General features: G+C 44.6%; 2 protein-coding genes across 2 annotated transcripts; both read right to left on the reverse strand.

The window, feature by feature from the left end:
• Nucleotides 1–23,591: 23,591 nt before the first annotated feature.
• Nucleotides 23,592–25,317, reverse strand: LOC109770639 (large ribosomal subunit protein eL31). Its single transcript, XM_020329369.4, has 2 exons — nt 25,124–25,317; nt 23,592–24,079 (listed from the first exon to the last, which is right to left on the reverse strand). The coding sequence occupies exons 1-2, from the start codon at nt 25,210–25,212 to the stop codon at nt 23,800–23,802; spliced, it is 369 nt and encodes a 122-aa protein (XP_020184958.1). The 5' UTR covers nt 25,213–25,317; the 3' UTR covers nt 23,592–23,799.
• A 7,507-nt stretch (nt 25,318–32,824) lies between these two features.
• On the reverse strand, nt 32,825–33,442 carry LOC141027050 (uncharacterized). The gene has a single exon (XM_073503971.1). It carries the CDS (start codon nt 33,440–33,442, stop codon nt 32,825–32,827), a length of 618 nt encoding a protein of 205 aa, XP_073360072.1.
• Nucleotides 33,443–72,089: the final 38,647 nt, after the last annotated feature.

Raw genomic sequence — 72,089 nt, forward strand, 5'->3', positions numbered from 1 at the left:
TAAAGCCAGTCATCCGGTCAGGGGGCATGGGTGTTTCCGGTTGGGACCGAGAGGGGGGGGCACCCCCTTAGAGCGCGCGTATAAAAATTTGATCCCATGCTACGCGAGGTTGTAGCCTCCCCGTCTCAAGGTTTTTCTTGGACGTTGCCGAGGGTGATCCCTGGCTTCGGATGGTTGAATTGGGTGTGTACTGGTTAGACGTGTTTCTTCCAAAACACCGTAGACGGAACTAGTCCCCGTGACTACTGAAATCCGTTGGTTGTGGTTAAGTACAAACTCTGCAGAGTCAATTATTTCCAAATCATCGTATCCATGATCAAGCAGTGTAAGTATTATATCCATATCCATCTGTGTGAAAAACTTGTCCCCGGAGAACAAGCTCAAGTGGTAAATTCAGATTTATTGTTATTCCTGTGGATGGACTAACTTTATATTTGTCTCATGCTTGTGATACTTATGTTCCCGAACCAATGTATTATTGAGTTGTGATGTAAGCCCTTTATGAGACGTCACGCAGACGTCCGACTATGGCGTGTTCTTGTTCTTTACTTTAAATATAAGCCCTTCTGTGATGTCGCTCAGACGTCCGACTGTGGCATGCACTGCCTTTATTTTCTGTAATAAGCCCTTTATGTGGTGTCGCCCCGACGCCCGACTGTGGCATTATTATTCCGCATTTTCCTCTCGAGGAGTCTTTCAGACACTCGTTTGGCACCAGTATTACTATTTCTGCAGTTTCCGCTCGAGGTGTCATTCAGACCCTCGCTTGGCACCCAGTATTTATTACCTCTATGTCTGATCGCACTGGTTAATTTGTTCATGTGCTTCATGTTTACCTTTGTCATACCTTATGTCCGAACTGTCTTGCGAGTACTTTCATACTACTCACCTGGCTTGTTGATTTGGCCAGATGTTGACGAAGGCGATCTCTTGGATGAAGAGTTTGATAGCGCGTCCGACGCCTAGAGGAGTCCCAGTCAGTCCTGCGCGATCCCGGGTATTGGTCACTTGTATTGTTTACGCTTCCGCCACCCGCAATAAGTCTTCTCGAGCCTCACTCCGACGCTCGATGAGTTGTAGTCTTCTGGAATCATATCACTCGCTTCGCGGTGATATTTCCACCACCGTTATTGTCGTGAGTTAGTAGTTGCCACCCTATCCGCCGTTTTGTTTTAGCGGCGTGCATGTAATAAATTGTTGGGCAGTCCCTGCTCAACCTTGTATTATATTTAGTACTCCTGGTATTTTTCTTCTGTGACCAAGATATTGTCTATCAGTGAGAAGGAATTCTTCCTCGCTGGTCCGTAAAAGGGATCGGTCTCTTAATAATTATTTTATTGAAAAACCGGTCGCGACAAGCTTGGTATCAGAGCCAGGCTGACTGTAGGAAGCCACTAGGTGCGATCGCTAATCGGTTATTAGCGTCTTTTGCGCTTTTTCAGCATTTTGCAATTGTAGCTATTTTCTGTTGGTCATCATAAATTTATGACATGACTACTCAGAATTTTTGCCTACTTTTGTAGATGGCTGGCAGCAGCTGTGAGAATCGAGTGTTCACCAACGTGCCCGAGGGGTTTGTCAAGCTCCTCGTCTCCATCACCAAGCTCGCGATCGGGCCAGCAGCTCGCCCGGAGTTCACACTCTATCAGCACGAGCTCAGTGACGACGTGTCTATGCACCAAGCTGTGGTGCAGTTCAGGGGAGGACGTTCTGCTGCTCGTCACTTCCGTTTTACGGGAAGGGCCATGCCTACGGAGAGGCATGCCATGCAGATGGCTGCCCATGAGGCGATAGCTCGCCTTCGGGACATCCTTCCTACGATGAAGACTCGTCGCTACCGCTACCTCCCATGCCATGTGCCCTACACCAGCCACTATGCGTTCGCCTGCCATCGGGGAGAACGAGATGAAGCCATCGAGATGGTTGTGGAGTATCTCAAGGCTCTGGAGGAGTCTTTCGACAACCTCGTAGATGATCTTGTGGCTGCCCGCATGGACTTAGTCCGGGGCGGTCCTGCCAGCAGGAAGGAGCTTCTCCACACGGCGCCGCCTTTGACATTCGTCTCGTCTTCAGCCTCGTATGCACCGGCCGTTTTGGCCACTGCTCGCCGTCTGCCTACCACTGAGGAGTTCGACCGAGTCATCGCTCCTACTCCAGTCAGAGCCGCACCGCCTGCCACACGCGCTCTACCACCAGTCGCCCCCGCACCATCACCGCAGCGCAGCGTCCCGCGCCAGGAGCCAGCTAGAGAGGAGGAGGTTGATTCTCCTGGACCGCTGAGCCTGGCCATCGGCAAGGGGAAGGAGATCTTCACCATCTCCGACTGAGAGCACCGAGTAGCAGCGTGTCATGCCTGCTTGTATGATGTGTTATTTTATCTGTACGCTAGTTTGTATTGGTGTGTTTGCTGCCTTCCGGAGTAGTACGCTAGTTTTAATAACATGTCAGGATTGTGTACGCGCATCCTGAGTGCTGTATCTTGTGTTTGCTTTTCGCATCTATGGTTTATGTTAAGCACTTCTTCTCCATGAAAAATCATTTGTGTTTCTTTGAAAACCTTGAAACCTTTTTATTTTTGCCCTTGCGAGATTTTTGTGCTACACAATTTTTTTCTCATGGGTTTTGCAAATAATACCCCAGACTGGAAAAATGTCTCGCCCATGGACTCGCTCCATGCCCAATCAGCCAGAAGAGGTTTACGGGACACAGACCAGCAACAATTTCACTCAGGGTCAGTCCAGCCAACAAGACAGCGAAGCGGCACTGTCTCAAGTATGCCGTCTCTTCGAGCAAAGCCAGCAACAGCACCAAGAGATGATGAACCATGTCATCAACATGGGAAACCACCGTGAACCCTATCAACCCCATTCCAAGTTATCTGAATTACAGAAGACTCGCCCCTCAACTTTTGCTCACACCGACAGACCGCTGGAAGCCGATGATTGGCTTCGTGAGATTGAAAGGAAACTGATTATTGCTCAGTGCTCAGATCATGAGAAGGTGCTTTATGCACCACACTACCTTACTGGAGCAGCCGCAGCATGGTGGGAAAACTTCCTACACATGCATCCCAGGGAACACAACATCACCTGGGAAGAGTTCAAGGAAGGCTTCCGTGGGGCACACATCCCCAGGAGCATCCTAAAGATCAAGAAGAGAGAGTTCGATGACCTGAAGCAAAGAGGCATGTCAGTGACCGAGTACAATGGTCAGTTCACCCAGCTGTCTCGTTATGCCTACGACGAGCACATGACAGAAAACAAGAAGATGGAAAAATTCCTAGACGGCCTGGCACCAGCGTTAAGATGCCAACTGATCGTGCACACCTTTCCGGATTTTAAGACGTTGGTGGACAAGGCCATCACCCTGGAGAATGAGCGCCGTAGTCTGGAAGATATCCGCAAGAGAAAGAGGGACAAGACGACTCTTGCCCGCAGCAACCGAGGCAAGACTGAGGTCCCAAGGACAGACACAAGGAGATCCACGACTACTGAGCCAAGACCAGTCGGACAATTTCATGCCAGAGACAAGGAGTTCACATACCGTCCAGGGGTCACCTGCTATACTTGTGGTCAACAAGGGCATTATGCTAAACAGTGCCCGAAGCCAAGAGACTCGGCACCCAAGCCGAACAATGGTGGAAACAATCCAGCCCCCAAGCGCAACAACTTCAACCCCAGCAACAACCACAGGAAGGGTCACCTGAACCATGTGACCAGGGAAGAAGCGCAGAATGCCCCAGACATCGTGCTCGGTACGTTCCCTGTCAACACAGTACCTGCCACGGTTTTGTTTGATTCTGGAGCTTCCCATTCGTTCGTTTCGAAGAGTTTTGTTTCGCAACATGGTTTTTCCGATACTTCCCTTGGAAAAATCTATGATCATCAAGTCTCCCGGAAATAAGCAAATCGCTCAAGGTTACTGCCAAGGAGTGGTCATTGAGTTCGAAGGACTACAATTCCACGCGAATCTCATCGTGTTGGAAAGTAAAGGACTGGATGTCATTTTAGGGATGGACTGGTTGACCACCAACAAAGGATTCATCGACTGTTTCAATCGGACAGTGATTCTCACTCACCATCACGGCAAGACTATAAGAGTTTCTGCCCAAGAAAGGCCACGATCACAGCAACCAAAACTGAACAAAATGGACATTGCAGAACTGAGGAAAGTTCCAGTGGTATGCGAGTTCCCTGATGTGTTTCCTGAAGAACTACCAGGCATGCCACCAGACCGAGAGATCGAATTCAGCATTGAACTAGCACCTGGCACCGCTCCCATCTATAAGAAGCCTTATAGAATGGCACCCTCAGAATTGGTGGAGTTGAAGAAGCAGATAAAAGAATTATTGGACAAAGGATTTATTCGAGCCAGCTCCTCACCATGGGGTTCGCCTGTGCTGTTCACTAAGAAGAAAGATGGGACACTGAGGCTGTGCATAGACTATCGAGCCCTCAACATGGTCACCATCAAAAACAAATATCCGATGCCACGGATCAATGATTTGTTTGACCAGCTCGCACAAGCCAAGGTATTTTCAAAGATTGATTTGAGATCGGGATACCATCAACTGAAGGTACGGACATAAGACATTCCCAAGACAGCTTTCACTTCCAGATACGGGTTATACGAGTTTACCGTGATGCCTTTTGGACTAACGAACGCCCCCGCATATTTCGTCCACCTCATGAACAAGGTATTCATGAAATTCATGGACAAATTTGTGGTGGTATTCATTGACGATATTCTGGTTTACTCAAGGACACCGGAAGAGCATGCTGAGCACCTCAGGATTGTTTTGGGAGAATTGAGGAAACATCAGTTGTACGCCAAATTTAGCAAGTGCGAATTTTGGCTAAGACAAGTTGGTTTCTTGAGCCATATATTGAACCAAGAAGGCGTGGCCGTAGACCCAGAAAAAGTCAAGGCCATACTAGACTGGAAGCCACCCGCCAATGTTACAGATGTGCGGAGTTTCCTAGGAATGGCCGGATATTACAGGAGATTTATTGAAGGTTTCTCCACTGTGGCAAAACCTATGACACAATTACTCAAGAAGGACAAGAAATTCATATGGACGGAAGCATGTGAGCAGAGCTTCCAAGAACTCAAGAAGAAGCTGACAACCGCACCGGTCTTAACTGTGCCAGACATACACAAGAGCTTTGAAGTGTATTGTGACGCGTCCCGAAAATGTAACATCCCAAATTTTCAATTTGGAATGTTATACATAGATCATCATTTGCATATCATGTTTTGTTGCATTTTGACAAATCCTCGATAAATCCTAAGCAACTCAAGGACCCTCGGAGAGAGTTGGGGATTTTCCCGAATTTTTTCAAATTAATTTTTCCAACGAGGATTTTGGTTTTAATTATTTTTCTCTTCGGACAAATATTTCAATTTTAAATAAATGAGAGGAGAAAATAAGACTTCTCCAAAACAATTGAAATACTGGAGGAAAAATGTTAAAAACAATATTTGGGATTTATTTGGATTTTATTTGCAATTTTTATTGCATTAAAAATATTGCATGTTTTCAAAATATTTATTTTTGACTTTAAAAATGTTCACCCTATTCTAGATTTTCTAACTAGACGGGGAAAATTTATTTCATATTTTTCTGTTTTTTATTTATTTTCCTACGCAATATTTTCCGCGGAACTTATTTAAAAAAAAACGCGCCCGCGCCGACTGGGCCGACGGCCCGCCCGCGGCCTCTCCTCCTCCCGCACGGGACCTCGCCGCCCGAGTCCGGCCACCGCTCGACACCGCCGGCCGACCCCTTCCCCAAGTCGCCGCCGCCCCCCCTCCTTAAATACCCCCCCTCTCTTCTCTCCTCACCCCGAGCCGCCGCCGCCGACATCGCCGCCGCCCGCCCGCCCGCATCATCGCCGCCGGTTGCCTCGCCCGCCGCCGCCGGGAGCCCGGAGTCGCCGCCCTCGCCGCCTCCCCGAGCCCCGCCCGCCGGAGCCCGCCCGACGAGGTACTGCCGCCGGCCGCTTTCCCGTCGTTGACCGGTTTTCTGTAAAAAAAACCCTTCGTTTAAAAAAAACCCTAGATCGGTTTTTTTCGGTTTTCTTATTTCGCGAGCGTTCACCGAACCGTTCGTTTTAACGAACGCGTTCGTCGGTTTTTCTCTGTTAACGAACGTCCGTTATTTAACCGTTCGTCCGTTTTTCTTTTTCGTCGGATTTTCTCGTTATTTTCTCAGATTCGATTTCTGATCGAATCTTCGATTCTGTTTAACTTCTCGCTCGTTTATCGGAATCAGGCGATTCAAGCGCCTAGAGTTTCGTCTCGAAATTCTCTTTCCGTTTAACCTACTCAAACAAGTTTTTGCTATAGTAAAATTTGACCTAGATCCAGATTAGCAAACGAAGTTTCTTTCTTTCGCCGTTTGACTTTCGTTGCTTCTTTCGAGTTGATTTTTTTTGCAAACCGGAGTTCTTAAGTTGAATTTTCTGGTTGGATCTTTCATTCGAGTTTTACCTGTGCATTAGTTGAGTACTGATTGTATGCTTGTTTGTTTGCGATAGAGTACCCGGAGTGTGCCGCTTGTTACTTCGACTCGCTAGGTTTTGCGGATCATCAGCAAGGCAAGTAACACTTTGATCATACCGTTCATACCCAGTTTTATTGCATTAGATCTTTTTCCCCAAACACATTGCATGATTAGGATCTAAATAACTTGTGGGTATCTGGGAAGTAGTTGAGGTAGTACCTATTACCTGTTTTACTTTATCAAACCCTTGGGAGTTACTTCTACGTTGCTATTATATTGCCATGCTATGCTCGTAGACGTGGATTGGGTTTGAGTGATATTCATGACAGATGTGAGATGTTTAATAATGGTTCAACTTAAGGTGGCAACTAAAACTCACATCTGGGTGGATTGAGGCACCTGGAGAACCCAGTGTTGTCTGTATGTATAAGGTCCGCCACCCAGGCTCAAAGGGATCATAAGATTATTCATGCTAGAAACTTCCGTGTGCAGCCACAAGCTATTATGGGCTCTAGCATAGCTGAGTAGGTTACAGGATCTCTTGAAGAGGTGGACTAGCAGATGTAGGGGAAAGTAGGTGTACCGGTCCATCCAGAGTAAAGAGTGATTGTTTCTGAAAGACTGTGTCTCGGTCATCCGTTTCTCAAACATCATGCCGTGCGAGAATTAAGCGGAGGCGATCGAGTCTTGTGGGGAAAAGTGCACAAACCTCTGCAGAGTGTACAAACTGATCATGATTAGCCGTGTCCCCGGTTATGGACAACTTGAGTATCTAGTATCTGGATTATCATTTGAATCTCATCACTGTGATACTTATAATTAATTTTGTTGGGTTAATGATGTTACTTAATTGGGATTGAGTTGGAGGTACCTTCTCAATGTTTCAACCACCATGATAGTTAAATAAAATTTATTCCTTTGCAGTAGGATAAAATTGGCTTTTCGCAAAACTGTAACCATAGAGCCTTTCCACCAGCCATATATGCATATAGTATAGCATTATTATTGTTCATTGCTCTCTATGTGTTACATTGCCAGCATATTCCATGTGCTGACCCGTTTTCGGGCTGCAACGTTTCATGTTGCAGACTTTTCAGACGACGAGTAAGGTGCCTTAGGTCGTGGTCTTATACTCAGTGATGCCGCTGGAGTTGATGGACTCACTTATCTTCCAAGTCTTCCGCTGTTATCGTTATTAGATGGCCTTAAGCCATGTTTTCATACCTAATCTCTTTGGAGATATTCGATGTAATAAGTGTGTGATTGCTACTCTGTTATAAATCCTCCATTTGTACTGTGCGTGTCAGCATTACTGATCCAGGGATGACACTGGTGCACAGCAGCACAGGCCATTTGAGGTCTGGTCGCTACAAAGTTGGTATCAGAGCACACGCTGACTGTAGGACACGACCACTAAGCTTAAGCCCTAGAAAACTTCTCTCTTCTCATTTCTGACCCCTCTCCACTTTCTACTCTTTTAGGAATGGCGAATGCAAGGAGCAAGTTCATGCAACCAGATGAAGATACGCCGTTGGGACGACATTTGAAGGAAGTCACCAAGTACTTGAACATAGGAATACCAAGCATCACCGGAACCTACAACGCCACCTTACCTGAAGAGGAGAGCTGGAAGATTCAAGTTATCATTCCAGGAAGAACGTTTGCGCCAATTACGGAACCCATGAGATTGGTTTTCGAAGCACCAACTTGGAGTTTAGGGAAGAGCATGGCCGCACATATCGCCATGGGACGCATTGGAGAAGTCTATCACCAGGAGCTTAAGGATACGATTTATCAAATTTGTGGACGTCGAGACGCGCAATGGGAGATGATCAAGACCAAGAAGGATGGATCAATTGCAGCTTTCATCCAGGAGCAGAACCAACATATTCGACGCCAGGAGAATCAGATGTGCACGGACAAGGAAGAACTGAAGAAGGCATTCACGAAGATCAAGGAACTCCAAGAAGAACTCAAGGCTACACGCGAAGATTATTTGGAGGAAATCAACGCACTAGTCGGGAAGATTGACGACCTGGAGAATAAGATTGGATCATTCATGGGAAATCCAGTGCCAAAAGCAGAAGTCGACGAATGCACTTGTCCGGATAACTACGTCATCATCGACGACACCGACTCGGAACCAAGTGAAGACGAATGGATTGATGAAGCTGGAGCAGACATCATGGAGTCTTCAACGGATCAGAATTTTTAGTAGACCACCATATCAGTAGTAGTTTTTCCCCATTTAGTAGTATAGTTCAAGCACTTTGTAACGCTAGTTAGATCGATTGTTTTGCCTTGTTTGGATTGATTGAGTGATATTGATTGAATTTGTCTCATGAGCATATGGGTAGTGTTTTCTCTCTAGACCTCATTCTATTCTTAATTCTCATCTTTTCTAAACCTATCAGATGCCTCCGAGACGCGACACCGGATTTGTTTTCCCGCCAGAGATCACCCAGTTGATTCAGCAACAGAATGCCCTAATGCAAGTGTTAGTGCAGAACCAAGGCAATAACAACAACAACAACCCACCGCCACCACCACCTGTTGATCACTTAGCCCGTTTCTTAAGGCTAAACCCGCCGGTGTTTTCCAGTAGCACCGAGCCGATTGTTGCAGATGATTGGCTCCGCAAAGTTGGAAGGGAGTTGACCACTGCAGGATGCACAGATGCAAAAAGAGTGTGTTTTGCCGCACATCAGCTTGATGGACCCGCAGCATCATGGTGGGAGAATTATACAGCCACGCACCCTATTGACACTGTCACATGGGACCAGTTTCAGCAAGCTTTCCGTACAGCTCATGTTTCAGCAGGAGCTATGGCTATGAAGAAGCGTGAGTTTCGCAACCTACGCCAAGGAGGACGCACCGTAGGCCAGTATGTGGAGGATTTCAGTAAGTTAGCACGTTATGCACCAGATGACATTGCTACAGATGCTGCCAAGCAGGAGAAGTTTCTGGAAGGATTGAATGATGAGCTGAGTATGCAGTTGATGGTAGCAACCTTCAACAACTACCAGGAGCTGGTAGATAGAGCTCTCATGATTGAAGGGAAGCAACAGCAGATTGAAAACCGCAAGAGGAAGTATGGACAAGGGAAGTACAATTCTGGAGCCCAGCAGAAGCCACGATTTACCCCGAAGCCGGGAGGACAGTTTCAGCATACCCATGGAGGAGGTAGTTCGCACAACCATAATGGCTCCAAGAATGGTAATGGGAATGGAGGAGGAAACAGACAGAACCGCACCAACCCATCTACCCCAACCAAAAGAGATCTAAGTCACATTACCTGTTTCAAGTGCCAGAAGACGGGACATTACGCTACCGATTGTCCCGAAGCCCAAAATGGTAATGGCAATGGAAGCTCTGGGAAGAAGCCGAACCCGTTCAACAAAGGACATGTGAACCACGTGAGCGTGGAGGTTGAAGCTCAGCCTGATGCAGTAATAGGTAAGTTTTTGGTTAAGTCATTTACTGCAACCATTCTTTTCGATACTGGTGCATCGCATTCATACATATCAAGGGGATTCGTAAACAAGTTTAAGATGTCCACCCAAGTTCTCAAAAGCCCCATGTTAGTAACCTCGCCAGGAGCAGAGTATATGGCCACCCAAGGATGTTTTCAGATACCTTTGGCCATTGGTAGGCATGTTTTCCCCTCAGACCTCATTGTTTTGGAATCGCAAGGCTTGGATGTGATTTTGGGAATGGATTGGCTATCGTTGTATGGAGGAAACATCGATTGTGCCAGCAAGACGATTTTGCTTACCACCCCGGAAGGAAAAAGGATCAAGTATGTATCCAGGCATATGCCGAAGAGGACTCAAGTGAATTCCTTATCCGGAGTTGTACAGGAGGAAGTACCAGTGGTGAAGGACTATCCGGATGTATTTCCAGAAGAGTTGCCAGGCATGCCACCAGATAGAGACATTGAGTTCTTGATTGAACTTTTGCCAGGCACAGGGCCAATATCTAAGAGACCGTACAGGATGCCCGCAAAGGATTTGGAGGAAATTAAGAAGCAGATCAAGGAGTTACTGGATAAAGGCTATATTCGCCCAAGTTCGTCACCTTGGGGATCACCAGTACTTCTAGTAGAGAAGAAAGATGGATCACTAAGGATGGTTGTTGATTACCGAGGATTGAATGAAGTGACCATCAAAAACAAGTACCCACTGCCGATGATCAATGATTTGTTTGACCGCTTGCAAGGAGCTAAAGTATTTTCCAAGATCGATCTACGATCAGGATACCATCAGTTAAAGATTCGAGAACAGGATATACCTAAGACGGCATTTACCACCAGATATGGATTGTATGAGTATACTGTTATGTCATTTGGACTGACTAACGCACCGGCCTATTTCATGAACCTGATGAACAAAGTGTTTATGGAGTTTTTGGATAAGTTCGTCGTGGTATTCATTGATGATATTTTAATCTTTTCCAAGGATGAAGAAGAGCATGAGGAGCATTTACGATTGGTACTTGAGAAGCTCAGAGAACATCAGTTATATGCCAAGTTCAGCAAATGTGAGTTTTGGTTGAAGGAAGTTGGATTCCTTGGACATGTTATTTCTGGAGAAGGAATAGCAGTAGAGCCTGCCAAGGTTGACACAGTGACAAGTTGGGAATCACCCACGACAGTTGGAGAAATCTGGAGTTTTCTTGGACTTGCAGGATACTACCGGAGATTTATCGAGAATTTCTCAAGGATTGCTAAGCCCATGACTGAGCTATTGAAGAAGGACACCAAATTCGATTGGACTGAGGAATGTGAAGCTAGTTTCCAAGAGTTGAAGAAACGATTGGTTACCTCACCAGTGTTGATTCTGCCAGATCAGCGCAAGGACTATGAAGTTTATTGCGACGCTTCTCGTCGAGGACTTGGAGCAGTGCTTATGCAGGAAGGAAGAGTTGTTTCGTATGCTTCACGACAACTTAAACCCCATGAGAAGAATTATGCTACGCATGATTTGGAATTAGCAACCGTGGTGCATGCATTGAAGACATGGAGACATTTTCTCATCGGAAACCATTGTGAGGTGTACACTGATCACAAGAGTTTGAAGTACATTTTCACGCAGAAGGAGTTAAACCTCAGACAGAGGAGATGGTTGGAGCTCATCAAAGACTATGATTTGAGATTGCATTATCACCCTGGAAAGGCTAACGTAGTAGTAGACGCGTTGAGCCGCAAGAGTCATGTCAACACCCTCATGACAGGAGAGTTACCTCAGGAGTTAGCCGAGGACCTACGTGAGCTATGTTTGGAGATAGTCCCTAGAGGCTATTTAGTGACATTGGAGATTCAGTCTACCTTGATGGAAAGGATCAGAGAAGCTCAGAAGACAGACAAGGAGATTGAAGAGATAAAAGAGAAGATGAGCAAAGGAAAAGCCAAGGGATTTCGTGAGGATGAGCACGATACCTTATGGTTCGAGGACCGCGTATATGTGCCAAATGATCCGGAGATCAGGAAGTTGATTTTGCAAGAAGCCCATGATTCACCATACTCGATTCACCCAGGAAATACCAAGATGTATTTGGATTTGAAGAATACTTTCTGGTGGACCGGAATGAAGAAGGATATTGCGGAGTATGTAGCAGTTTGTGATGTATGTCAGAGAGTGAAGGCAGAGCATCAGAAGCCAGCAGGATTGCTACAGCCATTGCCGATACCCGAATGGAAGTGGGATAAAATAGGCATGGATTTTATCACAGGATTACCCAGGACTCGTTCAGGCTATGACTCGATATGGGTTGTAGTCGACCGTTTGACGAAAGTGGCTCATTTCATTCCAGTGAAGACCACTTACACCAGTGCTAAGTTGGCAAAGATACAGGATAGTATGTTTGCATGGAGTTCCGAGGACCATTGTATCAGACAGAGGAACCCAATTTACCTCGAAGTTTTGGAAGCAGTTACATGAAACATTGGGAACCAGGCTGGAATTTAGTACAACATTTCACCCACAGACAGATGGACAGACCGAGAGAGTCAACCAGATTTTGGAGGACATGTTGAGAGCATGTGCACTAGATTATGGATCTAGTTGGGATGACAATTTGCCATATGCGGAGTTTTCATATAACAACAGTTATCAGACCAGTTTGAAGATGGCCCCTTTCGAAGCTTTGTACGGAAGGAGGTGTAGAACACCGTTGTTGTGGGACGAAGTTGGAGACCGTCAGTTGTTTGGACCAGATTTGATTAAGGAGTCTGAACAGAAAGTAAGGTTGATTCGCGATAGGCTCAAGGTAGCCCAGTCCAGGCAGAAGAGTTATGCCGATTCTAAACGAAAGGAGACAGTTCACGAAGTCGGAGACAGAGTGTATCTTCGAGTATCACCACTTCGAGGAGTAAAGCGCTTTGGAGTTAAGGGAAAGTTAGCGCCTCGTTTTATCGGACCATACAGAGTGTTGGAACGTATGGGAGAAGTTGCCTACAAGCTGGAATTGCCCGAAGGATTGTCTGGAGTACATGATGTATTTCATGTTTCGCAGTTGAAGAAGTGCCACGCAGAGATGGCTGAGATACCACTAAGAGATACTGTGCCACTAGAAGCGATTCAGTTGGAAAGTGATTTGACTTATGAGGAGAAACCAGTTAAGATTCTCGAGTATGCCAGCCGAGTTACCCGCAGCAAGGTTATCAAGTTTTGCAAAGTCCAGTGGAGTCACCACACGGAGGATGAAGCCACCTGGGAGCGAGAGGAAGATCTACGGAAAAACCACTCCCACCTGTTTTCTAGCCAACCCGAATCTTGAGGGCGAGATTCATCTTAAGGGGGGTAGGTTTGTAACATCCCAAATTTTCAATTTGGAATGTTATACATAGATCATCATTTGCATATCATGTTTTGTTGCATTTTGACAAATCCTCGATAAATCCTAAGCAACTCAAGGACCCTCGGAGAGAGTTGGGGATTTTCCCGAATTTTTTCAAATTAATTTTTCCAACGAGGATTTTGGTTTTAATTATTTTTCTCTTCGGACAAATATTTCAATTTTAAATAAATGAGAGGAGAAAATAAGACTTCTCCAAAACAATTGAAATACTGGAGGAAAAATGTTAAAAACAATATTTGGGATTTATTTGGATTTTATTTGCAATTTTTATTGCATTAAAAATATTGCATGTTTTCAAAATATTTATTTTTGACTTTAAAAATGTTCACCCTATTCTAGATTTTCTAACTAGACGGGGAAAATTTATTTCATATTTTTCTGTTTTTTATTTATTTTTCTACGCAATATTTTCCGCGGAACTTATTTTAAAAAAAAAACGCGCCCGCGCCGACTGGGCCGAAGGCCCAGCCGACGGCCCGCCCGCGGCCTCTCCTCCTCCCGCACGGGACCTCGCCGCCCGAGTCCGGCCGCCGCACGACACCGCCGGCCGACCCCTTCCCCAAGTCGCCGCCGCCGCCCCCCCCCCCCCTCCTTAAATACCCCCCCTCTCTTCTCTCCTCACCCCGAGCCGCCGCCGCCGACATCGCCGCCGCCGCCGCCGGTTGCCTCGCCCGCCGCCGCCGCCGGGAGCCCGGAGTCGCCGCCCTCGCCGCCTCCCCGAGCCCCGAGCCCGCCGCCGAGCCCCGCCCGCCGGAGCCCGCCCGACGAGGTACTGCCGCCGGCCGCTTTCCCGTCGTTGACCGGTTTTCTGTAAAAAAAACCCTTCGTTTAAAAAAAACCCTAGATCGTTTTTTTTTCGGTTTTCTTATTTCGCGAGCGTTCACCGAACCGTTCGTTTTAACGAACGCGTTCGTCGGTTTTTCTCTGTTAACGAACGTCCGTTATTTAACCGTTCGTCCGTTTTTCTTTTTCGTCGGATTTTCTCGTTATTTTCTCAGATTCGATTTCTGATCGAATCTTCGATTCTGTTTAACTTCTCGCTCGTTTATTGGAATCAGGTGATTCAAGCGCCTAGAGTTTCGTCTCGAAATTCTCTTTCCGTTTAACCTACTCAAACAAGTTTTTGCTACAGTAAAATTTGACCTAGATCCAGATTAGCAAACCAAGTTTCTTTCTTTCGCCGTTTGACTTTCGTTGCTTCTTTCGAGTTGATTTTTTTTGCAAACCGGAGTTCTTAAGTTGAATTTTCTGGTTGGATCTTTCATTCGAGTTTTACCTGTGCATTAGTTGAGTACTGATTGTATGCTTGTTTGTTTGCGATAGAGTACCCGGAGTGTGCCGCTTGTTACTTCGACTCGCTAGGTTTTGCGGATCATCAGCAAGGCAAGTAACACTTTGATCATACCGTTCATACCCAGTTTTATTGCATTAGATCTTTTTCCCCAAACACATTGCATGATTAGGATCTAAATAACTTGTGGGTATCTGGGAAGTAGTTGAGGTAGTACCTATTACCTGTTTTACTTTATCAAACCCTTGGGAGTTACTTCTACGTTGCTATTATATTGCCATGCTATGCTCGTAGACGTGGATTGGGTTTGAGTGATATTCATGACAGATGTGAGATGTTTAATAATGGTTCAACTTAAGGTGGCAACTAAAACTCACATCTGGGTGGATTGAGGCACCTGGAGAACCCAGTGTTGTCTGTATGTATAAGGTCCGCCACCCAGGCTCAAAGGGATCATAAGATTATTCATGCTAGAAACTTCCGTGTGCAGCCACAAGCTATTATGGGCTCTAGCATAGCTGAGTAGGTTACAGGATCTCTTGAAGAGGTGGACTAGCAGATGTAGGGGAAAGTAGGTGTACCGGTCCATCCAGAGTAAAGAGTGATTGTTTCTGAAAGACTGTGTCTCGGTCATCCGTTTCTCAAACATCATGCCGTGCGAGAATTAAGCGGAGGCGATCGAGTCTTGTGGGGAAAAGTGCACAAACCTCTGCAGAGTGTACAAACTGATCATGATTAGCCGTGTCCCCGGTTATGGACAACTTGAGTATCTAGTATCTGGATTATCATTTGAATCTCATCACTGTGATACTTATAATTAATTTTGTTGGGTTAATGATGTTACTTAATTGGGATTGAGTTGGAGGTACCTTCTCAATGTTTCAACCACCATGATAGTTAAATAAAATTTATTCCTTTGCAGTAGGATAAAATTGGCTTTTCGCAAAACTGTAACCATAGAGCCTTTCCACCAGCCATATATGCATATAGTATAGCATTATTATTGTTCATTGCTCTCTATGTGTTACATTGCCAGCATATTCCATGTGCTGACCCGTTTTCGGGCTGCAACGTTTCATGTTGCAGACTTTCCAGACGACGAGTAAGGTGCCTTAGGTCGTGGTCTTATACTCAGTGATGCCGCTGGAGTTGATGGACTCACTTATCTTCCAAGTCTTCCGTTGTTATCGTTATTAGATGGCCTTAAGCCATGTTTTCATACCTAATCTCTTTGGAGATATTCGATGTAATAAGTGTGTGATTGCTACTCTGTTATAAATCCTCCATTTGTACTGTGTGTGTCAGCATTACTGATCCAGGGATGACACTGGTGCACAGCAGCACAGGCCATTTGAGGTCTGGTCGCTACAGAAAAGGTCTCGGATGTGTGCTAATGCAGGATGGCAAAGTTGTCGCATATGCCTCCAGGCAGCTGCGAAAACATGAGGAAAATTACCCAACACATGACTTGGAGCTAGCAGCAGTTATACATGCACTCAAGGAGTGGAGGCACTTTCTGTTGGGAAATCGCTGTGAAATATACACGGACCATAAGAGCCTCAAATATATTTTCACACAGCCAGAGCTAAATTTACGCCAACGACGCTGGTTGGAACTGGTCAAGGACTATGACGTCGGTATTCACTACCACCCGGGGAAGGCAAATGTAGTGGCCGATGCCCTTAGTCGAAACCCCAGCCCGGACAGTGACGGTCAGCAAAATTTGAGGCCTGAATTTCAGTGAGAGTTCACTAGGCTCAACATGATGTTAGTCTCTGAGGGCACCGTATCGAACCTGGAGATACAACCCACCCTAGTGGAACAAATCAAGAAGGCTCAACAGGGACATCCCAGCATTGAAGGCATAAAGAAGAAAATGAATCTTAGTAAGACTTCAGAGTTCGTCACAGACAGTGAAGGGACATTATGGTACCGAGACAGACTTTGCGTACCTAACATTGAGGAACTCAAGCAACAGATCTTGACGGAAAGCCACACCGCCCCATACTCGATCCATCCTGGAGGAACCAAAATGTACAAGGACATCCAGGAAAGATTTTGGTGGCACGGTATGAAAAGAGATATAGCCACGTTCATTGCTTGTTGCGATTCATGTCAGCGCGTCAAGGCCGAGCACCAAAAGCCAGCAGGGCTACTCCAGCCTAACAGGATACCGGAGTGGAAATGGGATGAAATCGGAATGGACTTCATTGTCGGATTACCCCGATCACAACGCGGAAATGACGCCATATGGGTCATCACAGACCGACTAACCAAGGTTGCTCATTTCATTCCCGTGAAGACTACCTACTCCACACAAAAACTGGCAAAACTTTATCTCTCCCGTATAGTTTGCTTGCACGGAGTCCCAAAGACTATAATATCAGACCGAGGCACCCAATTCGTCTCCAAATTTTGGGATCACCTACAACAAGCTCTGGGCACGCAACTAGCTTTCAGTACAGCATACCACCCTCAGACTGATGGACAGACGGAACGTGTAAACCAAATCCTAGAGGATATGCTAAGAGCCTGTGTGCTCACCTATGGATCCAGTTGGGAAGAAAGTTTGCCGTATGCCGAATTTGCTTACAACAACAGTTACCAAGCCAGCTTGCAAATGGCACCCTTTGAAGCGTTGTACGGACGAAGGTGTCGTACCCCTCTGAATTGGTCAGAAACAGGTGACAGCCGTATCTTCGGCCCAGACATGCTTAAAGAGGCCGAGGAGAAAGTTAAACAAATCAGGGACAGACTCAAGACAGCACAGAGCCGACAAAAGGGCTACTATGGTCAGAAGCATCGAGAGGTCAGCTTTGAACCCGGTGATTCCGTATACCTCCGAGTATCTCCAATGAGGGGTCTGCAACGATTCAAGATTAAGGGGAAGCTAGCCCCAAGATTTATTGGACCATTTTGTGTAAAGGCACGAAGAGGCACGGTTGCCTACCAGCTAGACCTACCCAAGGAGCTGTCAGACGTCCATGACGTGTTCCACGTCTCACAACTAAGAAAATGTGTGAGCAACCCAGAAAAGCATGTACCTCATGAGGACATTGATATGCAACCAGATCTCACCTACAGAGAAAGGCCAGTAAAGATCTTAGAAGAGTCTGAACGGAGGACCCGTCAGAAAACGACAAAGTTTTTCAGGGTTCAGTGGAGCAACCACACTGAGGATGAAGCTACATGGGAAAGGGAGGATTTCCTTCGAGCAGAGTATCCATACCTATTTGAGGGTCAGCAGAAATCTTGAGGACGAGATTTTTCCTAAGGGGGTAGGTGTTGTGACACCCAAGTTTTTATTTGGATTTTTTCAAAAGATTTTTATTTAACTTGAGGGGAGTGATTTAAATTTTTCTTCAAGAGAACTCTCCCTCTCATATAATTTTTCCTTATGGCAAAAACTTTATTGGGATTCACCCAAGATCTGCCTTTGGTCTCGGAAGTCCTTGCTTTTCATTTGGACTCAAGACAAAATGTTTTTCATTTGGGAAAAATAACTTTTGAAAACCTTTTTGAATTTTTGCACTATGGCTTTTGGAAAGTCCTTTGCCACTTTCAACAATTCCTCCTTGCCATGGCCCTAGTGCAAATGCTCTCTCCTAACCCTTCCCTCACCTTTGGATCATGTTTTACACCAAATCCAGCAAGTTGAACCTCCCCATGTATCTATTTCCATTCAAATTATATTCAAACAAATTTCTGTCCTCTATTCTACCACTTGGAGATTTACAAAGGAACTCCATTTTCTGTTTTGATTTTTGCCACCAAACCAACTCTCCCTCCTAGTCCTTTGAACCCCCAACCTAGAACTATGAAGATCCAATGGTCTTCAGTTCAAAATTTTCAAACTACACTTGCTGCAAGTTTGGACCAGATTTGTCAAATTTGGTGAAATTCATTCAAAACCTTCTCCAAAAATTCCAAGTAAAATCAGGCAGCCCCTGGGTGCTTTGAGTGGTCATCTCACCAAGTTACAGCTCCAGAAAAATTTATCTCATGGCCAAAATCTTCTGTCGAACACCTGCAGTGCATGGTCATTGTCAAGTTCAGAGTTTCAGAGATTCAGTCAAGTGGCTGTTGTCGTTTTCTTCAGAAGCGGACGTCGATCTCGCCAGTGCCACCGCGTCGCCTTGCTCCTCGTCCCCGCCCTCTTGTTCCTGCACCACACGAACGCCTGGCGCCTTGCGGGCGTCGGCGACGAGCAGCAGAAGGTGCGCCGCCCCGTGACCGACGCCGGCGGCGGCTTTGCGGACGCCAGCGGGAGACACGGCGCCGACGACGGCACCCAGCGCCGCCCAAACCACCGGAGCTCGCCGCGTGGCCTTCCACTCCCCCGAACGCGCTGCCGCTCTCGTCGTGAACCGCAGGGCGCGGAGCGCGCTCTCTGCCGCCGTTGAGCCCATGCGGTCACCTCACCATGGACCGATGCCATTACACCAAGACCAACCCCGTTTAGCTGTAAAACGAATCTAGTAACCTCCACTGATGCTGCCCGGCCGCTCAAACCACCTGCCAACCCACTGCTCCGCCGTAATCGCTCGCCGGAGATTCTCCGTTCACGGCCACCCCGTCGATCTGCCTATAAATAGGGGCCCCGAGCTTCAACTCGAGCACCCACCAGCCCTGCACTCCCCCTAGAGCACGCCTAGCCACTGGAAGAGCCCCGAGGAGGTCTCCTTCCTCGACTCCGGCCGCCGCGACCCGCCACAGGATCCAGCCCGATTCGCCCCCGTGTGTGCTCCTCCGCCTCCATTCTCTTGCCAGTAGCTTCACCTTGCATCACTCGTTCTGACCCGCGCCTCAATTCGTAGTTTGCAGCCCTCCACCGGAGTTCCCCATCCTCACCCGAGCCGCCGTCCGCCGGAGAAAGTGCCGCCGTCGACGTGGTGCTCCCCGTTGGACGAGTCCACCACCCACCGACGCGGAAGAAGGCGCTGAAGCTCTTGGTACCCTCCGTTTCTCCTAACTCGCCGTGGTTCGACGCCGGCGTCCACCGCAGTCTTCGGGCGCCGGCGAGCTTTTCAAACCTGACATGTGGACCCCGCGTGTCAGCCTCTGTTCTTTTATTCGCGAACCGTTTTCTGTTGGCGCCTTCGGGCAAAATACGTCTTCTCCTTTGTGCTTGCGCATTCCCAGCCGAAGCGTTTTCTGTTTTCTCAGTTAAAACCCTGGAACTTTTCTGTTTGATTACAGATAAGTCCCTGGACAGAAACCTTTATAACTTTTTAATAAAAAGGTATTTTTGAGTGATTCTTTTTCTGACAATCTTCAAATTTTGTCTAGTTTTTTATGGGATTTATTTGAAAAATATTTGGAAAAGTTTCTGTGTATGTGTTGGTTTTCACGTTAGTACCCGTTTCGTGATTGCCGTAGGTTCCGGGAGAGGTGAAGGGGCCGCGAACTTCGCCGAGCTAGACTCCGACTTCTCTGAACCAGGCAAGCATGTTTTGAACATTTGATATGACAGATGTTTTTCATGTTCACGTGAAAGTTTTGTGCGTGGCATATGAGTGTCGGTAAATGCCTCGTTGCTTGTAAGGCAACGACCCGGTTGTTCCAAAGTTGCGATGACCTCTGATGAGAGGTGGCCAAATCATGTGGTGACATGAAGGGAAGCAAGGTGGTACTGTTGTAGCATACCAGCCTTGTGTCATCCGACTTTCTTCGACGCTAACGTGGTTGGAGCTACGTTATCGTTCTTTTCCCGCATGTTCCAGAGTTGCGATGATCTCTGATGAGAGATGGCCTAATCATGTGATGACATGAAGGGCAGCAAGGTGGTACTGTTGTAGCATACCAGCCTTGTGTCATCCGACTCTTCCGACGTTAACATGGTTGGAGCCGTGTTATCGTTCTTTCCCCATTCCGTGCTACCACATGTCTCATTGCCAGGGTGCGGTTTAGTAAGTTGGTAACCTTTTTCTGTGTACACACCAAACAGAGAGGCCGGGATGATGGTACCTTGGCCCAGGATTAAAGCCAGTCATCCGGTCAGGGGGCATGGGTGTTTCCGGTTGGGACCGAGAGGGGGGGCACCCCCTTAGAGCGCGCGTATAAAAATTTGATCCCATGCTACGCGAGGTTGTAGCCTTCCCGTCTCAAGGTTTTTCTTGGACGTTGCCGAGGGTGATCCCTGGCTTCGGATGGTTGAATTGGGTGTGTACTGGTTAGACGTGTTTCTTCCAAAACACCGTAGACGGAACTAGTCCCCGTGACTACTGAAATCCGTTGGTTGTGGTTAAGTACAAACTCTGCAGAGTCAATTCTTTCCAAATCATCGTATCCATGATCAAGCAGTGTAAGTATTATATCCATATCCATCTGTGTGAAAAACTTGTCCCCGGAGAACAAGCTCAAGTGGTAAATTCAGATTTATTGTTATTCCTGTGGATGGACTAACTTTATATTTGTCTCATGCTTGTGATACTTATGTTCCCGAACCAATGTATTATTGAGTTGTGATATAAGCCCTTTATGAGACGTCGCGCAGACGTCCGACTGTGGCGTGTTCTTGTTCTTTACTTTAAATATAAGCCCTTTCTGTGATGTCGCTCAGACGTCCGACTGTGGCATGCACTGCCTTTATTTTCTGTAATAAGCCCTTTATGTGGTGTCGCCCCGACGCCCGACTGTGGCATTATTATTCCGCATTTTCCTCTCAAGGAGTCTTTCAGACACTCGTTTGGCACCAGTATTACTATTTCTGCAGTTTCCGCTCGATGTGTCATTCAGACCCTCGCTTGGCACCCAGTATTTATTACCTCTATGTCTGATCGCACTGGTTAATTTGTTCATGTGCTTCATGTTTACCTTTGTCATACCTTATGTCCGAACTGTCTTGCGAGTACTTTCATAGTACTCACCTGGCTTGTTGATTTGGCCAGATGTTGACGAAGGCGATCTCTTGGATGAAGAGTTTGATAGTGCGTCCGACGCCTAGAGGAGTCCCAGTCAGTCCTGCGCGATCCCGGGTATTGGTCACTTGTATTGTTTACGCTTCCGCCACCCGCAATAAGTCTTCTCGAGCCTCACTCTGACGCTCGATGAGTTGTAGTCTTCTGGAATCATATCACTCGCTTCGCGGTGATATTTCCACCACCGTTATTGTCGTGAGTTAGTAGTTGCCACCCTATCCGCCGTTTTGTTTTAGCGGCGTGCATGTAATAAATTGTTGGGCAGTCCCTGCTCAACCTTGTATTATATTTAGTACTCCTGGTATTTTTCTTCTGTGACCAAGATATTGTCTATCAGTGAGAAGGAATTCTTCCTCGCTGGTCCGTAAAAGGGATCGGTCTCTCAATAATTATTTTATTGAAAAACCGGTTGCGACACTAGGGCCCAGCCTCAGCAGGGGCCCATACGCTGTGCACCTACATGCTATATACAATGTATATATTTCTTGAAAAAGGAAACAAAGTCACACACGAACATCAATCCCTTCTCCTTCGCTGGCTCCTTGAATCACGCCCTCGTTCATCTCCCGTTCTTCATCTTCTTTACCAAAAATTGATTGCCCCGACTTCCTAAGAGGCTAGGCCCCAATTTACGAAGTTAATCAATAAATTACTTTGGTTCCTTGCATTCTATAAACAGCCCCAAGGGACCCCGACAGACGGAGGCCAGCCAACGACACACTCGGGTCCCTGGGCCCCTGGCAGGAACGCGTGAGCAGCAACCTGCAGCATGGCCGTCCATGGTGAGAGCCGTGTTCAGGGTGAAGGGCAGGCGGTGGAGATGTGAAGTCCAGGCACTGTTCAAGGTAAGAACCAAAGCCATTGCTCATTCGTATAATTTTTTATTCCCAATTCTTTGATCCTTGTCTATTTATTTCTGTTATATGATGAGCTGATGTAATAAACAAAAATCATGATAAGCCATTGCTGATGTCTGACCTACTTAATTTCTCTTTTCTTGTATGAATTGCAGTCAGGTAATTCTGCAGGTTGTGGCATTGCAAAAAAATTTGATTATTGGATAGATGGACCATGAAATTTCTTCTAATTTACTCCAAAACCAAGATTTAAGAAATCAGGTTCTCTCCTTTTTTTTAACAATGTTGGCAAAAAAGCAATTATCTGGTTGTGAGAAAAGAAAAAAAGAACTAACATCTAAATCAATTAATTGAATCTCAAAACGGTGCTACATCCTTTACTGGAAGACATTATAGGGGCCCATTAGATGAAGCTCGCACAAGGGCCTCTAAGATGTCAGGGCCGGCCCTGCATCGATGGGCCAGAACGTCTGCTCAATCAACTGCACGTTCCACTGCTGTTGTTGGGTCTATAAGATTAACCACCATGGATAACAAGTTAGCTCCGCGAGGTGTAGTCGGTCTTCGTTGTTGGATTGTGGTATCCATGCATCTGACCAAATCTTTATTTTGTGTCCATCTCCTATCCTCCAAATATATCCCAACTTCAAAGTCTCCACACCCTCCATGATACTTTGCTTTCTTCTTTAGTGTGGCATTAAGCAAGTCCCCTTCCGGATAGTATTTTGCCCTGCGAATCCTTGCTCAAATAGAGTCAGGGTAATCAATCTGTCGCCAAGCTTGTTTGGCCAACAAAACAAGGTTAAGGCAGTGTATATCTCGAAAACCCCATTCCTCCCTCTTTTTCCATCTTCCACAGGCGAACCAGTGCATCCTCTTCCGGGTTCCCTACTCCAACTTATTTGGGACAAAAGGTTGTTATTGTCTGATATGTGGAATATCAGTTTATATAAATTTTCTTAAGAGATTAAATACACTGACTACAAATTCTACGTTTTAGATACGGTGCAACAAAACACATCAATACAAATTCCTGAAAAAACATGCAACACCAATCGATCATGCACTATCTATTGACACAAAAGGTATGTACCTTCAGGCCTTCCAATTCTTAAACCATACGTGGAAAACATTAATCACACTACCAACTATGAACCACATTTCCAACTGCAAGCTCAACTGCACATCCTGTATTGACGCCAATAACGAGCACAGTATGAAGGACAAAACCAATCATCAAGATTTAGATGAAGGAAAATTGATAGCTCCCGATATTCCATACTCCAAAAACTTCTGCGGGATACAAAAAGCATGCTGGTGCAATTCCAAATAACAGCTCATTCTAACGATGTAGATAAAGAAAAGAGTCTACTCAGTGTCATCGACGACCTTGGTTCCCAGCCCCTTCAAACCCTCAGCAGGCACCTCGGCAACGGTGACGAGTGAGTAGAGCTCCTCCTTGGCGTCCTCCTCATCGTTCCTCCTGCGGGCAATCCTCACGCGAACCCTACGGGGCACGCTTCTGATTCCACTGCTCCAGATGAGCTTGTTGAGCTTCACGTCGATCCTGACGTCTGTCGTGCCCATAGCCTTCTGTGCAAACTTCCTGAGCTCTTTGATGGCATTAGGTGCCTTCTTCTTGAAGGTACTGTCAAACATTATAGAAGACTAAGAAGGGACCACATTTAACTGTAACACACATCAATATTGATAAACTGGTTGGGGTAAACGTGAATAGAACAGTTTCATATGGCAGCTAAAAGCCTAAAACATGGTATCATGATATGTTAGCTGAGAATACTCAAGTAGGTTAGTTCAATGACAAGTAGAAATAATTAAATAGAGCATTTTAGTTCGGGATTGAGTCGGATCAAAGTGTAACAAGGTATGCCATCTGAGGCAGGCGGCACATTAAGATCAAAGTAGTTTCCATGATAAGTGATTGGTTCAAATCACTGATATCCAAACTAGCCCTAATTTAACCAACTCTGACAACAAGAAAGCAGCTTTATTCATGACCTGAATGAACTACGTTTAAGCACCGTTCCTACAATTCGAGAGCAGAATAAAAACTGATTGTACACAAACCATTGGAAAATCTTATCGAACAAGCAACTGTGCCAGGCTGATCTGGTTCAACCTTCTTAGGTGGGGCAAGCAAATTTAACTGCCCATGGGCATAGCTAAATTGTCATAGAGTTAACGACCAACATGAATAGGATTACAACTAGTTGCATGAGTAGGTTGCAAATGGAATGTGATGGTACAGCTCTCTTAGTATGTAAGCTCTCGGCTTATGCATCAACGAGACCGGAGAATAAAAGCTAGCAACTCATAATAACAACTGGATCACAGTACAGCTAGCAGTAATCCAAACTGAAAAATGGAGCGTGATAGTACAGCTCTATGAGTATATACCTCTCAGCTCACGTCCATACGAGATTAGAGAAGTATGACAGGGCACATTCTATAATAAGTTGATAACAGACACAGCAGCATCAGGAAATTGTTCAATCTATTCGAACCAAGACGTGCGAGAACAGCGAGCACGATCTTGGCACCGCAAATCGAAATCTCACTACATATTGATGTTCTTGGCATGAATACAGCAGGACGGCGTGAACAATCGAGTCAGATCTTGTAGCGGGAACGGACCGGTGAGCAGAAGTAGCAGGGCTGGGAGGAGGCATACCAGCCATGGAGGCGCTTGTGGAGGTTGACGGTGTACTCCCTCGTGACGACCTCCTCCTTCCTCGGCGCTCCGCCCTTCTTGTCCGCCATCCCCTCTACTCCTCCCTCGCTGACCTGCTGCTGCTGCTTCCTCCCTCCGGGTCGATTCTGTTCCGGCGGCGCGAGAGGAAAACCCTACCAGCGACGGGGAATGGCTTTTATATGCTCGCGTTCGGAAGGGCGCACGTGCCGCTGATATGTCATGGGCCTCCGTTTAGCCCATGACCCAGCAAAGTGGGGGCGGGCCGCGCGGAGAAAACCTTTGGCAATGGACTTGGGGAGCTTGCTAAAGGTCCGTATGCGCGCTCACCGCTCCTGGTCTTTTTAAGCGACACATAGGCTATGGTCACTACAAATCTTATTCTTTGCCAAAAAGATGCACAGCTTGCCTACAGTGCCGGCCAAATTAGCTACGGTTTTAGGAAGGTTCTGATCATTCACTCTTCTTTTCTGTGTTTCCTTGTTGTTGCTGCTTTATTTTGTTTTTACTTTTTTACTGATTTCCTGCTTTATGTTTTCATTTGGTTTCTATTTTCCATCTTCGTTTTTCCTTTCAAATTCATGAACTTTTCTAATCTGCCCAGTTTAAGTGTACAAATATTTTCGTATATATCATGGACATTTTTTTAACAAATTACATGTTACATTTTTAAGAACATTTACAAATGTGTGAATATTTTACAAGCGTTATGGTCATTTTTAATGCTACAAATATATTTTTTCATATGTACTGAACAAGTTTTCAAAAATGGCACAAATAAATTTACATTTCATGAATACTTTTTAAAATGACTGAATACTTTTTAATTATAACTAAATTATAAAAATAATTAATTCTTTAAAACAAATGTGTAATTGTTTTACATTCCAAGAATAATTTTCGAAATGTCATGAACAATTTTCTAAATGTATAAACATTTATTTAAATTTCATGATTTTTTATTAAAGTTTGATTTTTAAAATGTTATGAATATTTTATTAAATATTCTGCAAAAAAAATTAGTCTGCATAAACAAATTTGTAAATACATATAGAAATTTTTACATAATATATTTTTCTCTACAAATATTTTTATAACACTTGTAAAAAATAGCAAAAAGGGGGGAAATATAAAGACAATATATTTATACATGCATCAGCGAAATCACTTGTTAAAACTAGTGTTTCACCAGAAAGCACATTTGTGCTTTCCTTTTAACTAGTGCTTCACCGTGATAGCTACATTGCACGTTAGAGTCCCATCCCAAAAGGGGGGGGGGGGGAACTAGAAAAGAAACAAAAAAATGAGCAGTAATAAAGGAAACATAAAAACTGGGTGAAGAAAATCCTTGATCTGTTTTACACCAAAAATAAATAAATTGCCAAAACAAGAAAATGCTAGATTAAAAAAAAGAACGGTTAGAGTACGATGGCTATTCTCGGTGCCTCGCTCCGCTCGGTAGGTTGGCCAGCCGCCACATGGGAAGCAGCCCGTGTCCGTCGGATACTAGGATCGCCAAAAAGCAGGGATTCCCCTTCAAAAAGGGTGCCCCCGTGGGGCACTTCTATACCTTGCTTCTTTTTTTTTGAGACAATTCTATACCTTGCTTCTAGCCGATGGATGACTCGTCTGAAGAGAGGCGCTAGATGGGCCACAATCACGGGGAGGCCACGACCTTGCTTTTTTTATTTGTTTCACTTTTTTTCCGTTTTCCCTCCTTTTTACTTTCATTTATTCTTCAAAAATGTCAACCAATCATTGAAAAATGTTGAAAGTTTGTAGGAAAATGTGTCTCATGTTACAAAAAATATACAAATAGTGTGAAAAAGTTGACCACGTATTCAAAAAATGTAGATCTTGTATTTGAAAATGTTACTCAAGCATTTGAAAAATATTAAATTTGAGTAGAAAAATTGTTGATCATGTATCAAAAAAATGTTTACTTGTATTTGAAAATGTTAATCAAGACTTTGAAAAAAATGACAAAAATGTATTGAAAAAATGTTGACCATCTATTGAAACAATGTAGATATGGTATTTGAAAAATGTTACTCAAGCATTTGAAGAAAAAAAACTGTATAAGAGAAATGTTGACAAATTATTCAAAAAAATAGATCTAGTGTTTTAAAAATGTTACTCACGCATTTGAAAAAATGTTAAATGTGTATCGAAAAAATGTTGAACATGTATTAAAAAATTTAGATCTGCTATTTGAAAAATATTACTCAAGCATTTAAAAAATGTTAATATGTATAGAAAAAAGGTGGATCATGTATTAAAAAAGTGATGATCTTGTATTTGAAATATGTTAATCAAAGTTTTAAAAAATGGTAACTGTATATTAAAAATATTGACCATGTATTCAATAATGGTTAATTTTGCATTTGACATATATTAGAAAAACGTATTAGATATATGCGGAAAATGTTATATAAAAAAATTAAAACCCGAGAGAAAATAAAAGAAAGCCAATGAAAAAGACAAGAAAATTAAATCAAAGAAAAAATGAAAAGAAAAGAAACTAGTAAACAATGAAAAAGAAATGAAAAGCCAAAGCTAAAGAAAGAAAATGAAGCCCCCCAGTAAATACAGAGCAAACGAACAAATAAAAACCGATAAAAAAACAAAGAGGAAACCAGTGGAAACCCAACCCTGTTTCTTTAACGAGTCCCTCACCTACTAATGAAAGACAAACCGGATGTTGGCCGAGTGGCGAGCAGTGCAACGCTGCAGTAGGGATGTTAGCAAGTCCCGTTTTTAATCCCATTTAGACCCACTAATAATCTAACAGTTTATTTTTTTATTTTCGGGGAAAATGAACTATGGGGCTAGCTAAAACTTTTTTTTAGGGCAAGCAATAAGCTTTATTACGAAACGTGCTGGGCAAGATCGCCCATTACAAACTCAGCAACACCTTCTGGAATTACATGATCAGCAACAAGAGTATCACCCACTTGGCGAGCTAGGCCTAACTTGGCCATATGGTGCGCTGGCATATTGGCCTCACGCTTACAACGGGTAAACACACATGAAGAGAACCATAGCCGGGCTTGCACCTTGATATCTTCAATCGCCTGCGCTTGTCGCGAACAATCTGGAGCACGTCTGTTTAGGGCCTGTTCGAGTAGTAGGGCGTCCATCTCCACAGTCAGCCGCACGACCCCCAGTTCGGCCGCTAGATCCAACGCTTGCTCCACTGCTCTCAATTCGGTGCTGAAAGCATCTGCGGCATTATCAATCCGCCCCGCCCGCGCAGCCACGACCTCGCATGTGCTATCCCGGACCACCACTTCCCGGGCCCCCTGCAAGCCGTCCTCGATAAAAGCTCCATCCACATTGAATTTTAGCATGTCCTGTGGAGGCGGGGTCCAACGCGGCGTACTTGCCGGCGGGGTGGGCGTTTTGCAAAAACACGCCTGGAATTCGGCGGTAGTGCATGCAGCTCTAACAGCGAACTGCGCGTGCTCCATCAGTTTTTCTCCCTCCCTGACCTTGTTGCGTTGAGTCCACCATTGCCACCACATAAGATGATAGTCATCCGTTCCTTTTCAGCTAGCTGCCACAAATATTCCAAGGTTGTGTCAACGCTGTCACACTCAGTCAGCCGTTGTCTGGCATGCTCAAGGTCAAGGCCCCGCCACACCTGCTTAATCTCATGGCATTCCACAAAGAGGTGTTTGGCCGACTCGTTCCTCGTGTTGCACAAAAAACATTTGTGATCCTCAATCACCATTCCCCTGCGACAGAGAATATCTTTAGTGGCCAGTGTGTTATGCGCCAGCCGCCACATAAAATGCCTAATCTTCCCAGGGCATGGCAATTTCCATAGCCTCTTCCATTTTGTCTCCCCTCTGCCCTCAAGGTTACCCGCTTCATGGGGTATCCCATTCGCATGTGCAACCCCGGACTCGGACAGTGCCCTTTTCAACTTATACGCCTGCTTAACCGAGAACACGCCCTTGGGGTCAAAGTGCCATGCCAAGAAATCAACGGCTCCATCCCGCAAAGGCATCTGAAGAATCAAACCTGCATCCTCCTCCCAGAAAATATCTCTGACGAGATCTGCATCCCACTTGCCAGTTATTGGATCGATGAGCTCAGAGACCTTTGTCAAAAGATTACCCCCACGGGGAGTGATAACTCGCCTAGACCAAGCTCTGGGTATCCATGGGTCATCCCAAATGCGAATACTTTCACCGTCTCCCACTCGCCAGATCATGCCTTGCTTGACTAGGTCAATCCCGTAGGTGATGCTGCGCCACGCATAGGACATGTTTGTAACCTGGCCCGCATCAAGAATGGAGCTATCCGGGTAGTACTTCGCCTTCAAGAGATGTGCACACAGGCTGTCTGGATGTTCAATAAGGCGCCACACTTGCCTGGCTAGCATAGCAATGTTAAAGTCATGAATGTCTCTGAAACCAAGCCCTCCCCTTCCCTTCGACCTTGTAAGCTTTTGCCAGCTAACCCAATGGATTTTGTTATCCTTATCTTGTTGGCTCCACCAGTATCGAGCAATCATAGAGCTTAGCTCTTCGCAAAAGGATTTGGTGAGGTAGAACACTGACATTGCAAAGGTTGGAACCGCCTGCGCAACACCCTTAACAAGAATTTCCTTGCCTTGCCTAGAGAGAGTCCTCTCATTCCAGCCCTGCATATGGTTCCAGATCCGGTCCTTTAGGTAAGCAAAAGCCTTACGCTTGGAACGGCCAATATACACGGGAAGTCCCAGGTATTTCTCATTATACGCCTCACTAACAATGCCCAAGGCCCCTTTCACATTTCCTTTTGTTTGTTTAGAGTAGTTTTTACTGAACATCACCGCCGATTTTTCATGATTGACACACTGCCCTGAAGTATACGCTGCAACTCTACAGCTTCAGCAGTCCGCGCTCGCATAAGCAATACCGAATCATCGGAAAAAACAGGTGCGAGATAGACGGCGCTCCCGGGCAGATTTGTATGCCTCCAAACCTGCCTCGCTGTTGGGACTCGTTTAGTAAAGCCGACAATCCTTCTGCACAGATTGCAAATAAATAGGGCGAGCTCAGATCGCCTTGTCGTAGCCCTCTGGAAGGCACAAACTGTTGGGAGAGCTCGCCATTAACTTTGATTTTGTACCTCACCGAAGTTACACACTTCATCACAAGCTTGACCCAGCTCCTCGCGAACCCGAGTTTATACATCATCGCTTCTAGGAAAGCCCACTCTACCTGGTCATATGCTTTGCTCATGTCCACTTTGACCGCCGCAAACTCTTCCTTCCCCGACCGTTTGTTCATCAAGAAATGTGAGATCTCATATGCCATGAGAATATTGTCAGTTATCAAACGTCCAGGTACGAACACACTCTGGTTATCAGAGATGATCTGCGGCAGAATGAGCTTGAGGCGATTCGCCATAACCTTGGAGATGATCTTGTACAGGACATTACACAAACTTATGGGCCTGAGATCTTTTATCCGTGAGTTTTTTTACCTTGGGTATTAGCACCACATGAGTATCATTCCAACCCGCCGGCATCTCACCACCCTCAAGAACATGCCGCACCTCGTCAATGATGTTCTTGCCCATCAACTGCCAATATTTCTTGAAGACCACCGCAGGCATGCCATCCGGCCCCGATGCTTTGAGGTCTTCTATCTGATCGAGTGCAGTTTTGATCTCCATATCCGAAAATGCAGCAGTAAGGCTATCATTCATGGCACTAGTCACCTTCACCGGAACGGCCCGGAGAAGCTCATCATATTGCCCATTGCCATTCGAGGTGAACAAGTCCTGAAAATAAGACATGACATAGTTAGTGAGCTCTCTTCCTTCCTCTACCACTACTCCATCCTCCCTCCTAAGCCTCCGTATTCTGTTGGCCTTCCTTCTCGCCGAGGCATATCTAAAGAAAAACTTGGTGTTCCTATCCCCTTCCTTCAGCCACCAAACGTGAGCTCGTTGCCTCCACTTAATATCAACAACTTCCTCCAAGTGATCCACCAAGCACCGTAGTCTCACTTCGTCGACCACCTTCTCCGGTGTGACAGCTTGCTTCCTACAAATTTCCAACCCGCGTTTTGCCCCCTTCAACTTCTTCTCTGTATCTCCCACCACATCCTTGCTCCATCTTGAGAGGTCGCGAGCCACACCCTCCAACGCCGCGGCCACATCCACTACTCCTCCCTCGCGCACTCTTCTCCACGCCTCCTCCACCACCAAGTCACAGCCCTCTTCCTCAGCCACCGGGCCTCAAACCGAAAACAGCCCCCTCCCTTCTTCCTCCTGTCCCCCATATCCTCCGTGTCTACCACCATCGGCCGGTGATCGGAGTGCCGTGGGAGCTAATTTCGGACGCGGAACTCCGGGAATTTTGAACACCATTCCATATTAGCAGTGGCTCGGTCAAGACGCCCACAAATATATCCATCCGCACGCGTACAATTATTCCACCAAGTGATGACATCTCCCTCGTAACCCAGATCACTCAATTTGCACTCCTCCGGCGCCTCCTTGAACTGGTTCATACATCCCTCCGATCGGTCCACACCCCCCTCTTCTCCTCATTAGACATTATCTCATTGAAATCTCCCAAGCATAACCACGGTCTACCCTCCTGGTGTTGCTGATTTAGCAAGTGCATCGTCCTCCAGGTTTCCTTCTTTCTTCCCCACTGTGACTCCCCATATACACCAGTAAGCCTCCAAACTGAACCATCCTCCTCCGTTATATCCGCATCAACGTGCCTTCTACCCACAGATCGCAAAGAGAGATTGATTCCCCTCCTCTAGAAGATACCAACCCCCGGCTCCTCCCCTATGAGTTTTTTGCACACATGTTTGCCAGTCCAAGCTTCCACCAATACTGCTCCAACTCCTTCTCCAACAACTTCGTCTCACACAAGAACAGAACATCGGGATCCTCCACCCTCTTGAGGTCCAAGAGGCCACGAACTGCCGGGCCGTTCCCGAGTCCCCGGCAGTTCCAGCTTACAATCCTCATTGCGTCCGGCGGGGCTGCTCCTGCAGCCCGGCCGACATCGTATTTGTCGGACACGTCTCAACTGCACCCGCCATCTTCTCACCCCCACCTTCCACTCTTCCCTTCTTCCTCAATTCATCCTCATCCTCCCCCTCCACACCCCTCTTCTGCCCTAACACACAACCCACCAAAATGTCGTCCTTCGAAACCACCAGCCCTTCCCTTCTCACCTTCTTGTATTTCTTCGGAATGTGGCCACCACTCTTCCCTCTCCCATCCTCCCACGCACCACTCTCTACCACTGCTGCCTTCAAGTTCTGCACCTCCGGTTTCTGCACATCCCCCCTCTCGACCTTCCCTTTTCCTCCACCACCACGCGGTCCGCTCCTAGACCCCCCCACCATGGGCACTAGCATCTAGCCCCTCTTTGCTTCCACCGTCCTCGTGAAAGGTTAGCCTCTTTTGGTGCGCCCCACCCCCGCTCACCTTAGTTAACTTGCTAGGGCTGGTGACCTCTTCCCCTTCCTCCGTCCAGCCCCCAGCTGTCTTGGTATCAAATTTTCGCCAACTCAGGCTATCACTGCGAGACCTACCGACCAACCTCCCACCACCATACGATCGACCACTGCCAGAGCCACTCCCGCTTTCACTTTGGTTATTTCTCCACGTCCTTCCTTCCTCTAACCCACGGCGTCTCCCCATATCAGCTCGCAGCCGTCACCCATACTGCGCCTTCTCACCCTTCTTCAGTTTTGTAGAACAAGCTTTGTCCACATGTCCAATGATTCCACATATATAGCGGAAGTCGGGAAGGTACTCATACTCAAAATGACAAAACGACCTCTCCTTGTCTTTATCTCCTTCGTGTTTGCGGCCAATCTCCTCATCGCTTTCAGACTCCTCATCCAGCGCGACACCCCTCATGATCGGTTTGTTGATCGGCATGCGAACCTTAATGCGCAAAAACCTTCCTACCGCCGAGCCATCCACCCCGGAGTCCATCTCCATGTACTTGCCTACCAGATTTCCAATCTCCTCAGCCATCTCTTCCTCCATCTTCCCCAGCGGCAGTCCAAACACTCTGAACCAAACCGGAACCTCGTCGAACACATACTGCTCAATCCGCTTGCTCGGCACATAATCCACCATCACAACTAGATCATTATCGAACATCCATGGTCCATCCTCCAGCGCCTTGCGCTTGCCTGACTCTTGTTTGAAGGTGAAGAGGAAGATATTCTCATCCAGCTCTTTGCAGTCCACGCCCTTCAGGGGGCACCAGCACTTCCCAAGCGACAGGCAGATCGCATCCGGGTGCGCGGGCCTCTCCGACATCACCTTCCCCACCGCCTGAATCTCACCCTTGTTCTCCTTTGCCCGCGACGTCCACCGGATCTTCACTCCTTTCCTCTCCTACTCAGAGAGCTTCATCTTCTCCATCAACCCCGCTACCTTCTCCATGGCGGCTCGGAATCAACGCCTGTGACGGAAACCCTAGAGAGGTGTTTTACGATCGCGTGCCCTAGGCAGCACACGAAAGGCTTTTGGTGGGGGATGGGGAAACCCTGCAGGGCGGGCAGGGCGGCCTCGCCGCTGGACGGCGGACCTCACGAGGGCACCCACTGGCGATCAGATCTGAACGCTCGGGGCGGGCACAGTGCGGGAATCAGGGAGGAGCGAATCGCCTCCGTGATCGCCGGACACACTAACCGTCACCGTATTTATATCCCCACGCTGCAGCTAGGAGATTGCGGGATCGATTCCCACGGGCAACCCTTTTATCGCTATTTCATTTAGCGCGAAATGGGCCTGCCCACAAGTCTAATGGCTTCAGCGAGACAGGAAGATTCTCCATGGCGGCTCGGAATCAACGCCTGTGACGGAAACCCTAGAGAGGTGTTTTACGATCGCGTGCCCTAGGCAGCACACGAAAGGCTTTTGGTGGGGGATGGGGAAACCCTGCAGGGCGGGCAGGGCGGCCTCGCCGCTGGACGGCGGACCTCACGAGGGCACCCACCGGCGATAGATCTGAACGCTCGGGGCGGGCACAGTGCGGGAATCAGGGAGGAGCGAATCGCCTCCGTGATCGCCGGACACACTAACCGTCACCGTATTTATATCCCCACGCTGCAGCTAGGAGATTGCGGGTCCCTGAGCGAATCGCCTCCGTGATCGCCGGACACACTAACCGTCACCGTATTTATATCCCCACGCTGCAGCTAGGAGATTGCGGGATCGATTCCCACGGGCAACCCTTTTATCGCTATTTCATTTAGCGCGAAATGGGCCTGCCCACAAGTCTAATACGCAGTAAAAATGGTGTTTGTAAGGTTTCGAACTCAGGATCCCTCGTTAAAGGATGCAGCGCACTGACCATCAGGACAACGAAGCGCTTGTGTCTAACACTTCTTTCCTTTCTTTTATTTCTTTTAGGTCGCGATCTCACTGGTTGGCTGATTTCTGGGCGGTATTTTTCTCTTTTTTTCTTTCTCCTTTTTCATTTTATATTCTTAAATGCATGAACAATTTTTTTTTCAAATTCCATGAAATTTTATCAAAATCGATGAACTTCTTTTCAAACTAGATGAACTTTTTTTCATTCGATGAACTTTTCTCAAATTCGGCGAACTTTTTTCAGATTTGATGAACTTTTTTCAAAATTGAGAAACTTTTTTTTTCGAATTTGATGAACTTTTCTCAAATTCGTTGAACTTTTTTCAAAGTTGATGATTTTTTTTTTCAAATTTCGATGAACTTTTTTGAAATTCAATGAACTTTTTTCAGAATTGACGAACTTTTCTCAAAGTCGATGAATGTTTTTTCAAACTCGATGAACTTTTTTTAAATTCTTTGAACTTTTTTCAGAATCGATGAACTTCTTTTCAAAGTCGATGAACTTTTTTTAAATTTGATGAACTTTTCTCAAATTCGATGAACTGTTTTTCAAAACGATGAATGCTCTCAAATTAGTCAAAAAAATTCATATTAATGAACTTTGTGAATATGTGAACGTTTTCTAATTCGTGAACTTTTTTTGAATAGACAAATGTTTCTTTGCTTGTTCATGATTTTTTTAAGAAAATCATGTTTATCCAAATTGACTTTCCTTCTTTTAAAAGAAAATCACGTTTATCCAAATTGTTATCAAATAATTCCAAAAATATAATTGATACACAGATAGAGCGGCTACTATCATTCTTATAGTGTTCGCGCTGATTTGAGACAGAAGTATGTGGCTAGTCCAGTGGTTCGCAAGATGCATGAGGAATGTAGTGTGCGGGTTCGACTCCACGTACCGCATCTTTTTGGAGCGTTTTTGGTGTGAGCAGCAAGCGCTTCCGTTTTTGCCACGTGATGGGCCAGCCCATATCAGGAAGCGCGTGGGCGCCAGAAACTCCAGCCGGCGCTGAAGGCGCCGGTTAGGAGCTCTCCCTATTTGCCGCACTCTGCGGTAAATAGTTGGGGTTCCGCACAGGGGAATATCGAGCGAGCGGCGCCCGTGGGCTGGCCGCGCTCCAAGTACACCGGTTTCGGGAACCTTCTATTATTGTTCCTAGCCGGGTTTTTTCCGGTTTTGGGAACTTCTAGAAGGTTCCTGCACCAGTTTTCTCTTTTTATATTAATTGCTGTTTTTTACTTTTTATTTTTCTTTCCTTTCTCGTTTTTTCTCTTTCATTTTTTGTCTTTTTTTTCTTTCTTCTTGCTCTTTATCTTTTTTCTTTTTTTTTCTTTTTTAATGAATGTTTTCAGAATTTTATCTAAAAAGTGAATTTTTTTGATTTTGTTCCTTTTTCCAGAAAATGTTCCTGTTTTTCAAATTTTTGTTCAGAAATTTCATAGAAATTTCGAATTTCAAAAATTGTTCGCTTAAAAAAACTATTCGTCTTTTAAAATTTTGTTCACAAACTAAAAAATGTTTAGTTTAAGAAATATGTTCCCGTTTTAAAAAAAATCGAAAATTCTAAACATACTCATATTTCAAAATTTTCTTGCAAATTTAAAGTGTTCGTGTATTTAAATTTTGTTCACGAATTAAAAAATGCTCAGGAATTTTAAAAAATGTTCCCATTTTGGGAAATTGTTAAAAACAATTTCAGAAAAATGTGCACGTTCTCATTTTTGAGTTTCGAAATTGTTCAGTTTCATATTTTTGTTCACAAATTTCGAAAAGTGTTCGGGCGGTTCAAAATATGTTCCCGTTTTCAAAAATTGTTCGCAAATTTAAAAAATGTGCACATTTTAATTTTTTCAGGAGTTTCAAATTTTTGTTCACAAATTTGAAAAAATGTTCGGGCAGTCCAAAACATGTTCCCGTTTTCAAAAATTATTCACAGATTTAAAAAATGTGCACGTTTTCGTTTTTTCAGGAGTTTTGAAATTGTGCAGTTTTGTTTTTCGTTCACAAATTTCAAAAAATGTTCGAGCAGTTCAAAACATGTTCCCGTTTCCAAAAATTGGTTGCAATTTTAAAAAATGTGCATGTTTTCATTTTTTCAGGAGTTTTGAAACTGTTCGGTTTCAAATTTTTGTTCACAAATTTCGAAAAGTGTTCGGGCTGTTCAAAATATGTTCCCGTTTTAAAAAATTATTCGCAATTTTCCAAAACGTGCACATTTTCATTTTTCAGGAGTTTTAAATTTTTGTTTACTAATTTCAAATAATGTTCGGGCAGTTCAAAACATGTTTCCATTTTGAAAAAATTATTCACAGATTAAAAAAATGTGCACATTTTCATTTTTGTCAGGAGTTTTGAAATTGTGCAGTTTTAATTTTTTGTTCACAAATTTCAAAAAATGTTCGGGCAGTTCAAAACATGTTCCCGTTTCCAAAAATTGTTTGCAATTTTAAAAAATGTGCATGTTTTTTTTTCAGGAGTTTCGAAACTGTTCGGTTTCAAATTTTCACATTCTGTCTTGGAATTTTGAAAAATGTTCGTGTTTCAAAAAAGTGTTCCTGACTTTCGCAAATATTTCAGTTTTGGTTTTCTTTTTTGCAAATCAGAAATTTGTTCGTGTGTCAGAGATCCCTTCGTTTTTTCAATAAAAAATGCTTTTGAAATTCACGATATAATTTGGATCTGCGCCGCAGGAATTGTTTTAAGCTTGGCGCTGGTATAGAAACGTTAAGTAGTGCTAGCTCAACTGTTAGTACCACGTTATGTACAGTGTGAGGTCCTAGGTTCGAATTCCCTCGAGCATGGTATTTCTTTTTTAGCTACAGCGCACAGTCTTTCGCTATATTCATGGGCCGGCCCAGTTGGACACCCACCTGTGCGAAACCGCGCCTGTTTGCCGCAGCCAGCGGCGAATAGGAGCTCCCCCTATATCTCGCCTTTAGCGAATCTGGTTTCTGACTCACTAAAGGGGCGAGCGGGATGGGCCGGCCCACAAGCGCAGAAGTCCACATCCAATTTTTCTATTTATTTTTATTATTTCTATTACCCTTTTTTGGTTCATTTTTTACACTTTTGAATATTTTATAACACTTTACAAAAACATATTTGGGAAATGTTGAACAAGTCTTTGCAAAATGTTGAACGTGTATAGAAAAATTGTTGATGACCTATTAGAAAAATGATGAATTTTTTGGATCATGTATAAATGTTAATCAAGCATTTGAAAAAATTGAACAAATATTTGCAAGATTTTAATCAAGGATTCGAAAAATGTAGAACGTGCATAGAAAAATTGTTGATCATGTATTAAAAATTGCTGATTTTTTTGTCATGTGTATCAAAATGTTAATTAGGAATTTGAAATAAAAATATTGAACAAGTATTTCAAAATTTTAATCAGGCATTTGGGAAATGTTATTTTTTATAGGACAATGTTGAGCATGTATTAAAATATGATGAAAAAATTGATCATGTATATCAAAATGTTGATCAGGCATTTAAAAAAAATGTTGAACAAGTGTTTGAATAATATTAATCAAGCGTTTGGAAAATGTTAAGTGCGTATAGAAAAAATTTGAGCATGTAATCAAAAAATGTTAATCTTTTTAGTTGAAAACTATTAGTCAAGCATTAAAAAAATATTACTCTTGTATTTGAAAAATCTTATCCAGACATTGAAAAAAATGTTGAAAATATGTATAGAGAAAAATTTGACCATTTATTTAAAGTGGTAATGTTTAGTAAAAACGTGAAAAATGTATTAGAAAATGTTTTTGACATATACAAAAAATGAAGAGTGAAAATTAAAAGAAATATAAAAAACCAAAAGGAGAAGAAAAATAAATCAAAACAAATAACAAAGATAAGAAAAAAGAAAACAAAAAAGACAAAAAATGAGAAAGAAAGAAACAAAACCTAAGAGAAAGGAATAAAATTAAAAAACCGGTGAAAACCTGGAAATAAAATCAAAGAATGACAACAAAAAGAAAAGAAAAGAAAATAAATCAAATGAAAATAGAGGAAAACTTGTGAAAAAACGAAAAATAACCCTGAAAAATAGAGAAGCAAAACAGTGAAAACCGGCGCATTTCTACTTAAGTAGTCCCACCCTTCCAGTAAATCACCAAGCCGAGAGCAGTGGCTTGCAGTGTTCCTAGCAACGCGGAGATGGTCTCCAGTGTGCTTTCTTTTCATTTCTCTTTTTCCTTAACTGTATGCTTGAATGGACCGGCCCCATTATGGTTTACCCTTCGGCGGGAGTTTTATCCAACTCACTGAAGGCGAGATATAGACGCCACGAAAGTCGATACATAGACGCTCCCAAAAGAGCTCCTAGTCCACTCACAAGGTCGGGGGATAGCGAGCAATAGCGTCCATGTGCGTGCTTTGGGCTGGCCTATTGGGCAGGACGCTCTCGATTTTTTTCCTTTATTATTTTTTTTATTTTCAGTTTTTTGTTTATTAATTTTTTTTCAAGATTCAGAAAATAGTTTTGAATTTTAAATTAATCTTTTTTAAAAAATCTTGAATTCACAAAATATTCCTGAGTTCATAAAATAAACTGAAAAAAAAACCATGATCCCATAAAATTATCATGAATATTAAAAAATGTGCACATGTTTAATATATGTACGTGATTTTTAAAAAAGGTTCATCAATTAAAAATTATTTTCAGGAAATTTTTGTGAATTAGTAAAATACGTTCCTGAATTCAAAAAATGTTCACAATTGGGGAATATTTTCACGGATTTTTTAAAAATTATCATGATTTCACAATATATTCACGAATTAGAAAAAATCATGGTTTTGTAAAATGTTAAAAATTTAAAAAAATCACGAATTCAATAAAAAATGATGATTTCAAATATTGTGCATGAATTTGAAAGATGGCTGCAAAATAAAATTAAATAGAAGTGAAAAATAAAATGGAAAACAAGAGAAAAAGCACAGAAAACAAACAGAATGAAAGGAAAAAAAATATTGTGCAGGTCACTGGGTAGGGGGTAGCTTGCAATCGCATACCCCTGATGTCAAGAGTATCTGTAGCCGGGCGCCCCGAACCCGTCTCAAACGCCCAGGCGGACGACCCGGTCAGTGATCGGTCATAAAAAAATGACCTAGACGGGCTCCTCAAACGCCGGGATGACTGACACCCCTCATATCCATGCCAAATCTAGGGCGGATATGGTGGCGTCTGGGCGTATCCGCCACGTCGGACTGACGATTGGCTCCCACACAGAATCGCCCGAAAACCTAGCGGTTCGACGAACGTCTCCTCCGGTGGGGGTGTGAACGTCACGTGGCGCCGCTCCGGCTCGCCGCTCGAGTCCGAATCCGGCTATTTAAGCCAGCCGACGTCCTCCAACCCTAGCCACATCCACCTCCTCCCTCTCCGCGCGGCCAACCCGAGCCCATCCATCTCTCTCTCGCTCCGCCGCTCTTCCCACGCCCTCTGGCTTCGCCATGGCTCGGCAAAAGAAGACCACGTATGCTATGCTCACCCCGGAGCGCCGGTTCCAGATAGAGGAGGATATTCAGGCGCCTGCCTCCGGACTCATCAGAGCCGAAGGAGGAGGAGGAGCCGAAGGAAGAGGAACAGCGTCCGGCTCTAATGGAGATGGCGGTCAGGAGGAGGACGAGGCGGAGTAGCTAGAGGATGAGCTGATGCCGGCTCCAGGTTTCAACATGGAGGACACGGAGACGGAGTTCGCGGTCGCCCAAGCGACCGAAATTGCGGAGTAGTAGGCCATATGGAGTCCATTCAAGATGGGGCCTATGTGTAGGCAAACCGATAGTTCATCCAGCAGGAACAGACGGCGACCAACGCACTGTTCACCGAACTCGACGCGGAAATGGAGGCGGAGGACAACATGGAGCAGCCGGAGCTGCGGTTACCGCCCATGTACCCGGAGCCGAGCACGAAGATAGTGGACATCTTCGATGAGGAGTACTGTAGTATTGGTTAATCTACGTAAGATTTTCTTGCTTGCATGCTTCTGTATGGATTTAAGGTTTTAAATATAAGGTATGAAAATGTAGTGGAGGAAATTTAAGATGTGACTGGTTAACGTCCACGAACTCGTCGTGAGCGTTTGAATTTCCGGATTTGCGAGTTCGATAAGAGATGCTCTAAGGTTCGCTCGCTCCCACGGTCACTTAGCCTAGCGTGATGTAAGGATTGAGCTTCCCTGCCATAACTGCAGGTGCCTTTGGGCCACTGACGAGTAGGTCCAACAGCCGGCTGGCCCATATGTCACTGACCCAACGGCATGTGCAGTTAAGGCACCAAAGGAGCGTCCGTGATGTAAGGTTCAATTTTGGGCGATGCTAGGCATAAGTCGGGCGATGGATCCCGATTCGTAAGTCGCCTTTGCAACCGTCCGATGTAGAGCACCGCGTCCGTCCGATCTACACATGCACGCTCCCCCGCAAAGCCCGTCAGCCCGTAGCCGTTTGCAGTCATTTTCTTTCACGCCTCACAGCCGTACTCGCGCGTTCGCATGCACGCAGCGTCCTGCTCACGACGACAGCATCTCAGCGGCTGCACTTGCATTATTAGGCGAGGCGTGGCGACTTCTAGCCATGTACGTATACGGCTTGTAATGGCATGCCAGCAGAAATGGTGTATTTTATTTCTAGCAAATGGATGGCAGTAGCATGGGAACTTTGGAGGTCAAATGACAGTCCACAATGGAGCGACATGGCGCGGCGGTGTGCTTTGAACGACATGACGACAACATCACAACGACTCCAGCCAGCCATCGACATGTGATAAACATCCTCGTTTCCCAGGTTGCAGCAGCCTCGTCACTGATCATCTCAGAGCAAAACGCGGACGAGCTCGCCATGCACGGCCACGTCTGCATCGCAGGGTTGCAGCAACGACGCCGTTGCCACCATCCTGCTTCGTTGCAGCACGGAGTCACGAACGATGCTCCGGCGGCCCGACAGTGCTCCAACACAACACCGGTGATGCTTCGTTGCAGCACGGACGATGCTCCGGCGGCCCGGCAATGACCTAAAACAACACCGGTGATGCTTCGTTGCAGCACGGACGATGCTCCGGCGGCCCGGCAATGACCCAACGCAACACCGGTGATGCTTCGTTGCAGCACGGATGATGCTCCAGCGGCCGGCAATGATCCAACACAACACAGGTGATGCTTCCTTGCAGCACGGACGATGCTCCGGCGGCCCGGCAATGCTCCAACACAACACCGATGATGCTTCATCGCAGCACCGGCGATGCTCCGGCGCCCCGACAATGCTCCAACACAACACCGATGATGCTTCGTCGCAGCACCGGCGATGCACCAGTGGCCCGGCAATGCTCCAACACAATATCGATGATGCTTCGTCGCAGCACCGGCGATGCACCGGTGGCCCGGCAAATGCTCCAACACAACACCGGTTATTCTTCGTTGCAGCACCGGCGATGCTCCATTGCATTACCACGTGAGGTTTTGCCAGCCCGACGAAGCTTCATCGCCGCACTGGTGATGCTCCGGCGGCCGCTGGCGATGCTTTGTTGCAACACCGACAGGCGCCAATGGGTGGTGTGTCGCAGCACTGGGTACGCCAGCGATTGATGGAGCAAGGCACGTCGCTGGTGGGTTCGCAGCAGAGGCACTTTCCACTCTTCACACCGCTCGGAGCGAACGACGTTGACCTCGATGCATCACTTGCGGGAAGCTGCATGCAACATCATCACCAAGCCGCGCAGCGCCACGCATCGTGCTTTACAGCAGACCGTCTTATAACATTGTTTGAATGCGGTGTCGCCATCCGTCCTTTGTAGCATCCGTGCTACCGACTCTTTGATGTAACAAATATATATTTGATTAGAGAAAAATACTAAGAGATCGTCAATTAATGTTGACACAATAACATGGCGAGCCAAACACTTACTCCCTCCATTCCATAATATAATCACATTTTTCAGGCTGAATATCGCAGAAAAATCACTTTGCAGCACAGACCATAGTTGCATCAGACATCCAAAAGAATGTAGTCAGCTTTGTAAAAAAAGAATAAAAATATATGGCAGTGGAGGGTAGCTGAGAGAGAGAGCAGAGCGTCCTCCTGGGTGTCTCGGTGCGGACGCATGCAAGTATGCACATGGTCGAAGTACCAGTAGCAACAGTACTAGCTGCGTAGGAACAAGGCTAGCTAAAATATAGTGCCAGTGCACGCGCTGCGGGAAAGAGCGGCAGTCCTCATGTGTTCACATGGACACGTGGTTGGCTGCCAAGGCGGTGGATCGGTGCGAGTAATCAGCCGGTTTAAAACAAGAGTTTTGCTTCAATTTTGCAATGCTCAGCCGTTGGTGTTTCCTACCAGGCCCAAACAAAAACATTTTATTTTGTGATGGGAAACAAAAGCATTCCCTAGTCCGCAGTTGAGAAAGAAAAAACTGTAGTCCCAAAAAAGAGAGCAAAAGTTCCAAGAAGCGGACGACGATCTTTCCTCCACTGACCAGCGTAGTCTGAAGATGTAATCGATGTCTCAGGGATACGGATTCAATGTACAAAGACCTAGGAGTAGTTAGCTTTGCACCGACCAGCGTAGGTCACAATCCGAGATCGACGTCCATCACTATGATATGCATGCGTGGTGCGGAAAAGAAGGCTCGCATCGTGGTGGTCTTTTGATCTTAAAAAGACCGCGTGGCACAAATCTGAACCAACGTTAGTGCAGTGCTGCAAGATTCCAAGTTGATAACCAAATAAAGTGAAGGGATGGATGGATGTTCAATGTATGTAGAACCACCACGTTCTCCTATACTGAAACGTCCGCGTTCGATACCGACTCTATCGTCGTGGTCACCGTGAACTTCAAGCCGGAATGTTTCAGCTACCTGCGTCTAGTGTGCGACATGCTTCAAACAGAGGAATGGGCAGCTGAGAAAGAGCAACCGAGGCAGCGGACCACCAGAGGTGTAGAATTAAATGCAATCAGGCTGGCCCGAAGATAAGGCATGAATTTGTTTAGGTTTAGTCAAAAGATAGCTCTTAATTTGCGTCCAAATTGAGCCCACATGTCTCCTGATCTCTGAACATCCTCCATCAAACTCTATCAAACTGCAGCACTAAGTTAAGACAAGTGTGCTTTTCATCAGTAATTAAGCAACTGATGACGATAACAGAGTTGTTCGTGATTAATTAGGAGCCCACAGCCCCACATAGTCGCCAAAAAAAAGGAGCCCACACGGCCAGGCCCTGCACACGACACACACCAGACATTGTTCAGATTAAACACACCGTCCGTTACACTCGTACCACTAGGTTTAAGCAGCTCACGATGTGTGTAATGCTGTGTGCCACGTAGGCACGCTAGCTAATGCAAGCTCGCCTATAGTACCGATCAACGATGCAGCTAAGGTGACGCGCCAAAAGCTATCCATCAGTATAAGTATTACCATCGAGGACGACCGATAACTCATCCGTGATGACTGTTACAAATGACCTAGATTTAACGGACAATCGCCACTGACGGCGTAGAAAATGAGGCCGTCAATAGTAGTATTATATAAAAGCCTACTAGCATCTATTTTGGTTAAAAAGCTTATTCGAGCACAAAACGGACTTTTGGAGCACGGGGGCATTCGAGCACATTTTTTTAAACCTCTCAAAAAGTGGGGCTTAAAAGTTCACAGAGAATGATTTTTTTACATGAATATGCATACATGCGGCCCAAGCACCCTTTAAATTCCGTTCAATAATATGTTGTATTATACGCTACACAAAAAGACAAATTTTGGCCAAAAATCAACAGCAAAAAATAAGCCCATTTTTTTTGCATCTGTCACATGCAAACACGTATATTGAAAAATAAGCTATACCAAAACCGTATCAATATGCCCATGTGTGGCATTGAACAAGATTTTAGGTGGTTTTGAGTTATTTAAGCTGACTCAGCACATGATGTGGCAGTGCATATCGACTCTGTCACTGATGTTGAGATCATCATGAATATCCCAGTATGTATGAGAAGATCGGAAGATATCTGGTCATGGCATTACGACCAGAAGGTATTATATACGGTCCAGTCCACATGACATATGATAGTGAGCATCAAGGAGAGAAGGGAGGCATGGATCGACGACATTCCATCGGGTTCAAATCCTAAGCAAGAGGAAAAATACCTCGACTAACCTTTGGAAGATTCATGTTCCCTCCCTAATTGTTACAAATAACGAGCACTGACGGCGTAGAAAATGAGGCCGTCAGAGGAATATTGCATAAAAGCCTACTAGCATCTATTTCAGTTAAAAAGCTTATTCGAGTCACAAAACGGACTTTTGGAGCACGGGGGCATTCGAGCACATTTTTTTAAACCTCTCAAAAAGTGGGGCTTAAAAGTTCATAAAGAATGATCTTTTTACATGAATATGCATACATGCGGCCCAAGCACCCTTTAAATTTCGTTGAATAATATGTTGTATTATATGCTACGCAAAAAGACAAAATTTGGCCAAAAATCAACAACAACAAAATAAACCCACTTTTTGCATATATTTGTCCTTTTTTGCATCTGTCGCATGCAAACACGATATTGAAGAAAATTTGCACATTTATACTACAATACTATACATGCATGTACACATATTTCCCGGCCATAAAAATCCATTTTTTAACTTCAAAAGATGGGCGCAGTGTGTGCGTGCTCCAAAGCTAAAAGATTATGGATGTCGCCTAGAGGGGAGGGGGTGAATAGACGCTTTAAAATAATTACGGTTTAGGCTTGAACAAATGCAGAATAAACCTAGCGATTAATTTGTCAAGCACAAAACCTACAATACTAGGCTCACCTATGTGCACCAACAACTTATACTAAGCAAGATAAACAACTAAGTGATAGCAAGATATATAACATGAAACACTATGGCTATCACAAAGTAAAATGCATAAGTAAAGGGCTCGGATAAGAGATAATCGAGGCACGCGGAGACGACGATGTATCCCGAAGTTCACACCCTTGCGAATGCTAATCTCCGTTTGAAGCGGTGTGGAGGTACAATGCTCCCCAAGAAGCCACTAGGGCCAGCATAATCTCCTCACGCCCTCGCATAATGCAAGATGTCGTGATTCCACTAAGGGACCATTGAGGGCGGTCACCCAACCCATACAAATGGAAACCCTTGGGGGCGGTCACCAAACCCGTACACTTTGGCAACCCTTGGGGGCGATCACTGATACCCGTCAAATTACTCGGGGTGATCTCCATAACCTAATTGAAGACCTCGACGCTTGCCCCAAGCTTTACACCACAAAGATTGAGCTCCGACAACACCAACCGTCTAGGGCACCAAGGCACCCAAGAGGAACAAGCTCTAGGGTGCCCAAACACCCAAGAGTCACAAGCTTCTCAACTTCACTTCCACGTATCACCGTGGATAACTCAAATCGATGCACCAAATGCAATGGCAAGGGCACACAGAGTGCCCAAGTCCCTCACTCCCAAATCCCACCAAAGCAACAAAAGCTATGGAGGAAAATGAGAGAAATAACAAGAAGGAGAACACCAAGAACTCCAAGATCTAGATCCAAGGGGTTCCCCTCACAAAGAAGAGAAAGTGATTGGTGGAAATGTGGATCTAGATATCCTCTCTCTTTTCCCCAAAAAACTAGTAAGAATCCATGGAGGGAATGAGAGATAGCAAGCTCGAAGAAGTTCAACAATGGGGGAAGAACACGAGCTTAAGAGATAAGGTTCAATGGGGAAGAAGACCCCCTTTATAGGACCTCCCGAATCCAACCGTTATGCGCTCAGCCCGCACACGAGCGGTACTAGCGCTCAGGGGAGCGGTACTACCGCCCGGGCTGTCGTGGATTTGTCACGGCAGATGCCCTAGTGAAAGGACTTAGGTGTGGAGCCATCGCAACTAGGTTAGCTTAAAGGGGTTGAACGGGACAAAGGACACAAGGAGTTTACCCAGGTTCGGCCCCTCTCAATGAGGTAAAAGCCTACTTCCTGCTTCTAGTTGTATTGCTTGAGTTTCGAGTACAAGGGAGCAAATACGCTTGACCTAGCTCTCGATTGGTTGTTTCTTGAGTTAACCCGCCGCCGGGTCTCACCTTTATATACAGGTTGATGCCCGGCGGCTTACAGAGTCTCGTCCGGCTCACACAAACATGACCGACTCGGTTTCTAACTAAAACCTACCTTACAGAACAAGTTAACATATGGCGGCTCACACCCTTGGGCCTTGAATCACTTCCAGGACCTCGGCCTTCAATAAGCCCGCTTGTTGAACCACCACCTCTATGTCTTCTTATCTCTCCCTGGGCTTCTTTCAGGTTAAGCCTCCAATAGTATAACCCGGCCCCTCCTGGGCGGGTCATACCTCGAAGCTATATCCCTAACATTAGCCCCCAGGTTGATTTGAACTTGTTCATATCAATCTCCACTGTCTGACTTAGCCGAATATATCATTATCAATTCTTCATCAATCCGCTTATAACCCGCCATGACATCACATAGCAGAACCATTTTAACCCTCCATGACATCATGTACATTAATTCCGCACAAGGCCCATGATATCTCAACAGATATTTATCTTAATTGGACCTCCCAAAAATCGAGGTGCCCGCATTGGCAGCATAATCATTTTGCCTCCTCGATTCTCGCGCACGCCATTTTATCATCCCCTCATAAATAGGGACATGGGGCCTTCTTCTTTACTTTTTACCCCTGCCTCTTCATCTTCAACTCTTTCCTTGCGACGCCACCGCGACCCGAGCTCCACCGCTGCCGTCGACCGTCTTCAACAACTCCAACCCAGGCCGCTGCATCAACCTGACCGTGTCCAGAGATCACGACGCTCTTTCGCTGTTCATCAGCATCCGCAGGTACCCCTCCTTCCTTTATCCTCAATCTGCATTAGATTGCCCTAGTTCATCAGGGTTCGTCGGTGTTCATCGGTGTTCGTTGTGGTTTTCTCCTGCCAACGCCTAGTTCAATCTAAGAAGTAATACAAAGTTGATGCGGTAGCAATTTTTATCACCCGTTTCCAATTGTAGATGCACCCTGTCTCCCTGAGATTCAAACCCCATCCATATGTTTTTCCACTGTCATACTTAGGTTTAACAATTATTTCCTATTTCTGAACTCGCTGTAGATCCAATATTATAGAACAGATCTGTGGAACCTATTTGTGTAACACTTAGTGAAATTTTCCTCAGATCCGTAAACCCCCGCATAAACACCACCATAGGGGCGGCTCAAAAAACTTTACTTTATAACCCACCGAACACCAGCCGACTTATTCAGGAAGTACTCAAATCAGCTGCATCCGCCTGATGTCAATATCACCCAACCGTACTTTATTGATTTGTTCATACTATTTCCTTTCTCATAATAATCTGTCCATATATGAATCAAACTTGCATAATATATTTACCTTTTTAATAACCCTCGGACGGCTTATTATCTCAAATTTGACCCGTCATTATTCCCCTTTTAGGCCTTTCACAATAAAAATGACTAAGACAGTCACCTCATGCGATTGGGTCGCTTCCACTGTGACGGAACAAGCTCTGAACGAATATGTTCAAGTGGGCGTCTTGTCAGCCAAAGAAGTCATTCACTGGCGGGTCCCAGGGACAGAAACAAGACCCGATCCAAAGGACGGCGAAGTCGTGGTCTTCGCTGATCATATGAGCCAGGGTTTCTCACCACCCGGTTCAAAATTCTTCCGCGACGTTCTGAATTTTTATCAACTTCATCCACAAGACATTGGGCCCAATTCAGTATCCAACATCGGCAACTTCCAAGTATTTTGTGAAGTGTACCTTCAGGAGGAGCCCACTGTTGACCTTTTCAGCGAATTTTACTATTTAAACCGCCAAACAGAAATGACTGACGGACCCAGTCTTGAACTTGGAGGGATTTCTATCCAAAGACGCAAAGATGCTGTCTTCCCGCAGCCACGCTTCCCAGTCATCCCAAAGACTGGAATCAGACTTGGTTCTACTGCCAAGACACCTCTCCGGCTGGTGAGAACCCTCTGTCGGGTTTCCGCAACCGCCGGCTTAACCCAAGACACCCATTTCCGGACCGGATCAGTGCCGCTGAACGAGCCAAATATGCGTCCACCTTCAACAAGATAAGAGCCTTAGTGGCCAACGGCTTAACTGGTATCGATTTGGTCCGATGCTGGGTTGATTGGAGGATCATGCCTCTAAGCTGCCGCCCCAGCTTAATGTGCGAGTACACCGGTGATACCAAAGATCCACAGCGTCACTGCCAAATTCGTCGGAATGACAAGGAGATCAATGAAATGACCAAAATGCTGCTCAATGAAAGCTTAGCGAATTGCAGCAAGACGGGGCTGAACCCCTTTTGCACCCTTAACCCGGCTCCGGCTATAAGTATTTCAAGCTCATTGTTATCTTATTCTTCTTTCACATATTTTCTTCTTACTATTTCTTGCTTTCTTCAGGCCAATGATCCTTTCTGGAATAGGAAACTTCAGGATAAGCTGGGCAAGAAGGTCACGGCAAAGAACAAGGCACCCAAGAAGCCTGCCAAGAAGAAAATAGACACCTCAGAGCTGTTTGCTTTGAACGATGATGAGTTGGAGGTAGAACTTGACTCCCTTGGCTCCTTTTTTGTTTATCTTATTGACACTGACTGCTACCAGGATGACGCAGAGGCCAGCCACGCAGATGGTGAAGAGGTAACTATCCTTTCCTCCGACTCAGAGCCTTTGCCAAGACAGAAGGTTCGACAAGTGAGCCCGAAAGTAAAGTTTTATCACCCTTTAGCTTACTTGGATCCAAATTTTATTTTGAAGAAACAACAACATGAAGCTCGACGCACAACCCGGAACAACGGCTGTGGAAACCTTTCTTCCGGCTTACCCAACACGCCGGTCCCTCGAAAGCGCCGAAATGAGGTGCCATAGACTTCAACCCTCTCCTTTCCTAAGGCGGGTCTTATCCATCAACCACTTAATTCATCCAACTCAAATTATCAGGGAACATCTCATTCATCCTCTGGCGACTCTACCGGAACCCAGATTCCTCCCTTCAAACTTGCTCCTGGATAAGTATTAAATTTCTTTGCTTTAACGCTTGTGTACTGATATGTTAACATCCTTATATGTCTCGTTTTCAGTGGTATAGCCAAGCCCAGCAAGAAGCTGAAGGTAAACAAGCCGGCCGAAGACCCCAAGGTTGCTGAGCCGGAAAATCAAACTATCTCTGAAGCTTCCCATCAGACTTGTGAGGCTGCTGCTGACGACCTGCCACCTGAGACTCAAGATGTCATGGTGGATCCAATGGGTGTGGACCCATCCAGTGCTAAGCCTCCTAGTCCCGTAAAACCTGCCGATGAACCTCCTTCACATCAATCTGCGGAGGATGTCATCATTACTGGTACTGGCTACACTGAGCCTGGGAATCCCACCATTCTAGCCAAGCACTCTGCCAAGGAAGAGCTAATTGAAAAGAGCAAGGCCAAGTTTGACGTTGCAAATTACTCACATTTGGGCGTCAGTGAATTGTATTCTGGTTATCTGAGCCAGCTGCATACTGGCCGTGACCTGGAGGCAGACTTGGTCAAGAAATCGTGCCAGAAATATGAGGTAAGAACATCTATTTCCTTTGCATATTTAGTCATCCAGCCCCCAAGTCTTACCGTAGGAAAAGATACTTTTGAGTAGGGTTAAGACTTGTCCATATGTTTCTGCATTCTCCAAAGTCATAGCCATCCTGGGCCGGCTTATGTTGATAAAGATGAGCCGGATCATTTCCTTTATATGAAAGAACTCCAGACCATAGCCCTCATGGGCCGGCTTATCTTGATAAAGATGAGTCGGTTCAAAGTATAAATGTTAAAAAGTTCTTCCGCACACATTAGCCCCCAAGTGTCAAGTGCTTTGCTTGCAACGTGCTTGAGACTTGTTGTAGATTGTATCCTGACAAATACGTTTATCACTTGTTCAACTCTTTACTTGCAGGACGCTTTGACGCAGGCTGAGTCCCAGGTGGTCAATTTAAAGACCCGGCTTGAGCAGCAAGAGGGTGAAACACGCGAAGCTGGGTCCAAGCTTAAGCTTAGTCTTGAAGAGAGCGAGAAGCTCAAAACTGGATTTTCCACAGAAAGAACCGCCTGGGACAAGGAAAAAGCCACCCTGGTCCAAAGAGCAGAGACTGCTGAATCTTCTTGAAGGAGACTGTTGCCGAATTGACCGACTTAAAACGTTGCATATCTCAGATGACGACTGCTATCTTTGGTAAGTGACTCACGATGTTTTGATCACTTCCAATTTTTAACCTTAATCCGCCCGACGACTTATCTGTGCACTTATTCAACAGGCCCCAGGAGTCCAACCTTGGCCAAGACATGTTGGTGAAGCTGAAGGCGGTTTACACCCTGGTGGAACAGCTGTACACAGGCACACAACGATCCCTAGCAGTCATCTCGCATAATAAACAACCACCTTCACTCATCAAGGATGTATTGGACAAGTTATCTATCATGCCCAAGAGAATTGAAGAGATCAAGCGATCCGCAGCTCGAGCTGGTGCCATTACTGCTTTAAGTCGGGCCAAAGCATGGCAAGCGGAGTTAGACCCGGAGGAGATGGCCACTGGCTGTCCGAGCTTCAAAGAAGACGGGTCTCCCTTCGATGCCAGCGACTTCACCAAATGTGTAAAGGAGATGCGCCCCCTGGCAAGTAAATTGGCTGAGGAGACAGATTTGTCTAAGTATCAAGCGGCTTATACCAAGGAGAACGAAAGAGTGAAAGTGCCGGCTTATGATATTGTAGAGCTCATTCCTCTAATATGTAAGCACACTTTTGCTCCTGATATTGATCCGTCCAACCTTACAGACGACGAAGCCAAATTCAAAGCTTTAACTGGCATCGACTGGACATCATCTGATTTCCAGACGATGGAGGGAGAAGAAGAAGAATCGACGCAGGATAACCCGGAGGCTTCAACTCACCAAGACCAGAACAATTGAGCCAAGGGGCAGCTCTCAGACTGCAGCGCGGCGTTTCCTTTTGAAAAAAACTCTTAATCATTTGGGCTTTGGAAAGCCTTGTAATAGACTAGTTGAAACAATGACCCGTCATACCATCGTGCATGTTTTAGCCTTTAAAACTGCTTGAAAAAATTGTTATGTGCCACTGATGAGCTTGCAGGGAATATCATATTGTTTTTCAATATTCCTGCACACATGGTAAACAACATACACCCTGGCAGTTTGCGCTAGGGAGGGTCATAATGTCCAATATAATATGTTCTCACGACTTAAAGTCTATAACCAGGGCGGGTTAGAAAAACCCAAAATATTTATTCAAACATGAAAACGTCATACATGTAGACTGATATCACAATGATGCTGTGATGATTGTAATCCATCATGGGTATTAACCCATAAACATGAAAATCATGGCTTGCATTCTTTCAAAGTAAATTACCCTGGCAACATAAAATCTGTAAGCCAGAAATTGAGCAGGACCAGAAGAAACTAGTTTTTTTTGAAAAATTCCAGTTTTGCTTCAAAGAAGCTTGGCATGAAAGCCTTTTATCCCGTAAGCCGGCCCTCACATGACATAAATCCGTTGTTTTAACCTTAACTAGTTCATGGTCTTATTGAAAAGATTGACTGTTAAGAGTACGAACAGGCCACATAGCGGAGAGACTACGATAACAGGTGAGTTTATCCTAGCACTCTGTAAGCCGGCTCTCACGTGACAATGGCCGCTGTTTTAACCTTGACAAGTTCAGGGTCTTATTGAAAAGAGTAACTGTCAAGAGTTCGGCAGGTCACCTGGCGGAGTAGCAAGTTGCAAATAGGAAGGTTTAACTCAGATTTGGCATGGAAGACGGCCAAGTGGGTATGAAAGCTATACTCAGTGAGTAAGAAGCCCCCAAGCGACCTTTGGCATGGAAGCCGGATCAAGAGGGTATGAATAGCTATGCTCTTTGAGCACGAAGCCCCCAAGTGACCAATAAGATGGCTTATAAACCGGATCAAGAGGGTATGAATAGCTATGCTCATTGAGTACGAAGCCCCCAAGTGACCTTATGAACAGACAATAAAGACTCAAATACTTTGAAATGAAACGACAGAGGCCCCGAATTATCAGGGATGCCAGATTTATTATTTTGATCATAATATATACATTGATGAAGGTATGTACAGCACAAGAGCCGGTGGCTCAAGTGTAATAGGGCCGAAGATGAGCAATGTTCCAAGGCCGTCGGGTCTCTTCCTCTAATGTGCGTGAATCCTTGCATTCTCGAATATCCATGAGGTAGTATGACTCGTTATTTAGATTCTTGCTAACCACAAAAGGTCCTTCCCAAGGTGGGGATAACTTGTGCATGTCTGTTTGATCTTGGATGAGCCGGAGCACCAAGTCACCTTCTTGAAAGGTCCGGGTCTTGACCCGATAGCTATGATAACGACGCAGATCTTGATGTTATATCGCCGAACAAGCCGCCGCAAGGTCACACTCCTCATCCAACATATCAAGACTATGCTGACGTGCCTTTTCATTGACAGCTTCAACATAAGCCACCACCCGGGGCGAGTCATGAGGATATCGCTTAGAAGAACCGCCTCTACTCCGTAAACCATGAAGAAGGGCGTATAACCTGTTGATCTGTTGGGGGTGATATTTATACTCCAAAGCACTGAGGGTAATTCCTCAACCCAAAAACCCGACGTCCTCTACAAAGGGACCATAAGCCGAGGTTTTATGCCTATTAAGATTTCTTGATTGGCTCTTTCAGCTTGACAATTGGACTGGGGGTGAGCCACCGAGGAAACATCAAGACGAATATGCTCTCGTTGACAGAATTCTTTCATAGCACCTTTAGACAGATTAGTGCAGTTATCGGTTATGATACTATGAGGGTAGCCAAAGCGGAAGATCACCTTCTTAATGAATTGAACCGCCGTTGCTGCATCACACTTGCTGACCGGCTCTGCCTCAACCCACTTTGTAAACTTGTCAACTGCCACCAAAAGGTGAGTCTTTTTGTCCTTGGATCTCTTGAAAGGCCCAACCATATCCAGCCCCCGGACTACAAATGGCCAGGTAATTGGAATCATCCTCAATTCTTGAGTCGGCACATGGGCTCGTCTGGAAAATTTCTGACAACCGTCGCACTTGCTAACCAGATCTTCTGCATCAGCATGAGCCGTCAGCCAATAAAACCCATGACGAAAAGCCTTAGCCACAAGAGATTTAGAGCCGGCTTGATGGCCACAATCTCCTTCATGAATCTCCCTTAGAATCTCACGACCTTCTTCAGGAGAAACACAACGCTGGAACACACCTGTGACACTGCATCGGTGTAACTCGCCATTGACACTAGTCATCGACTTAGACCTCCGGGTTATTTGCCTAGCCAAAGTTTCATCCTCAGACAACTCTCCCCGTGTCATATAAGCCAAATAAGGAACTGTCCAATCAGGAGTAGCATGAAGAGCCGCCACCAACTATGCCTCTGGGTCAGGGATGGCAAGATCCTCTTCTGTTGGTAGTTTAACTGAAGGGTTATGCAATATATCAAGAAAAACATTGGGTGGCACTGGCTTACGCTGAGACCCCAGCCGGCTTAAAGAATCAGCCGCCTCGTTCTTTCTGCGATCAACATGTTCCACTTGATAACCCTTGAAGTGACCAACAATACTATCAACCGCCCGGCGATAAGCCGCCATAAGCGGGTCTTTAGAATCCCAAGTTCCTGAGACTTGCTGAGCCAGCAGATCTGAGTCGCCGAAGCACCTGACCCGGCTTAGGTTCATTTCTTTGGCCATCCAAAGACCATGGAGCAGGGCCTCATACTCAGCTGCATTATTAGTACAAGGAAACATTAGCCTTAAAACATAGCAAAACTTGTCTCCTCGTGGGGAAGTCAAAATAACTCCGGCTCCTGAGCCTTCCAACTGTATGGACCCATCAAAATGAATAGTCCAATATGTGTTATTAGGCTTCTCCTCAGGCATCTGCAACTCTGTCCAGTCATTGATGAAATCCACAAGAGCCCGAGACTTGATAGCCGTCCTAGGCATATACTTCAAACCATGAGGTCCAAGCTCAATGGCCCACTTGGCCACTCGGCCCGTGGCTTCTCTGTTTTGAATAATATCCCCTAGAGGAGCAGAACTGACCACAGTAATGGGATGACCAAGGAAATAATGCTTCAACTTACGACTAGCCATGAACACCCCATAGACCAGCTTCTGTCAATGCGGGTACCTCTGCTTAGACTCAATTAAAACTTCACTTACATAATAAGCCGGCCTCTGAACCGGTTATTCTTTACCCGTTTCCTTCCTTTCCACTACAACCACCACACTGACAGCTCTGCTATTAGCAGCCACATATAAGAGCAAGCGCTCCTTCTCAACGGGAGCTGCAAGGACCGGCGGCTCAGCCAACTATTTTTTAAGTGCTTCAAATGCCTCATTAGCAGCATCACTCCAGACAAAATGATCTGTTTTCTTCATCATCTGATACAAAGGAATAGCCTTTTCGCCCAGGCGGCTTATAAACCGGCTTAAAGCTGCAATACGACCCGCCAAATGCTGGATGTCATTAATACATGCCAGCTTAGCCAATGAAGTGATGTCCTTGATTTTCTCCGGGTTAGCTTCAATCCCTCTCTCAGAGACCAGAAACCCCAAGAGCTTGCCCGCAGGTACACCAAAAACACATTTGGATGGGTTAAGCATCATCTTGTAGACCTGGAGGTTATCAAAGGTCTCCTTCAAATAATCTAGCAAGGTCTCCTTCTTTCTAGACTTCACAACAATATCATCCACATAAGCATGCATGTTGCATCCTATTTGATTGTGAAGGCAATTCTGAACACAAGTTGATAAGTCACCTGGGCACTCTTGAGCCCAAAAGGCATAGACACATAGGAAAAAGCTCCAAAGGGTGTGATAAAAGATGTTTTCTCTTGGTCCTTAACTGTCATCTTGATCTGATGATAACTAGAATAAGCATCCAAGAAGCTCAAACGCTCACAACCCGCCGTAGCATCAATGATCTGATCAATACGGGGGAGAGCAAAAGGATCAGCTAGATAGACCTTATTAAGGTCTGTGTAATCCACACACATACGCCAAGTGCCGTTTTTCTTAAGTAGTAGCATCGGGTTAGCCAACCACTCTGAGTGAAAAACTTCAACGATGAAGCCGGCCGCTAAGAGCCGAGCCACCTCTTCTCCAATGGCCTTGCGCCTCTCCTCATTAAAACGATGAAGAAATTGTTTGACCGGTTTAAACTTAGGATCAATAGTGAGAGTGCGCTCAGCGAGTTCTCTCGGTACACCCGACATGTCTAAAGGCTTCCATGCAAAGATGTCCCGGTTCTCACGGATGAACTTGATGAGCGCGCTTTCCTATTTCGGATCCATGTTGGCACCGATAGTGAACTGCTGAGATGAGTCGCTAGGGACAAAGTCAACCTGCTTGGTATCATCTGCCGATTTAAATTTCAACAAAGGGTCATGCTCTGTAGTTGCCTTCTTCAATGGAGTCATATCAGCCGGGTCAACGTTGTTTTTGTAAAACTTAAGCTCTTCCATAGCACAAGCAGACTCAACATAAGCAGCATCACCTTCCTCACACTCCAAGGCTATCTTCCTGCCACCATGTACTATGATAGTTCCTTTGTGACCCGACATCTTAAGCTGCAAATACACATAACATGGCCGTGCCATGAACTTGGCGTAAGCCGGCCGACCAAACAGAGCATGATAGGGGCTCTTAATTTTAACCACTTCAAAATTCAATGTTTCAGCACTGTAATCATGTTCATTACCAAAAGCCACTTCCAAGGCTATCTTACCCACTGGTTAAGCCGACTTACCAGGCACCACCCCATGAAAGACTGTGGAGGACGGCTTAAGATCCTTGTCAGTTAAATTCATCGGGTGAAAAGTATCATAATAAAGGATATTGATAATGCTGCCTCCGTCCATAAGCACCTTAGTGAATTTGTAACCTCCAACTTGAGGAGCTACCACCAAAGCCAGCTGACCCGGGTTGTCAATCCGGGGCGGGTGATCCTCACGACTCCATACAATCGGCCGCTCCGACCATCATAAGTATCGAGGGACCGACGGCTCAACCGTGATCACCACTTGTTTATGAACCTTCTGATCTCGCTTGCACAGGCGTGTGGTGAAAACATGATATTGGCCACTATTCAGCTGCTTCGGATTACTCTGATACCCTGACTGTTGCTGCTGATTCCCCTGATTGGGTTGCTGATTATAATTGCCATGATTGCCCTGGCCCTGAAAACCAGAATTTGAGCCGCCACCACCAAAGCCAGGCTCGTGTGAGCTGGATCCCGACCCGCCGTGCGGGCCATTAGTGTCATTGTGGTCCTGGTGAAAGCTTGAATTCTTATACTCCCTCATGATATAACAATCTCTCCACATGTGAGCCGATGGCTTATCGGGACGACTATGCTTTGGGCAAGGTTGGTTCAACATTGCCTCCAAGTTAAACTTTGGCCCTCCAAACTGGGTTTGTGGTCTTCCCTTGCGACGACGATCGTTTTTCTGCGCATTAGTATTAGCCACAAAATCTGACCCGCCGTCGGGCTGCTTGCGCTTACCATTATTACCCTGGTTATGACCTGACATGTTTGACTGCTGCCCTTTTCCATTGCCGTTTTTCTTCCCCTTGTTGGACTTCTCCTCATCAGACCCAGGGTCTTTAGTATTATCAGAGTCGGGATATTTGATAAGAGCCGCCATGAGCTCTCTCATGTCATTGCAGTGACGTTTGAGCCACCCTAACTTTTGCTTGAGAGGGGTGAAACGGCAGTTCTTCTCCAGAATTAAAACAGCAGAGCCGGCGTTGATGCTATCCGATGAGTGGATGATGGCCGAAACCCATCGGACCCAATGGTGGGCTGACTCATCCTCGCGCTGGACACAAGCGTCTAAAACGATGATCGATAGAGATTGTTTGCACGTGTCTCTGAAATTCTGGCTAAAACGCGCTTTCAACTCTGCCCATGAATTGATAGAATTAGGGGGCAATCCCTTCAACCAGGTTCGAGACGGCCCATCCAGCATCATGGTGAAGTACTTGGCGCACACTGCGTCATTGACATCTAGCATCTCCATAGCCAACTCATAGCTCTCAATCCAAGCCTCCGGAGGCTGATCAGCAGTGTAATTGGGGACCTTTCGAGGACCCTTGAAATCTTTAGGCAGCCACTCATTGCGAAGAGCAGGCGCTAAGCAAGGCACCCCTACAATCCTAGAAGTCATCCTGGCTTCCACAGACGCTGAGGGATTACGCTGGAGCTATTGATGAGCCGCCAACTGAGCCGCCAGCTCTGCCTCTTGACGTGCCCTAGCCTGATCCATCAAAGCTTGAACATTGTTATCATCCCGCGGCGGGTCATGCCCTCACGGTTGGTTCCGATGCCGCTCGCTACTGGAAACCGCTGGTGACTCAATGCGTTTGCTATAACTTCGACTTTGGCGAGGAGTTGAATGAATTTGATCGCGACTGTATGAATAAGCCGCCTGCTGAGCTACGGCTGTCTGAAGAAGCTCCACGGCCTTCCGTGCCTCAACCGCGGTAGGAGACTCGCCTTCTACGGGAAGAGCCGCCAGTCGCGCCGCGACAATCATATTATCCAGAGGGTTGGAAAAATGACCTGGCGGTGTTAATACCTGTTGAGGCGGGGTTAAGTTCAAATGAGGCGGGTCTGTCACACGCGGTTGAGCCGTCGCCCTGGCCACGGGTGCCTCGGCGAGCCGGGTTACGCCGGGCGGGTTACTCGTTCCTGCTCCAGGCATATTGAAAAGATTCCTTGCTTCGAACTCCAGGCGCAGACGGGTCTGGTGCCTTCTTCGCATAACGGTGTTTGAAGCGTTCTGGTCCAGATTAAGCCAGAAAGATTCTGCTTGGATCCGTTGCGACTCAGCTTCCAATGCAGCCCGATCTATTACCATCCTAGCATTCTCAGCATTAAGTGCCTCCTTAGCCTGAGCTATCTCATCTCGTAGCTTCGCAACCTCCACCTTATGTTGTGCCTGATTCGCCGGGGTTACCTCTACAGCTAAGAGAATCGCTAGAGCATCCAGGAGTTCAGACAAAATGTGAGCCGGCGGGCGCACAAGGTCGCTCGCCCTGGCTGTCGCCGCAGCCATTGAACCAGAGGTCATAGCCGCCACGGTCGATGAATTCACCATCTGTTGCGTACTAGCCATGAAAATAGCAGCCCTGCTCGACAGCTCATAGGAGTCTGGAATACTGTCGCCATCGGAACAACCCCCAAGCCTGCCGTCTTGCAATTGATAGATCGATTCAGTTTCGCCGGTTGAGGACTCATCACCTGAGTAGATGGCTGTCTCTTCACCTGACATAGAACCTTCTTCGAGATTGCTACCTCTTGAGCACTGCGTTGGTTTTCCCTTGAAGAGGAAAGGGTGATGCAGCAAAGTGGCGTAAGTATTTCCCTTAGTTTTTGAGAACCAAGGTATCAATCCAGTAGGAGGCCACGCACGAGTCCCTCGCACCTACACAAACAAATAAATCCTCGCAACCAACGCGATAAGGGGTTGTCAATCCCTACACGGTCACTTACGAGAGTGAGATCTGATAGATATGATAAGATAATATTTTTGGTATTTTTATGATAAAGATGCAAAGTAAAATAAAAGGCAATAAAAATAGCTAAGTGTTGGAAGATTAATATGACGGAAAATAGACCCGGGGGCCATAGGTTTCACTAGTGGCTTCTCTCAAGAGCATAAGTATTTACGGTGGGTGAACAAATTACTATTGAGCAATTGACAGAATTGAGCATAGTTATGAGAATATCTAGGTATGATCATGTATATAGGCATCACGTCCGAGACAAGTAGACCGACTCCTGCCTGCATCTACTACTATTACTCCACACATCGACCGCTATCCAGCATGAATCTAGAGTATTAAGTTCATAAGAACAGAGTAACGCTTTAAGCAAGATGACATGATGTAGAGGGATAAACTCATGCAATATGATATAAACCCCATCTTGTTATCCTCGATGGCAACAATACAATACGTGCCTTGCTGCCCTACTGTCACTGGGAAAGGACACCGCAAGATTGAACCCAAAGCTAAGCACTTCTCCCATTGCAAGAAAGATCAATCTAGTAGGCCAAACCAAACTGATAATTCGAAGAGACTTGCAAAGATAACCAATCATACATAAAAGAATTCAGAGAAGATTCAAATATTGTTCATAGATAAACTTGATCATAAACCCACAATTCATCGGTCTCAACAAACACACCGCAAAAGAAGATTACATCGAATAGATCTCCACAAGAGAGGGGGAGAACATTGTATTGAGATCCAAAAAGAGAGAAGAAGCCATCTAGCTAATAACTATGGACCCGAAGGTCTGAGGTAAACTACTCACACATCATCGGAGAGGCTATGGTGTTGATGTAGAAGCCCTCCGTGATCGATGCCCCCTCCGGCGGAGCTCCGGAACAGGCCCCAAGATGGGATCTCACGGGTACAGAAGGTTGCGGCGGTGGAATTAGGTTTTTGGCTCCGTATCTGGTAGTTTGGGGGTACGTAGGTATATATAGGAGGAAGGAGTACGTCGGTGGAGCAACAGGGGGCCCACGAGGGTGGAGGGCGCGCCCAGGGGGGTAGGCGCGCCCCCTACCTCGTGCCCTCCTGGTTGATGTCTTGACGTAGGGTCCAAGTCCTCTGGATCACGTTCGTTCCGAAAATCATGTTCCCGAAGGTTTCATTCCGTTTGGACTCCGTTTGATATTCTTTTACTGCGAAACTCTGAAATAGGCAAAAAAAACAGCAATTCTGGGCTGGGCCTCCGGTTAATAGGTTAGTCCCAAAAATAATATAAAAGTGTATAATAAAGCCCAATAATGTCCAAAACAGAATATAATATAGCATGGAACAATCAAAAATTATAGATACGTTGGAGACGTATCAAGCATCCCCAAGCTTAATTCCTGCTCGTCCTCGAGTAGGTAAATGATAAAAACAGAATTTTTGATGTGGAATGCTACTTGGCATAATTTCAATGTAATTCTTCTTAATTGTGGTATGAATATTCAGATCCGAAAGATTCAAGATAAAAGTTCAATATTGACATAAAAATAATAATACTTCAAGCATACTAACTAAGCAATTATGTTTTCTCAAAATAACATGGCCAAAGAAAGTTCATCCCTAATCATATAGTTTAGTCATGCTCCATTTTCGTCACACAAGAATGCTCTCATCATGCACAACCCCGATGACAAGCCAAGCAATTGTTTCATACTTTAGTAATCTCAAACCTTTTCAACTTTCACGCAATACATGAGCGTGAGCCATGGATATAGCACTATGGGTGGAATAGAATATAATGATGGGGGTTATGTGGAGAAGACAAAAAGGGAGAAAGTCTCACATCAACGAGGCTAATCAATGAGCTATGGATATGCCCATCGATTGATGTTAATGCAAGGAGTAGGGATTGCCATGCAACGGATGCACTAGAGCTATAAATATATGAAAGCTCAACAAGAGAAACTAAGTGGGTGTGCATCCAACTTGCTTGCTCACGAAGACCTAGGGCACTTGAGGAGGCCCATTGTTGGAATATACAAGCCAAGTTCTATAATGAAAAATTCCCACTAGTATATGAAAGTGACAAAACAAGAGACTCTCTATCATGAAGATCATGGTGCTACTTTGAAGCACAAGTGTGGAAAAAGGATAGTAGCATTGCCCCTTCTTATTTTTATTTTTTATTTTTTTGGGCCTTCCTTTTTTTATTTGGCCTTCCCCCTTTTTTTATTAGGACAATGCTCTATTAATGATGATCATCACACTTCTATTTATTTACAACTCAAAGATTACAACTCGATACTAGAACAAAATATGACTCTATATGAGTGCCTCCGGCGGTGTACCGGGATGGGCAATGAATCAAGAGTGACATGTATGAAAATTATGCATGGTGGCTTTGCCACAAATACGATGTCAACTACATGATCATGCAAGGCAATACGACATGATGAAGCATGTCATAATAAACGGAACAGTGGAAAGTTGCATGGCAATATATCTCAGAATGGTTATGGAAATGCCATAATAGGTAGGTATGGTGGCTGTTTTGAGGAAGATATAAGGAGGTTTATGTGTGAAATAGCGTATCATATCACGGGGTTTGGATGCATCGGCGAAGTTTGCACCAACTCTCAATGTGAGAAAGGGCAATGCACGGTACCGAAGAGGCTAGCAACGATGGAAAGGTGGGAGTGCGTATAATCCATGGACTCAACATTAGTCATAAATAACTCACATACTATTGCAAAAATCTACAAGTCATCAAAAACCAAGCACTACGCGCATGCTCCTAGGGGGATAGATTGGTAGGAAAAGACCATCGCTCGTCCCCGACCGCCACTCATAAGGAAGACACTCAAAGAACACCTCATGTTTCAAATTTGTTACATAACGTTTACCATACGTGCATGCTACGGGACTTGCAAGCTTCAACACAAGTATTTCTCAAATTCACAACTACTCAACTAGCACAACTTTGATATCACTACCTCCATGTCTCAAAACAATCATCAAGCATCAAACTTCTCTTAGTATTCAATGCACTCATAAGAAGTTTTTACTAGTCTTGAATACCTAGCATATTAGGATTATTTAAGCAAATTACCATGCTGTTTAAGGCTCCCAAAATAATCTAAGTGAAGCATGAGAGAATAATAGTTTCTATAAAACAAATCCACCACCGTGCTCTAAAAGATATAAGTGAAGTACTAGAGCAAAAACTATATAACTCAAAAGATATAAGTGAAGCACATAGAGTATTCTAATAATTTCTGAATCATGTCTGTCTCTCTCAAAAGGTGTGTACAGAAAAGATGATTGTGGTAAACTAAAAAATAAAGACTCAAATCATACAAGACGCTCCAAGCAAAACTCATATCATGTGGTGAATAAAAATATAGCTCCAAGTAAAGTTACCATGGAAGTAGACGAAAGAGGGGATGCCTTCTGGGGCATCCCCAAGCTTTGGCTTTTAGGTGTCCTTAGATTATCTTGGGGTGCCATGGGCATCCCCAAGCTTAGGCTCTTTCCACTCCTTGTTCCATAATCCATCAAATCTTTTACCCAAAACTTGAAAACTTCACAACACAAAACTCAGCAGAAAATCTCGTGAGCTCCGTTAGCGAAAGAATACAAAAGACCACTTCAAGGTATTGTAATGAACTCATTCTTTATTTATATTGGTGTTAAACCTACTGTATTACAACTTCTATATGGTTTATAAACTCTTTTACTAGCCATAGATTCATCAAAATAGGCAAACAACACACGAAAAACAGAATCTGTCAAAAAACAGAACAGTCTGTAGTAATCTATAACTAACGCAAACTTCTGGAACTCCAAAAATTCAGCCAAAATAGGAAGACCTAGAAAATTTGTTTATTGATCAGCAGCAATTGGAATCAATATTTTATCACGTTCTGGTGATTTTTAACAATTGTTTTCGTGAACAGAAAGTTTCTGGAATTTACAGCAAGATCAAATAACTATCATCCAAGAAGATCCTATAGGTTTAACTTGGCACAAACACTAATTAAAACATAAAAACACATCTAACCAGAGGCTAGATCAAAGATTTATTCCTAAACAGAAGCAAAAAGCAAAAAACTAAAAATAAAATTGGGTTGCCTCCCAACAAGCGCTATCGTTTAACGCCCCTAGCTAGGCATTGATAATTGTAATGATGCTTACATGAAAGACAAGAATTGAAGCGCAAAGAGAGCATCATAAAACACGTGACAAACACATCTAAGTCTAACATACTTCCTATGCATAGGCATTTTATAGGCAAACAAATTATCATAGCAAGCAAAAACTAGCATATGCAAGGAAGCGGAAAGAAAGAATAGCAATCTCAACATAACGAGAGGTAATTTATTATCATGAAAATTTCTACGACCATATTTTCTTCTCTCATAATAATTACATGTGGGATCATAAGCAAATTCAACAAAATATCTATCACATAAAACATTTTCAACACGATCCACATGCATGCAAAGTTGACACTCTTCCGAAATAGTGGGATTAACATTAACTAAAGTCATGACCTCTCCAAACCCACTTTTATCAAAAATTTCATAAGATTGAATATTCTCCAAATATGTGGGATCTAAAGTTGACACTCTTCCAAAACCACTTTCAATATTATTGCAAACAATATTATCAATCTCATATTCATGATGGGGATTAAATAAATTTTCAAGATCATAAGAAGAATCATCCCAATCATGATCATTGCAACAAGTAGTAGACCAAAACTAGCATCCCCAAGCTTAGGGTTTTGCATATTATTAGCACAATTGACATCAAGAGAATAAAGTAAAATCATTGAAATCATGCTTTTCATCGAGGGAACTATCAAGCATGGGTGCAATAGCAACAATCTCATTCTTAACGTAAGGAACTATAGCAAATTCGTCTTCATAAATATTGGCATCATGGCCACAAGAATAGCAAGCATCATGTTCATCAAGGGATATTTCAACCAAATCATCGGAATCATCATTATCTATAGATTCATGCATATCATTATTTTCTTCCAAAGCAACGGTCATTCTTTCAATAAATTCTTGGACATAGACATTATGAGCAAGGTTTTCATTGCAATATTTAAGTATGACGGAATTTTCAGATTTGTTCAGAGTAAAATCATACTTTTCAATCAAAGAAGCAACTTCATGAGCACCCTTAAAAATGACAAATTCTTCAATTTGTTCGATATCATAGTAGCTATAAACACCCTTTGCATAAGAAGATAAGATTTCATTATCATTGAACTCACATAGGTAGGGAAGGTGTTTTTAGGGTTCTTAGAGCAACAAGTAAAATCACAAATTTCACAAAGATTCCAAGCAAAGCATAGCAAACTATTTATTGTAGGGTAACGCAGCAGAAAACAAAAAAATTCTGACCTACGCACCAGCCCAGGACCACTATGGAGACTGCATACATGGTTTGATCTTTTTCGTTACCGACTCGTAGCGCAGCGGGAAGTAGAGTCGATGACGACCGGCGGTGCAGATCCCCATAGCTAGGATTTACAACCTCCCAACCGCGAGGATGTATACCCTCATCTGCTCCTCAGACAACCCTCCGGGAGGCGGTCGAACAGCCTCCCCGGACGGTGTCGCGGACAGCCCTTCGGGAGGACCTTCGAAACTCGAACGGTCACTCAGACAGCCCTTCGGGAGGACCTTCGAAACTCGGACGGTCACACGGCCAGCCCTTCGGGAGGCACTCACGAACTAAGACTGAAACTACGATCTCTCTATAGAGTTGCACACATACGGTGTCATCTATCCGGCAGGGCTTCGCCGTCCAGAACTAGTTCCTGCCGGAACCCAGACAGCCTTACGGCTCTACGAAACTCTTTTCATGGGAGGGAGAGAAGAAGCCAGATAATGCATGTCATGTGTATGAGAGCAAGGGATGAGTGTGGAGGGCTGCCCCTCCACCTCTATTTATAGGAAATCCCAAGGGGGTAGGGTAGTTTCACAAAAAACCCAAAATGCACATGAATGAAGTCCTTCCACAAGGACCTAGGAGTGAAACCAATGAACAAGAGGGTCCCCTAGGGGGGATACCCCATGTGGCCGGCCACACCCCCATGAGGGGCCCAAAAAATGGCTCCTATCCATCCATGTCATCCCCAAGATCTTTTGGAGCAAAGCCCCAAAAGGTGGCTTTCCATAAAGTAACCATAAAGCTGATTTTCACTATTCACGACGACATTTTTCAGCGTCTGATCGAACTGAAAATATTTATGTGGGCTAAGAACATTTCCAGTACCCACTAAAATGATTTTCAACGCGTTCCGAAACAATTCCGGTTTTAGTGATTTTCATCTGCGAAACGCATCTGAAGTGGCTCCGGCAGCTCCGGAACATTTCCGTTTTTATCTCAGAAAATTCCAAAAAGCTTCCAGAATGATTCTGGCATCCTCCAAGAATTATCAGGCATGTGCCGAAACCAATTTGACTTAATGGTGTATCCTGAAACAACTTTTCGGTATCATCGGAACTTATCCGATGACCTCTTTCTGCGGTACGATTCCGCTGTCCGAAACTTTTCGGTGTCCGAAACTTTTTTGGTGATTTTCTCTCAGTCCCTGTCTAGTATTCAGCAGATAGATGACCCTTAAGCGTGTGACCCTATAGGTTCAGTGAAGTATAGACATGACCCGGAACCCCTTCCGATCAATGATCAACATCGGAGCCGTGGACACCCATATTGACCCCTATACCCACACGAATAAATATTCGAGTGAACCTCCAGTTGCCGTGTGCTATTCCTATTGCTTCGCGATATGTTACAAATACCCGAGGTGAGACATGTTGGCATTCCCGTGGATCAACAACTTGTCCACTATGCTAGTTACCTCGTTACAGGTTTTGTTCTCTTTTCTCGTTTCCGTGTTCCGGCATCCCAGTGATCAAATCACACTGTGTCTGGCCAGACGATGATGGATACCGTAATACCGAGAGGGCCCGAGAATATCTCTCCATCGTCGGAGGAGAAAATCCCAATCTTGAGCTATCAAGTTACTTGACACACTTTTCCATGAACCCGTAAGCCGCCGTAATAGCCACCCATTTACGGATGACGTTTAACAAACCCCAAAGTTCATGAAGCAAGCATAAAGAAACTCGATACTCTCATGGTCTAAGGAATCATGCAAACGTTAAGCATCTCTGTGTTATGCACCATTAACTTGTGACGAATGAATCTCTTAGCATAACATCAATCCGGGTCAATTCAACACAAATGTTCTCTTAACATTGTGCCCTCAAAATTGCTGGCATAGACATGCCCATGATCAGGAAAACATAACCATCATGCAACACTTGAGCTAGTCTTAGAGGACAGACTAGGAATACTTCTTACCGTTTATTATTCCACACATGCATATGAGTCTTCCTCCGAGCCTCGTGGATATTGCAGACTCGAGAATCATTGCAGTTATAGCATGGAACATAAACATAATTATGAACTCGGAGATAAATAATATCATTTATTATTGCCTCTAGGGCATATCTCCTATAGACTCCCACTTGCACTAGAGTCAATAATCCAGTTAATGCTAATGCACTTCACACCTATGGCATACTGGTGTAAAAAATGCTTCACATGTGGTATAGCCTGATGTCCATCGGATCTGACAACTTCAGCTCCGTGTCTATCTCTGCATATCCTCACATTTTCACGCTTTCACAAAATTCATATTTTGTGCGGACTTGGCTTTTATGTATGTGAATCACAGGTCGAACCTGGATTCCTCAGACTGAGTTATGGAGAAACTACCTGCAGTAGTGTCCCATTGACAAAAGCCATCTTGGAACCATAGTAAGTTCATGAATGAACTATATGTTCAACATCTTGTTTGTCGCTTCTAAAGCGTCAACATACTTAGTCATTTGTTATAGAATTCGCCACAGTATCCTGTTGGGAACAATTTCCAACTACCGTGCCACCATATTGTGTATTACACAAAACCCTTAACTTAAATCGAAAATCGCATGGAGAAAAGATGAAGACTGTATCGATGTAACATTTTACAATGAACTCTTCATGATCTCCGCTTGCGAGAAAACATATCATCAGTACTTACTCTAGTACTCAATGACATCTTTCACTGTTGTCCCATGATCAGTACTTTGATCACTTTGGTATCCATACTCGCAACACCTTGGGAGTATCGGACATATCTGGTTGTTTTACATACCATGGAATACATGATTAATCCAAACACAAAAGTGTGTGGAATCTGCATCATGTATTTTGCTCATCAGTGTTTTGGGACACCGAGTCTTGCAAAAAACTCTTCCATGTGACTCCGGCAAGAATCACTCCCTAGCGGTTTTAAATGCTAAAAGGTTTTAGCACCTTGTCAATATGTATTCATTGCTTAGCCCTATTAGGTAAATCTATCTCCATAGATCATTATGCCTAATATTGAGGCTATTTAGCCTAAGCACTTCATCAAAAAACTATTTTCAAATGAAGTCCTAATTCGTGTCAAGAAATTTATTTCCAATTAACAATGTGTCAAGCACACAAGGTTTTTAGAAATATTATTACGCTCCCACTTACTTTCTTGAATTACAAGCATCTTCGTTACCCATTGATGAAGTCAAACCCCTTTGACCATTTCATCAAAACACGAAGATTCCAACTCCATTTTGCTCTCTTCTGTCCATCGCTGGAACTCTGAAGTTTGCACCCTTACTAGCATCCTCTGGATAGACAAAATGCTTTGGACTGTAACACATGCAAGTCCTTGGTTTCATTTCCATCAGATGGAAATCCTATTGTCATCCATGTTTCATATCTTATGATTGAAATATGTATTAATTGCTAGTTCAACCCAAACCGACTTTAAGCATTGCTACGATGAAAACAACCTCATCGTAGTCAACTCTTGAACTTGTTATTTCAACAAGTCGAGCTTTATGGATAAAACATTTTTATCCGTATCAGTTTTAAGTTCCATAAATATTCGTTAGACTCTAAGTCTTCCGAAAGGTGTATCAAGGTTTAAATCTTGAATCACTTATATGGAAACTAACTCGGGTTGTATTGGCATTTAGCCAATTCCGGAGTCAGGGCCCATCAACGCTTCCTTGTGTATCGTAGGTATAATGTTGTCTAACAACAATATCTTGTTTGCGCACCTGAGAGGTTTGTACGAGCCTTGCCTACGTGGTTCAGCTGCAAGTTCGACCGAAGTTCAGACATTTTATTGTAGAGACTTCCGTATCAGTCACAGTAGGAAACTCTGGAATTACTTCCAAGGTCTCTTTCCTTTGATCTGATGACGTAGATATTGTTTATCTCGTCGAGTTGCACTATTCTCCCACTCACCTTTTTGAAAGAACCATTCTCTTTAAAAGCACACCGTTTCGCGACAAAACTATTTGCCTCGGTATAGTGAGGGAGGAATACCCAACATTTTGGTATAACCTACAAAGTAGCACTTGTCTGATTTGGAATAGGTTTGTAACCTTTTACACAAGCCCCATATTCCAAATGTTAAGAAAAGATATAACATGGTTGGGCGTACCATACCATGGCTTCATATCAACAGACCCGATGTAGCTCTTTTCAGTGTAAAAGCCGCAGTCTCTAAAGCATCACTTTAAAAGGGATAATGGCAAATTTATTTATGTCATCTTTGACCTTACCATGTCATAAATGGTTTGATTACATCTCCACGGACTTTCCACTTGCAGTGGTGTTCCGGGAGGTGCAAGTTATGAAACCCCTTTCACAACTCATCAGACATTCGCTAAACATGTAACTCAAATATTCCTTTGTGCAATCAAATTGCAGAAACATAATTTTCTTGTTACAATAAATTCTACTTCATTTTTGAAAACCTTTCGAATGATTTCAAAAGATCTATACTTACGTCTCATCAAGTAAATATCCATATATCTACTTGAGTCATTTCTGAAGATAAATAAATCCACCACTAACAACACTTATCGGACTACACACATCAAATGTATGATCACTAATAAGTTTGTTGTTCGTTCCTTATGGCCTGTGAATGGTATTTTAGTCACTTCACTTTTCGGAGGAAAGTTGCAAGTGTCAGATGATTCAAAATCAAAAAGACTTCAAAATCCATCATAATGGAATTTTCCATGCGGGTTTCTCCAATGTGACCAAATGTAGTGCCACACTTGTGTGGTATTCTTTTAGTCTTGCGACATTTAGCGTCAGTGTTATGGATGTATCATATTACCATCAATATTCATAACATACATGCCATCTTGGATGGAAGCATGGCCCTTCATGTTATTCATAATACTTAACAACAATTGTTCTTTTTATGAACAACTCTTTTGCAACAAACATTGTGCAATGGGCTAGAGTGTATGAAACTCTAAAATGAATTATGAAAGTAAACCCAGAGGTATTGTATTATTATCAATATTCATAACATACATCTCATTCATAATGAAAGTATGGCCCTTGTGTTATTCATAAGATCGAACATAAAAAGTTCTCTTATGAACAACCTTCTTGCAAGATACCTTATGCAATGGGCTAGAGTTTGTAAAACTCTAAATGAATTATGAAAATAAATACAGACGGCAATACACCGATGGAAGGTATAGTAACATTTACTATGTTCCCTGTGTATACCTTAACCTCATTTCAGGCTAGTCTTTTTAGGCCATAGTAGCTCTTACATTGATTTGTAACAGAATGCAATCGAGTGGGTATCTTTGTGATTAACTCACAATACCCAAGAATTAGTGATTAACATGTTTAACCAAAATTCCCAAGAACTATATCTTTGACCAGCCTACTATACATCAAAAACTTGTATGACATTCATACATGAGCTGGATATTCCAGTCATCTTTCTTTCTGCCTTTATACTTCTAGCAGTTTAACTTTTAGTATTTCTCCTACTCGCAAAAGAAGCACCCAACTTAAGAGTGGCGTTAGCCCCGGACTTCCTAGGCGTGTAAGTCATACTAACACCCTTTGGACACTTCCTTTCTCTTTAAGTTGTTGTTTTATTCACCTTTCATTATATGGCAGGCGTTCTTCTGGATCCCTTTCCCAACAGTCAAATGCATAGTAAACACTTTTACTAATACTTGCAAACAAACATTGCTTTGTTTGTATCTGAAAATAATTTTCAGTTCCATGAATATCATATAACTATCCCAACTTTCGAAGTTTGGGTTTCATGGAAGCAAACATATTCCACTTGACCGTAACAGAATTCTAGCTTTTGGATCGAAGGACGAGAGTCACATGATCCATAGCATTAGCGGGAGGATACGGAAAGCATGCGATAGGACAAAGTCCTTCTCGGCACTTTTGAGGACAATCCTCATATTACGTTACCAATCGTAAATTTTTAACCAGATATTTAACAGCTATTCAATTTTAACAGGGAAAGTGGAATCGCGAGCCATTATTCTACAACTATTTTGCAAGAAACACTTAGACAGTGTTCATAATTAATTGCACTGAGAATTAAACATGTTAATTCAACAGTGCGCTCCCACTCAAATCAATATCTCTCATACTTGATTTAGAGTGATTCAAGATCCATATTTCTATTCGATGCCATTGACGGGTTCATCACTGATGACACGAATTTCAATCGGTAGGCCAACTTGCCAATCACATCTCTATGTGATTCTTGTTCATCTTTCGATGGGCGTGTTCCGAGCTCAGGACTCTCCTGCCTGAACGTCAAAGACAACCAAGTGATCTTGCTGCGAGGTCTGACCTCACCCGCCTCATTCCTCTCGATTCGTTCGTGCTCATGTGTACATGGCGCACCCCGAAAAGATACGAATTTCAGACGGTGCTACACTTGGGTGAACACTAACTACTTTGATATTTTAAGTGAGAGATCACCCTAATAAAAAGCGACTACCGCGCAATCAAGAAGGGTGCATCATAAGGGATAAACATCTCAGGCAATTCATAATAGCATGATATGGTATATCCCTTTCTGACGGAGAAGTCTTTCATTTCTTCGTCTTCGGCATTCGCGTCGGTGTTCACCTTCGCGAAGATTGCCACCACCTTGTCGATGCACTAGATAATATTGCTATCTCTATAGCTAATAAAATAAGTGCATTACTTAAGGTTGACACGCAGGTCATTAAAGTGACAATCATATGGCTCCAGCCATCATGCCGAATCATGACACGCAGGTCATGTTAATTACATCATATAGTCATCTCATACATAATCAAATTGAATATGAGCATTGCTATACCACATCACATGCACATCCTGCAAAACCAAGTTAGACGCCTCTAATCGGTTTATGTAAAATTTTATTTTACGTGGCTTCTAAGGTTTTGACTTAAACCGCAGCTACCAACGTTTTATCATCAAGTATGATTATTCAAGTTGCTAGATTAACATCTCGGGGTGTATGAAACACGAGATAATTAAATCTCGAGCCCCATACTAAACTTCGTCATACGCATGACCCCCGTGCAGTTCATATCTGCAATGCCCTTTCATCTGCGAATTTCATCTTTCTTTTGACTACGACAGAACCCAAAGAACTGATAGCACTTCCATGATCAATCAGGATCACAGATTGCCAGAACTTTGTCAAATTCCACCATGCTGTCTCGAGATTGAGCAAACGCAAATTCTAGGGAAGCAACAAGAACCTCGGGTAACATATTTCATCTGTCACCGGCATAAATAATTTTCAGCAATAGATCTCATCTACTACCTAATTATATTATGCAATACCCATACATCTCCATGTATTCTAGATCGAAACCTGCATCTACGCATAGCACGGCTCTTGATGCCATTGTAGGGTAACGCAGCAGAGAACAAAAAATTTCCGACCTACGCACCAGCCCAGGACCACTATGGAGACTGCATACATGGTTTGATCTTTTTCGTTACCGACTCGTAGCGCAGCGGGAAGTAGAGTCGATGACGATCGGCGGTGCAGATCCCCGCAGCTAGGATTTACAACCTCCCAA

The sequence above is a fragment of the Aegilops tauschii genome, chromosome 7 (genome assembly GCF_002575655.3).
Source record: "Aegilops tauschii subsp. strangulata cultivar AL8/78 chromosome 7, Aet v6.0, whole genome shotgun sequence".
Classification (NCBI taxonomy): Eukaryota; Viridiplantae; Streptophyta; class Magnoliopsida; order Poales; family Poaceae; genus Aegilops; species Aegilops tauschii.

Coding starts and splice junctions, on each gene's coding strand:
- LOC109770639 (XM_020329369.4), bottom strand. CDS start 25,212: ATGGCGGACAAGAAGGGCGGAGCGCCGAGGAAGGAGGAGGTCGTCACG. Junction 24,080..25,123: donor CACAAGCGCCTCCATGGCTG/GTATGCCTCCTC, acceptor AATGTTTGACAG/TACCTTCAAGAAGAAGGCAC.
- LOC141027050 (XM_073503971.1), bottom strand. CDS start 33,442: ATGTCGGAGAGGCCCGCGCACCCGGATGCGATCTGCCTGTCGCTTGGG.